The following is a 72,089-nucleotide window of genomic DNA, read 5'->3' on the forward strand; positions in this document are numbered from 1 at the left end:
GTATTTCATTCCCGGGCCGGGCATTTGCAAAGCATTAGGTTTTTAGTAAGATATTTCTGAGTAGCAGCCCAGAGTTTAGAAATGTGGAGGCTTGCCCCTATTATGTGGGTAAATATGAACCTTGTCCAATTTAACTCCAAGAAGACTCAAGTTTGCGCGTATACCACTAATAAATCCCCATTTTTCGTATCACCGCTCTTTGACAACACTTTCTTTACATCTTCGCCTAGTATCGGAATACTGGGTCTCGATCTTCTTCTTCTTGAGTTATTGTTATTTCGAGGCCATCTGGAGAGCAAAGCCAAATAGGTTGTCATCTCTGCTCTGGCGCACCCCAGTATAAGCTCGATCCATTTGACCGCGCGAAACGCAGAGCAGCTTGAATTATCGGGGTCCCAGTGCTCTGTGAACGGCTGGATCACTTGGCGTTGCGTAGAGACATCGCCTCATTGTGTGTCTTTTTACCGCATTTATCATGGGGATTGTTCCGAAGAGCTGTTTCACCTGATTCCTGCCGCCGAATTCGGTCCTCCACAGTGCGGTTTTCAAGGAGCTTTCTTATGAATGAACTTCCTTGTGCGGTGTTTCCGGGATGATACACCTTCGCATAGCGCACACACCTTCCGTAAAGGCCGGCAACGCTCCTGTGATTCCTCTGGCGTTGCAAAAGAATGTGAGCGGCGGTGATCACTTAACACCAGGTGACCCGTACGTTCGTTTGTCTTCCCTTTCCATAAAAAATACAAACCACGCGTTATTTCGGTGAGTGTGCATACCCCTTAATCATAATTCATAATACCAAATTCAATGGACATTTTATTTAATAATATTTATACTTTAGTTATGTTCCGACATTCATGTTTGTTAGATCGTCGCGTTGGACTTTTGGATTGTAGTATTTTCGTATGATAATCATGGCAGATTATGGGAACAATGAATATTACGACATGATATTGTGTGTTGGTGCGGTGACAAATAACAATCTGGTCGCAGCTCGCGAATTGTACCACCGTCCGCGTCGGTACCGGAATAGGAGGCTTCCCTCATACGCCTGTTTCCGAATATTGGTGCATGATTGAACCCTTCCTTTAGTGGTGTTGCTGTAAAACCTACGTACCTCCTTATAACTGTATCATGTGTGATGTACCTGGGCAGTGTTGAATGTACTAGTGATGAAATAACTAGGTATCTACTTAGGTACCTAACTACCTAAAACATAATAAACATGTGGTGTGGTGTTTTCTGTGTATTTATTGTGAAACTCAAGGAGTGTTAAAAAGCTGCGCAGCAAGATTGGTATGTACTATTATTATCGAATACCTAATGTTTAAGTCCGTAGGTAGGTTACCTAATTTTGTTTACAAACAACGGCTCCGCCCATATTAAATGGCGGTCTCTTTAAAAGTTAGGGTTGTCTGAGAAAAGAAATTGAAAAATAATATTTTTATTTTGTAGGGTCTTTTTTTAATCTTATTTATTTTATTTATTCAAATTTAAACATCACAATACTATTGCATATGACTTATATAACGTAGCATTGAAGGGATGTTATTTTTCACGTTGTCCCTTTTTGATTCACGTTGTATAAGTTACCATTTCAAGCTATGAATTTATTCGTGAAAATATTTAATTAATATTTTAATAGTTATTCACTCCAACACGCAAGCGTCGACTTAATGTTCTCTCTACTCTCAACATGTCAAAATAAGCATCTACCAGTGGGAGGCTCCTTTGCACAGGTTGCCGCCTAGATAAAAAACTGTTTGAAAATTTAATAAATGAATCAATTTCAATTCCAAAAACTTGCATACAAATTGTACGTGTATGAATTACTGTTTGTAATTTTTCAAAATAGAAGCAGCTAGATATCATCACTGCAGACGATCCAGTGGGAGGCTCCTTTGCACAGGATACCGGCTGGATTATGGGTACTACAACGGCACCTATTTCTGCCGTGAAGTAGTAATGTGTACTTAAACATTATTATGTTTCGGCCTGAAGGGCGCCGTAGCTAGTGAAATTACTGGAAAATGAGACTTAGCATCTTACGTGACGAGCTACGTGCATACTCGTACACCTAAGATGGTGACGAGCGCAGTTGTAGTGCCACTCAGAATTTTTGGTTCTTTCAATAATCTTGAGCGGCACTGCATTATAATGGGCAGGGCGTATAAATTACCATCAGCATAACGTCCTGCTCGTCTCATCCCTTATTTTCATAAAAAAACCATCATCGTGCTTAGTTCATTTTATTTTATAGTTCCTCCGTTTGAACTAGTCCTCTCCGTTTTCGTTCCATGAATTGTATTGACTGTTGAATGGATCCAGAGTTTTCTTTCAAAAGCATTTATTTATTCTTTCCACTTGGCAGTAGGTCTTCTTCTTCAAAGAGGATGTAAATACTACGTAATAAGAGGCGGAACTGCCTAAGTAAAAATTGAAATTTAGTTTAGTATGAAACATGCAGTTGTTTGACATAAGTGTGAAATAGTAATTACAATATGGCAAAGAAGTACAATTCGACTAAGAAAGCGAACAGTTGTTTAAAACGTACTGGATTTCGGCTATATGCGTTTTTTACAAGATTTTAGCCGTCATCTGTCAATCTACCAATGTTTGCAAGTTTCATACAATCGCTCTTTCTTACGGCCATTTCCAATATTCAGTTTATCACCGGTTGTGGCATACTTGAGATATAAAATCGTAGCTATCGTTGACTTTTCTGTTCCAATAAACTTATCGACGGTAACACATCTTATCCGTACTCGCTGTCTTTCAATGGGACGACGTATAGCTTACTAGGGATAGAAGTTTGTATGGAAATTGTTACAGCTTCAGATCATTGATAGCTGATATTACTGACAGTAGAAGGTAGTAATTTATCTCTATCTGTAGAAAGAATATTGGGTACGGCCGTTAGAGAGTTTTTCATTTTCGTTCCCTATCTTTATTCTTTCATTTATTCACATAATAAGAAAAGTTTAAAAGACTATTTTTATAAGCATTGAAGTATGAGAAAAATGGAAGCCTTAAAATGAAAATAGAATATTTCGTTTTAGGTAAATTATATTTCGTAGAATAATTAAATTGAAAATACAAGCCATCACTCGGTGGTCTTCATACGAGCTTTATGAATTCGTGAAAATAATTTTATTGTATGAAGAAAAATTGTTTCAATGTCTGCGAAACTAATAAAGAATTCACTGTGATCGCAAATTCTTCGCTATTATATCATAAGTTGTATATTTAAATTTACGAAACATATCATTTTTACAAGAAATTTTTGTATTATTTTTGTTATAAGCAAAATGTTAGGAATGTTAATGTTATGATTCGTGTGGTAATATTATTTTTACATGAGAATTCAAATACAATTAGAATACCCAAACATTAAAAAACACTTTTTTTTATAGCCATAGAGTATGGACTTTATTAAAAACTTAATAAAGTAGGTACTTATATTACTGATTGTGGCTGTATAAATGACAGATAAACATACAGGAGTAAAAAAATACTTAATAATATGGTCCCAGCTTATGTTAAAACATATATAAAATAGCTCAAAATAAATATAAAAGTGGAATATGGAAGATGTCTTTAAGCTTCTGGACTGGAACGGACTGGGCATCAACATCAACGGTGAATACATGACTCACCATCGATTCGCAGACGATATCGTAATCATGGCAGAGACCATGGAAGACTTAAGCCATATGCTCGATGGCCTCAATACAGCTTCCCAAGGAGTAGGTCTCGAAATGAACATGGACAAGACGAAGATCATGTCAAATGTCCATGTCGCACCTACTCCCATAACAATTGGGAACTGTACTCTCGAAATTATCGACGAGTACGTCTACCTCGGACAAACAATCCAGTTAGGCAGCTCCAATTTCGGGAAAAAGGTCACTCGTCGAATCCAACTCGGATGGGGAGCGTGTGGGAAGCTTCGTAAAATCTTCTCGTCCCAAATACCGCAGTGTCTGAAGACGAAGGTATTCAACCAGTATACGTTGCCAGTGATGACTTACGGTACGCAGGCGTGGTCGCTAACTATGGGCCTTTTGAAAAAGCTCATGGTTGCTCAGAGGGCAATGGAGAGGACTATGCTCGGAGTTTCTCTGCGAGATCGGAAATGAGGAGATCCGTAGGAGAACCAAAGTAACCGACATAGTCCAAACGATTGCGAAACTGAAGTGGCAGTGGGCAGGGCACATAGTTTGACGGACAGATGGCCGTTGGGGCAGTAAAGTCCTCGAATGGCGACCACGTACCGAAAGACGCAGTGTTGGTAGGCCCTCCACAAGATGGATCGACGATCTGGTCAAGATCGCTGGAATACGTTGGATGAGGGCAGCGCAGGACCGATCCTCGTGGAAATCTTTGGGGGAGGCCTTTGTCCAGCAGTAGACATCTTCCAGATGATGATGATGATGAAATATAAAGGAATTTTGAATGGCTCTGCAATTAATCTTATTACTTCATCATATCAGCCGGAAGATGTCCACTGCTGGAGAAAGGCCTCCCCCAAAGATCTCCACTATGATCGGTCCTGTGCTACCCTCATCCAACTTAAAATCATTGGATTTACTTATCTATAAATTATTACGTCTTTTATTTTGTTAATTCTGGTCTCGAACTAAATTACGATTATCCTTAGAAATAACTTATCCAATGTAATGGTAATAATATTAAAAGAGTGCAAAAAATAAACAAGAAAAGTTTTTGCACAGTTTTTTCTCTCTCAGAGCGCTATTTGATTCCGAAGCAGGAATTCTTCTCCGAATTCTTAAAGGAATCAATTCTCAACAACAAAAAAAACTACTTTGATTACTTTTTTACTTGCTATTAGTTAAGGCCTTGAAAAATTGGATCATTTCTGTTACACTAAAATAACACAATACCTAATGCATTGCAATATAAACTTTATTACCACGCAATAACAGTTACATCAGCCCAAGGGAAATTAGTCAGAGGCTCACTACTCATAACACTCGTTAACTTCCAACTTTAATCTGTCGCTGCCTTGCTTGAACCAGATTTGTTACATTAATGTTGTACAACTGTACTGAATGGAAGAAGTGTGAAATAAATTAAAGTTAAAATGGCCTAGTAAATTATTAAATTAACAAGGATTTGTTTTAGAATGCCGATTCTTATAACATAATATTTATTCAACTTCGATAGCAAATTTGGTCGAGCCGAATTCCACAAGGATTAACCCAAGTTCCGACGACACAAGCTTGCAGTTGTTCAAACTTTATATTAACTTCGCTAATTGACAACAATTAGAGTTAGTTGTTTTAGTGAGTGGCAGATAATATATTAGGTTATAAAGTTTCCCGGAATTGATTCTCATGAGACTAAAGGTTGGATTAGCGGAATCTATTACGACTTCATCTATATCGTTGAATTATACATATTTGAGTGCTGTCTGTTTGTTCGAAAAAAAAATTCGCGAATTCAGTAAACATGAAAACACTTCTCTTTACCAAACCTAGTACCTTGCTGTAGAACTACATTATTTCAGAGAAACTGTTTGTGTATTTGCATAAAAATCTATAATCACATTCCAAAAATAATAAGAGAGGTATCGTCAAATAGGAATTTCTCATCTAAATTGAAAATATACCTTATTAAAAACTGTTTATATTCATTAGACGAATATTTTCAACTAAAAACTTGACTATATACTATATAATACTGCCACTAATCTTTTGTTAAATTTATATTATTGTAACTAATGATTTAGAAATGTATTTTATAAAATTTGCACCCCAGAAATGTGGCAAACATGTACTTAATAATATTTATGCAACATCAATCTAACATGTTTATGCAAATAAAAACTTTGACTTTGACTTTGACTCTGGCGAAATAAACTCTCACATCGGAGTGATAAACACGTCATTTTATTCAAGTCATTTACGGCCGTTTTCAATAACCTATCTATCTAGTTATATTAGTTATAGATTTGTCTACCTCTAGTAAGTACTAGAGGTAGACAAATCTATCCTTTTACGCTTATTTACATTTCAATAACCTATTGACATAAAGCATTGGTATACAAACTATTTAAGTTTTCTTTAGTGTTAATTCCGCCAATATTTGTCTTTAAAACAATTCGACACGTGTTTCGCCTCTACACGAGGCATCCTCAGGACGTGTTGTCTCGCCAAAATCTGGCACGAGACTGAATCAAATGAGCCGGAAGCCGCTCTTCTATACCCTCGTCCCATGAAATGACGCGTTGTGATTGGTCGGCTGTTGTGACGTATTACCCCCGGAAGAGACACGTAACAAAGGTGATGGGACTAAATTTGTTTGTTCATTCAACAATGTAAACATAATGTTATTTTTGTGTTTTATTATTTCTAATTGCTCTAACACATTTAAGCGAAATCCTTTTTCACATGTATGCAAAATATTAAAATTATTATTGTTTCCGAGTGAGTGACCTGTATCAATTAAATGTTTCGCGAAGTTTGATTTTTCGGGATGATTATTCGTAAATGCGGCAATATGTTCCTTTAATCTAATTTCGAAATTTCGACCTGTTTGACCTATATATACCCCGTTACAAGTGTCACAACTTAGTTTATAAACGCCGGATTTTTCTGAATTATTTAATCGATCTTTGCCATTACATATTCGACTGACATTGTGATTCGTTCGGAAGGACACATTAATATTGTTCTTCCTAAATATTTTAGCTATTTTATCCGATATTGGACCAATATATGTCAAACTACCCACATATTTAGTATTAGTTAGTTTGACATATATTGGTCCAATATCGGATAAAATAGCTAAAATATTTAGGAAGAACAATATTAATGTGTCCTTCCGAACGAATCACAATGTCAGTCGAATATGTAATGGCAAAGATCGATTAAATAATTCAGAAAAATCCGGCGTTTATAAACTAAGTTGTGACACTTGTAACGGGGTATATATAGGTCAAACAGGTCGAAATTTCGAAATTAGATTAAAGGAACATATTGCCGCATTTACGAATAATCATCCCGAAAAATCAAACTTCGCGAAACATTTAATTGATACAGGTCACTCACTCGGAAACAATAATAATTTTAATATTTTGCATACATGTGAAAAAGGATTTCGCTTAAATGTGTTAGAGCAATTAGAAATAATAAAACACAAAAATAACATTATGTTTACATTGTTGAATGAACAAACAAATTTAGTCCCATCACCTTTGTTACGTGTCTCTTCCGGGGGTAATACGTCACAACAGCCGACCAATCACAACGCGTCATTTCATGGGACGAGGGTATAGAAGAGCGGCTTCCGGCTCATTTGATTCAGTCTCGTGCCAGATTTTGGCGAGACAACACGTCCTGAGGATGCCTCGTGTAGAGGCGAAACACGTGTCGAATTGTTTTAAAGACAAATATTGGCGGAATTAACACTAAAGAAAACTTAAATAGTTTGTATAGTTATGGATTTCCGCAAAGTAACGCCTTATTCAATAAATTTTCATAAAGCATTGGACTATATCTATATTGGACATAGCTATGGTTAGATAAAATCTTGTCATTAAACGGTGACAGCTATGTCTCCGTAACTAGAGATGCGTTATTGAAGGCAGCCGTAAATCATTTGTATGTTTTGGGTACAAATTTCTGAAAATATAGTCATTGTTGCCACATCAATTGGTCGAATAATCCTTTATGTTGAAATACTGAAAGCATGTAGCGAGCATTAATTAAAAAACAAAATAAAACAGGGTGGGACTGAAAATTGAATGTCAAATTTTAAAAATGGTGCTGAATTTTGTCGCAGGTTTAAATTGTCACCATAAAGCCAATGGCGTCGAGTCCATCAGATCCGTATCAGCACAGACGCCCGCGAGCGAATTCATTTCCGTCCGACTATTCGTTCTTTATTACTTATGAATATACTAGACGGAGCGCGCCAAATAAAAAAAAATGGCTACTATTATTTTATTACTAAACTCTTTTATTTTAAAGTCCCATTTCGACCGGAAGACATCCACTGCTGGACAAAGATCACCATGACGATTGGTGCTGCGCTGCCCTCATCCAACCAATTTTAAAATACTGTAAGCAAAATATCACCAAAAAATATGACCAACAAATCAAGACCAGAAGTCTTTCTTTCTTTCTTTCTTTCACTGTTACATCTGGCATATACTTCTATACGGATGTGAGGCGTGGACTATTAAAGAAGACCTCAGGAAACGTATAGAAGCTTTTGAAATGTGGGCATATAGACGTATGTTGGCCATTAGTTGGACCCACAAGGTCACAAATGTGGAATTTCTGCGCCGCGTCAATCAAAAACGCGAACTCATCCAAACCATCAAGATGTGGAAAGTCGCATGTTTTGGGCACGTGCTTAGGCACGAGAGGTATGAACTCCTACAGCTCATCATGATGAGAAAAGTTGCATGAAGAAGAGGCGTATGTCACAGAAAAAATTCTTGGCTGCGCAACATCCGAATGCGGCAGAACTATTTCGCCTCGCGAAGGACAAAAAATTAAAATTACAAAGCTGACCGCCAACCTTTGCTAGTCGGAGAGGCACGAGAAGAAGAAGTAAGCAAAATAATTGAATTCAAACTATTACATAAATCACTGAGATTAAAAAAAAATGTAAATTTGTAAATTGTTAGACAATCAGATCTATATCAGCGCAGACGCCCGCGAGCGAATTCATTTTTGTCCGAATATTCGTTCTTTATTACTTATGAATATGCAAGACGGAGCACTCCGAAAAACAAAAAAAAAATGTTTAAGATATATTATTATTAACAATGTAACTAAAAAATAAAAGTTTTATGTGCGCTCATAAAATTTGAGGGGGGGACTCATAGATCCCAACAAGAACTGATTTTCCATAAATATGACTAAACTTAATGTGAAACTTTTAGACTAAATAAGTGATCCCAAATCAGTTCAAAATTATTATATTATATTTAGTATTAATAATGACTGCGCCCATAATAATATATTATGCATTGTATAATAGTTTAATGGATGCAATATATGAAAATGGTTGACTTTTTAAGATGGCTTTATCATCATAATCATTGCTTGTGGCGGCGCCGTGAGGCAGGTCGTCCCATAATAGTAGTAGCTTTACTAATTTAAATTCTGTGTATTGGTGTTTCATATATGATATATTTTTTTATGGAAAAGGAGGACAAACGAGCGTACGGCCCACATTCTCTTGCAACACGAGAGGAGTCACAGGAACGTTGCCGAACTATAAGGAAGGTGTACGCACTTTTCTTAAAGGTACCCATATCGAATCGTCCCGGAAACACCGTGCAAGGAAGCTCATTCCAAAGCTTTGAAGTACGTGGGAGAAAGCTCCTTGAAAACCGCACTGTGGAGGTCCGCCACACATCCAGATAGTGGGGATAATATCCTAACTTGTGGCGTGTCGTGCGAAGGTGGAATTCTACTTAGTAACTCTTCTGTTGTTTTTTTTTACATTTAATATTTAACTATCTTATGTCAATCATGACATTTAAATATTTTTATTGCATTACTTCACATTAATTTTAAATAATATAACTTGAAAAACGATGCACCTGTAAATGTTGAAATAAACGGCATGGCAATGAGTTTCTTGCTACTTCTTCTCATTAAAGTTCAACGGTTTTCAAAAATGGTGGTAAACAGGGTAAACGGTAAAAACTATAATTTTTGACATTCATAAATGTAATTTATTTAACCAGAATGAATAAAGTGATATTTATTTAATGTGACTGATGCATTTATGTAAACTTTACATCTAGGATCTCTAGTATCCGTACATATGTATAATTGTACAACTTATAAATTGATTTTTCTTAGATTATTAACTACTTAATATTTATACCGGCACGAAGTGTGCATACTTGAGCAGTGTCATACAAGCCTAAAAGTGAAAAATACATTTAAAACTGGCTGCAATATTATGCAAACGGCAAACCTGTCATATAATCAACAATACTGGGATTTTTACAAAAAAAAACTATTTTATCTCCAATGCCTTCACTCCATATCTGTACCTAACTGCAATCTAAGTAACAGATAGGCTCCGTCTGACTATTTATATAGTCAGCGATTCGTTCAGCGGTTGAATTTTGAATTTTAGAATTTCATTTGAATCGAAATGGGTCATTCGATTTTAGTTTGATAGTGATTCCATGAAACCTCATATGAATGAAATTATAAACTATTGGAAATTTTCGAATGTATTGAAATGGATGCCAATTATTTTACTTTTTTATCAATTTTTATTATTGAATGTATATTTAGTATAGTGTGTAATAGCTGATGAAGCAAGCACCTTTTAGATATTGTACGAAAAAGGGATCATTAATATTTTTTTATTTATTTATTTATCATATTACATATACCGATATAAAACTAGGTCAAATTAGCATCTAAAAAAACCACAAAGGTTAACAACTAATGCTAATAACACTTAATAATACGTCACAACTCAACAACAACTTATGCTATAAATTAAATGAACACAGTGAAAATATTTTAAAAGACTTAAAAACGAATAAATATAACTTATAAATATGACTTAGCAGGTTCTAATTCTCTTAGCTGCTATAATTTGTGTAATAGGTAATCCTTTATTCTATAATTAATGTTTTTAGTATTTAAATTAATAAAATCACTCTTTTTGGTTATTTTTGGCTATTTCCAGTAATCATCCCGAAGGGGAAAAAAAAGTATGTAATATATACAGGGCTATTTCATTTTAGTAAAAGCAAACTTTATTTTAATTTGAAAAACATTTAAACACGAAAGCAACCGACTTAAAAAAAAAACGATTTTACCCCCAATTTGGAATAAAAAGACGTCTAGAGATAGGCGCTGCCAGCAGCGGAATGAGCATTTTGGGTGTGTAAAGTTAAAAAAAACTGCCCAAAGTAACTATTCCATGTGGACGAAGTCGCGGGTAAAAGCTAGTCTACAATATTTAAGGTACTTCCTCTCCATATTGTGGCATAGACGTAGGACACCTGTATAGTGAAAGTGGAAGTGAAATAAATATTTTTATATATGAAAGTAACTGTAACAATAAAATAAACTAATGAATAAATTATCCAATACGCTATTTAGCTAAAAACAATATATTATGAATTGCGTAGACGCAATATTTATTTTTTCGATACGTAACTCATAGTACGTGGTCGAATAATCAAAATATCTATTGAAAGAAATAAATATCTTATCTAAAAAAAAATTTCGTTCAATTAATCATGATTGTTAGGTTAGCTAAATATTGTATTCTATATAATTGTTATTATCTATTTAATTTTTTTTTAATAAGGGATGAGACGAGCAGGACGTTCAGTTGATGGTAATTAATACGCCTTGCACATTACAATGCAGTGCCGTTCGGGATTCTTGAAACCCAAAAATTCTGAGAGGCATACAATTGCGCTCGTCACCTTGAGACGTACGATGTTAAGTCTCACTTGCAAAGTAATTTTACTAGCAACAGCGCCCTTCAAATCGAAACAACGAAAATTTCAAAGGTCATTTAAGTTAATATACAATTCTCATAGTAGGCAATCATATCCAGGAGTCTAAAAGAAAATGAGAGACCTCATCGACGAAATGAAATTGTAACAGCACAATACCCTTGTCATACTCGTACGTGGTCTAAGGAAAATCTGAGTGAAGTGGTTCACTAGTAAGCTTATAAGGGAATTAGATTATGGTGTATCCTTCGGTGTTCGGCTAGGCTTCGGAAAAGCCGACAGACGACGCGGTACACGAAATGGCGAAACTTTAAGTATTTTTTTCTTTTCTGAATTATTTTTAGATAAACTAGATTTGATTCACTTTATTAATACTTACTTCTTTTTATACTTACTTAATATAGAATAATGTAAAAAATATCATCAAAGAGGATTCCAAGTGTTTTTGAATAAATATATACAGACACTACATTAAAATATTACTTTCGAAAATGTTTCGTAACTGTATTAAAAGAGTTTTTTATTGACAAACAAAAAATTAAGTAAGTATTTAAATAATTTAAAAATATTAACCATTAGAATGGTTATCTATAATCATATTTTGTTTTGTAGGTAACTGTAAAAGCACAATATATAAAAACCGCTGACTCTCACCACTGAGCCACTGGTCCAATCCTCGTCAGTACGAATGTGTTTTTGGTCTTAGATAGAATTCGATGCTCTATAATCTAGGCAAAGCTCTAGTGAATCCTCTGGTGTTACAAGAGAGGAAGTATACATGTCAAAAGTGAAACCTGCGTTATGCATGAACCTCTAAACTGCATCTGAAGTCCTGGTACGTGTTGATATGATAATACATTAATGCATACAGTAATGTCTTCATAGCGATTGAAATCACCGCTATTAAAGACATTACTATCACCACTAATATATATATATATGTTCTCCTGGTGTCTATGTAGTAAAACGTCGACCCATGGCTTCAGAATATGTTAAGATATACTCGTAAGACATAAGACAATCTCTTCTTCAACTATGATAGCCTGGTACCAAAACGCTATATAATGCTTCCTATCTCACTATCTCCCATGTTAAATATTATGAATTTATTTATGTGTCTAACCTTTTTTCATTTCATCGACATCCAATTACGTTTTCACCTCAATAAATAAATTAATAGTGATTTAATAAGTACTACTTGCGATTGCACAGATCAGCACTATGTATGTCTACATCGTTTGCCGATAGATCATGTTAGCACCAGGATTTATGTACTCTAAAACGCGCTTTAAGTATTTGTTTCCATAATGTTAGTATACTTAATATTTAATTTCAGTTACCCTAAGGCCCGTGATACCTACGTGAGGTGTGTTAGGCTATCTACATAAGCGTTGAACGTTTCACGCAACAGTGCTTGCTTTTACGCCCGTCATGGTAGCGTTTATACGTTTATCTACACCCATGTTTTAAATCCTCTATTAAAGATTGTGAAACAGTAAGCTGATTACCAACACTAAAACACCCTATGTCGTAATAACCACTACATCATCCAAACGAGTGTTGTAATGTTGTACTGAATTTCATAACAACACTCCTTGGTTTTTTTTCGATCCCTTCATGCACAAAGAGTTTCAACAAACAGCCACATTCTTATTGCTCGATGCGTGGTATCTGTATGAATTTCAAAAAAAGAACATTTTCGTTTACGCGTGTTCCACACTACCAGGACATGGCGCGCCGTAAAAAAAAAATTAGGTTATTCGAAACCCCGCCATTTTTCTTGAAAAAATGAGCGATTCAAATTTTGACAGCACACCGCCGGATATTTTAAACGCTACAAAATAACATAATATTCAAGTGAATTTTAATAATTGCACTATACAAAATGTAAATTACTACTAAAATTAATAATTCTTTCATTAATACTTAGTTTAATTGTATATAATCAGTAAGTGATGATATTAGGTTACTACTATGGCTGGCTGTTTTAATGTTAGCAGTAAGCTGTTTCAGAATATTTTAGAGGATTCATATTCTGGGTGTTGATAAAGTCTTGTATGCAACAGTTGATAATTAGGTATTAAAACACTCATGTGATACTATTATCATTTTTATTTATATTAACCCACATTCGTGTTTTAATACCCCTTATTACACAACAGTTGCATAAATAACTATTAACGCAACCTCGCTGGAATTCGCATTAGAACATTTAACTTCAAACATAACAAAAAAAAAACAATATAGAAAACTTTAATATAATACAAAAGTCCACCTACATTTGTGCCCCATAACGAAGTAACAGCGATCGAGACACCCTGACACTGCTAAAGGAAATTTAATACAGCATCTGTCTTTCCGAAGTAAGTGCTTCAGTTAAAACGAAATATTGGAAATAATAATTGAGTTTCATCTCTTTGACTTACTGTCTTCTTTATTACACTTTTTGTCAGCATTAGAGTTGCTTTGTATCTTTTATTAACGAGTATGTTACGATACACAATTTTAATTAATACTATTTAGCGGTAAGTATAGAAGTATAGATTTTAAATTTTAAATTAGCATGAAGGCCGAAATTGACGTTTAATACATGACTAGACTCCCAATCGCCTTTTAAAAGGTCGTCAAAAAATATCCCAGCGGCGATGTAAATTATATAACTTATACTTAGAACATTAGGACATTCATTCAAATTAACTCCTTATTTCATTGCAGTAATATTCAAAGTCGACACCCGTCGACAGAAAGGGATGATATTAGGTTACTACTATGGCTGGCTGTTTTAATGTTAGCAGTAAGCTGTTTCAGAATATTTTAGAGGATTCATATTCTTGGTGTTGATAAAGTCTTGTATGCAACAGTTGATAATTAGGTATTAAAACACTCATGTGATACTATTATGCGAACACGAGGCAAGAACATTTTGTTTAAGCAATCGAAACGAAATACACAATTTTGTTACTTAGCAAAATAATTATCAAAAACGTTAGTTATACAATATTGTTAATTTAAAGGGGCACTTATCTGAAACTATATGACCCACCGTCTTTTTTAAGCTTGGATATGCTGTTATTTAGAAAGTTTTTCAATGAAAACTTTGTCATTGCGTGGCATTGTATTCCACGCGCGGTCGGAACACAACTGAACGAAAACTCTTTCTAAAGACGCGTAGGCAGAGTATTAGTAGGCAGTAAATTCGAGCGTGATTGTGAGACTAGTTGTTTATTGTACGTCAGTAGTTCCGTATTAGTATGAAGCCGATGATCATTCATCCATTGGTCTTTCTGTCGTTGCACTGTAGTCATAGCGACACGAGCACGACGTCTAACTGATGGTTAGTGATGCCCTGTCCTCAGGGTTCAGGGAGATTCTGAGCGTCTTCTCAATTGCGCTCGTCACTTTGAGACATTTTGTTTTTATGAAAGTTGAAGACAAATAACCTTACGGGTCACGTGATGGTAAGTAACCACCATACCCTCTTGTGACACCAGAAGAATCACAAGAGCATTGCCAATCTTAAAAATCGTCGAATAAAATATGAATTTGAAAACCGAAAACAGGGGCGTCGCCAGTCTTTGAGGAAGATGTACGCGCTTCTTGTAATTCATGACTAATTATGTCGTAGGTATCCTTTAAACACCGTCATTTATTTGTATGTGACCGTTTCCAATATCGATCTTCATCAAAAACAGTTATTTAAATTTGGTTATCAGTTATTCTCTATGTCTGTCGATAAAATATTATTATTAAAAACTTATAGGTAACTATAGTTTTAGCTTTGAATTAATATGTTCATATTATATAATGTATATTAAAATCAGCATTTGTTTGCCCTATATTTGCAGAAAATTCATGCGCATGACTACATAATTCTAATAAATAATGTTAGTGAGGGCCCGCAACATGTCGATAAGATCATTATAAAATAAAACAGCACGTAAAACGAGAACGGTATCGGCGCAGCGCGTTGAGAATAAACAATATGTTGGACGTGCGTGATTTACGCGCACCGCGGATATTGTTGAAATTCGCGTCGATAGCGCTTTTGTTTCACCGTCTGCCTTCTTATCATTCGCTAGTGTTGTACTAACGTACTCGATGTTCTTTTAATAAATTGTCAAATAATTTATGAGTGGAATACGGATTAAATAGCAACAGTCTTAGTGATTAAAAGCTAATATAAAACTTTGATTAGATATTACACGTAAGTCATATTACATATTTTTTTAGCTTTGAGCAAAAATAAACAGATAATTATAATAATTGTCACCAATTCTCGATTCTATAATAAAATAACTATGAAATTTCCCCAAATTAGGTTAACATTTATAAGATTTATTCAAACAATATATATATATATATATATATATATCTTGATATAATATATATATATATATATATCAAGACTACTGGCAGCATTTCCGTGTTGACCGAAATAGCTGCTGTCTTTAGGTTATAATTTTCTTAAAGTTTTTTAGTTTAATCCTAATAAGATACACGTTTAGATATTTAATGATAAAAATTCTCTCTTTGTATATTGTGCATTTGAGAACTACACTAATTGCCAAAGCCTGAATTCATATTCTCGGCGTCAATATCTCGATCGACGCTAAGTTCCGTGTTAACTTAGAAAAGAAGACCACGTTGGAAAATCAAGAAAAAGCTTCTATAAATTATATAGGATGCATAATCGGCCTCTCATAGAGTACTATGCCTACTTATTATAGGTGGGGTTTCAAAGTACCAAGTTCTACTATTTTGACAGCCATTGCAAAGTAAAATGCAAAATTTAACTCGCATTACCATGATATTTGGCATTCCACAACCACGCGTTTTAATATAGACGTTTCACCGTGCATAGAGCCTTTTCGGAATCATTTGCTGGCTGCTTTTTTCCCGAACCGATACGGTTTAGGGAACTTCTGTTCTAAAAACCAGCTCCCATCTCAAAGGAAGACGATGCATCTCTTAACCTGGGTTTTGCTTAATATGTCCATAGGGGTATATATGGGTTCTGTCGTGGCTCTTTAGACCCTTTAGACCTCATCATTTGGCTCGTTTCGCAACAGGTGGTCAAAGGTACTGTTTACGACGCCACGTAAATAGTACCAGTGCTTTGGCAATACGCAAGCAAAGCAACAAGCAAGCAAGCAGTGGTTATTCGCGTTTTAGTGACGCTATGGGGCGCGTTTATCCATACAACTTCAACTTAATGAACAATATAAACGCACGAAGCAAGGCATTGGCTGTCGAGTGCTGGTTTGATCTAATCATTTATGACTGTTTGGGTGTCTTTTATTTAAAAAAAGTAAATTAAAAAAAATTGTTAGTCGAGTGATTCGAAGATAATTTTTAGGGTTGCTTTTATAATATCGTACTTAGGACATGGTTATACAGATGCTTCAGTAAGCAAATAATACTCGCAATGCATACTCATACTAGGATACTTTGAATTATTTTCAGATTTTATTGTCACAATATTTTAGTTATAATTTGACTACGATATATTATGTGTGCTTACACAAATTATTTATTTAAAAAATATATCGATATAAATAACATGCTGCTGTACATCCCTACCGAAAGACAAATGCCTACAATCGCGGTGCTGTGAAAAGGCAAAATATTAAACGCATTCAGAATCGGTGTTGTAAATGTGAATTTATTGGTTATACGATCACAATCTTCGTATGCAATCCATTACTAAAGATATGGTGAAATATTTAATAAGTGTATATAATATATTATATGTACTAGGTACATATACCGTAATAAGAGAATTTACGAAAATTAAATGAATTTGATATCTATTATAATATAATTAAGTTTTTATTGAGGGTAAACAATCAAACTGTATATAATATTAGCTGCCTCGACAGACGTTGTTCTGTAGATAATAAAAAAATACTGTTTTATAGGAATTTGCCAAAAATATTTCTAAACATCAAGAATTATTTCGTAAAAAATTATTCCCTGTTGTTATAATGAATTTTTTTCACAGCGAAACTGTCAAACCGTGTGTCAATAAATTCTCTCATAGAAAATATGTCCATACAAAACAATTATTGAAAATAAAAATAATTATGGGTCCCAAATCGAAATAAAAACTATCCTATCTCTCAAGTTGGACCAAACTACACCCCATGAAGTAATCCCCATTAAAATCCGTTCATTAGTTTAGGAGTCCATCGAGGACAAACAACGTGTCACGTAATTTATATATATTAAGATATCACTAAAAATTTCTCTAAGTGACTTCTATAACCTATCTGATAAATAAAAGAGAAATAAACGCAGACTTACAAAATACTAGCGTAAAGACAAATAAAGCATACGAGAGAGAAGAATATCTCCTAAGAAGTTACAACAAGATAGGAAAGGTGAGCAAATTTATTGTTACTGTAACCTTACCAGAGGGAGGCACCTTTGCATAGGAAGCCGGCTAGATTTCTGGTACCACAACGGCACGTATTTCTGCCGTGAAGCAGTCATGTGTAAGGATTATTGTGTTTATTTCTGAAGGACGCCATAGCTAGTAAAACTTACTAGGCAAATAAGACTTTTTATCTTATGTATCCAGGTGACGAGCGCAATTGTAGTGCCGCTCAGAATTTTTGGGTATTATAACAATCCGCCGCTCAGGATTCTTGAAAAACCCAAAAATTCTGAGTGGCACTACAATTGCGCTCGTCACCTTGAGACATGAGATGTTAAGTCTCATTTGCCCAGTAATTTCACTAGCTACGGCGCCCTTCAGACCGAAACACAGTAATGTTTACACATAACTGCCTCACGGCAGAAATAGGCACCGTTGTGGTACTAATAATCTAGCCGGCTTCCTGTGCAAAGGAGTCTCCCACTGGTACAAAGAATATGTATAATACTATAGCGATTATCTTAATTTAAAAGTACTGTGTAGCAATTATTGCTATCAAATGGAGCTGACTCAGCGTCATGCTGCGGAGGTATAATACCAACACAGCGCTGATTTTCAGCAGCCCCTGGTGACCCATTGAGTAACTACTGTTGCTAAATAATCTTTTTTGTTTTATTACAGGTTATATTATTTTTTAAAGAGATGATAATGCTCGAAGTAAATCCATCGATCAGTACAATTGAAAAGGGGTGCACTTAGGGGTACATATATGTATATAAATGTTATGGTGAAGATATTTATTTACTTAAAGTACTAAATTAATCTATGACACTTGTTAAATAACTATAATTGATGGTTCTACTTGTGAGTACGCGGATCTCTACTATTAATTGTTTAAAATGGTTACTTAGACCAGTCCTGTAATGGTTATACACGAATGGTTAATGGTAACTAAGACCGGACCGATCAATGGTAACACGCGTACTTCATATCTACAATGCATTGGTAATACGCACTCCTCTACTGCTGCATTTAGGACTAAGTTAAAACAACAATTACTGTCCTTATCTTAAACATTAAACCTTGTAACTTTATTCATTATTATATCCCTGTCTGTGTTTTGATTTATATAATCTGTGTATTCGCCTAAATATTCAATTGTTAACTTTACTTATCGTTCTGTTGTAATTTTTGTAAAATTGTATTCTTTTGTTTTCTCAGTGTAACTATTCTAGGATATATCCAATATTGTAATTTGTATATTTATTTAACTTAATTTTGTACTATAGTGATGTATCTGTTTGTTTCCCTAATAAATAAATAATGGTTAAAATGGTTACTCGGGCAGGCCCTGTAATGATTAATGGTAACAAGGACCGGCCCGATCAATCGTCACCAGCTCATTAATATTATCTACTAAGCAATATTTGTAATATAATGCTGTTCGAACAGATTTACTTCGAACAGATAATTTGAGATTTGGTACTAATGTTCAAAATATACGTCAGTAGGATGACCCAATCGAAATCAATAATATCGTACGTTATGTAACCGCATTTAAGAAATGCCAAGAACTTGCAAAATAGGCCTCATTTACATAATCTTGTTACATTTATAATATCCCTCAATGCATTTAACTTTCATTAGGGCCGACGAATCGCTGTTCGCGTAATTTGATATTTATACAAATTGTTGCCTTCACAGCTTGAAGCCACTAAAGTCCTATTTGCGAGGAAAAATGATTCATTTTTCTGCTCTCTATAAAATTCTTCCGCTTCTTAGGTAAAGAGGCAAAATGTAATGTCATTTACAGCCTACAATGACGTCATAAAACGGAGTATAGCCTCATAATAACTTCAAAGCCTTTATGGCACCGCTACTGTTTGTTAGCATTTTCGATAATAGAAACTCGAATATATCTCAAATATAAATGTTTTAATAATAATAATTTATAATTAAAAGGTTTATTTAGTTCAAAAATCTTACAGAAACAACAATAACTAATAACAATATGGACATTAAAGGACCAAAATTGTGTCTAGTCGGCATATAGTAATATTATATAGTAATCATAATTATGTAGATAATACTTTAGTAAATCAAACACAAAAATTTAATGTTTAATTTCACGTTAAAAATGATGTTGGGTGAAATTAAAAAAGAGCTTAATACAGTATTCATTTATATAAACAAAACTAATCTTATAACTTATATTTACAATACTATGACTACCGCCTCTGCCAAAGGGCCAATTGTCTCTACACCGAATGGCACAAAGATGTATGACTCACTGAGACCGACATAATATTTTCAACGCTTATTGTCTTCGGCAGATGTTATAATTATGATTATTATTCAATTATACTATTATAATTATTATATTATTATTATGTATCGGAATACTGGGTCTCGAAATCTCGAGCAATTGCCAATTCCGTGGCCATCTGGAGGGCAAAGCCAAACTGGCTTCAAAGAAACTGGGCGTCATAAATAGAGCACGGCAATACTTCAAGCCGGCGCACATTCTAGCGCTCTACAAAGCGCAGGTTCGGCCTCACATGGAGTATTGCTGTCATCTCTGGTCTGGCGCACCCCAGTATCAGCTCGATCCATTTGACCGCGTGCAACGCAGAGCAGCTCGAATTGTCGGGGACGGAGTACACTGTGAACGGCTGGATCACTTGGCGTTGCGTAGAGACGTCGCTTCATTGTGTGTCTTCTACCGCATTTATCACGGGGAGTGTTCCGAAGAGCTGTTCAACCTGATTCCTGCCGCCGAATTTCACCTTCGCACGACACGCCACAAGTTACGATATCATCCCCACCATCTGGATGTGTGGCGGTCCTCCACAGTGCGGTTTTCAAGGAGTTTTCTTCCTCTTACCACGAAGCTGTGGAATGAGCTTCCTTGTGCGGTGTCTCCGGGACGATACGACATGGGTACCTTCAAGAAAAGCGCGTACACCTTCCTTAAAGGCCGGCAACGCTCTTGTGATTCCTCTGGTGTTGCAAGAGAATGTGGGCGGCGGTGATCACTTAACACCAGGTGACCCGTACGCTCGTTTGTCCTCCTATTCCATAAAAAAAAGCATATTTGGAGCAAAATACGAAATGATTAGATACATTGATTACAATTATTTGAAAAAAACTTTTCTAAAAACTGCAGTTTGTGACATTTATAAAAGGTAACCAATTAGAAATCGAGAATCAGGAGTAAGGTAAGAATATCAAGTTTCTGTGTGGGAAAGGGTTTTAATTACTATCTGAAATATTAAAAACCTTTAAAACTCTTCGTAATGATGGTGAAAATTATGATAATATCCAACCGGAAAAATCTCTAAAACATAACGACCGTTACACATTTTTACTACCGCGGTTCAATAATTACACTTTGAAAAATATTTACTCTTCATACTTCTTTTGTATACGAATCGTACAAGTTAATTATTTTTTCATGAATAGGTTCGTATAGAATTCTTTTTGACGTCGGTTTTAAAGCATATTAATTATTATTTAATGCCAATGAGATGAGATAGGAAATGAGAGAGATTTCAGTGAATACTTATACATCTTTCTTATATTTTCTTATATAAAAATGAATTCCTGTTCGTTAGTCTCGCTAAAACTGAGAACGGCTGGACCGATTTGGCTAATTGTGGTCTTGAATTATTTGTGGAAGTCCAGAGAAGGTTTAAAAGGAATAAATAAGAAAATGCTGCTAAATTAAATAAAAACAACAAATTTGTTTTTGCTTTGATGTGTCCATACATAATTTCTATGAGAGAATTTATTGACGTACGGTTTGACAGTTCTGCTGTGAAACAATTTCATTACGACAGCAGGGTGCATATTTTTCGAAGTAATTTTTGATGTTATGATATATTATTGACAACTTCATATAAAAACATTATTTTATTTATTATATACAGAACAACGTCTGTCGGGTCAGCTAGTGCTTACTTATTATTTTTGGTAAAAAAATTTAGTTTCATAGTATAAAAATAATTTGAGTGTTAACAAAACTCAAATATTTCGTGAGGAAAATTTACCTTGTAAATCTTTTATACACGACAATACAATAGAGAAATTATTGAGTTAACAATGAACCGAACGTTGATTAAGCGCTACCCTGCTGATCGTAAATTATTTCTTAACACAACCCTTGAGGGTATTAAGGCTGTTTCATCCTGAATACGTAGTAGCGGCAAACAAATATAATATTGACACACTTTTTACACAAATTATCTTGCCCCAAGTTAAGCATATATAGCCTGTGTTATGGGTTACAAGACAATGATATATTTTAATACAATATACTTACATACAAAAATTCATATAAACATACATAAATACATTTAAACATCCATGACTCGGAAACAAACATCCACATTCATCATATAAATGCTTACACCTACCGGGATTTCGAACCCGGGACCTCTAGCTTAGTAGGTAGGATCGCTAACCACTCGGCTATACAGGACGTCAAAATAACATTGGGTGAACTTATTGCAATGTCTGATAAAAAAATATTATGATTATTGTTTATAGCTTCAAAAGATAGTTATTGAGGTTATGATTGATAAAGTGCTGGAAAATGTATGGAGAAATGATGTTCTTAAGATGCTTCTATTGACTCCGAACCACTCCGTTGAATCGAACTTAATAATAATAATAAAATAATATTGAAACACTTTTATTACACAAATTATCTTGCCCCAAATTAGGCATATATAACCTGTGTTATGGGTTGCAAGACAACCTATACTTACTTAAACATACATAAATACATATAAACATACATAAATACATACAAACATCCATGACTCGGAAAGAAACATCCATATTTATCATATAAATGCTTGCACCTACCGGGATTTGAACCCGGTAAATAGGTAAATGAATATAAAAAAACAATTAGAAAATTGAATATTATGCCTTGCTGACTTATAAAAGTAAATAGTTTTAATTCAACATTGGCTACGTTGTGCTGCGTTTAAAAAAAAACTATAATTTAGGTTATAAGAAAAATATATTTAAAAAATTTCAAAAGTTATAATGAAAACGGTATTATATACATATACATATATACAAAACATAATATGGATCTTATATTAAAGTGTAATTTGTATAAAAATTTGGAAAGAGCGTTGCAATCATATTACTCATATATTCATTTATTAAATGAAATAAAAATGTACCATAAAGTATTTGCGGTTCAACCGCATTATAGCAGTCTGTCTGAAAGACCTTTATCATATGTCTGGCTTGTAATCAAACTGTGTCTATACTCAGCCATTGTGCCTTAACAAATTGACGAAAATGATTTACTTTTGATCGCTTTATTACAAAATATATTACACAATATATTAAATTTAGAACGTGTCACAGTATCGAATAAGATAATATCCGAATTGATTACAGTAATGTGGTGATAAGAGTTTTTTGGCTTATCATCATTATACCTAATTCATTGATGTACCCAATGGTTTGGCTTAGTTAGATCTTAAGTAAAAAGTATTTCAACTGTAACAAGTATTTAATTGATTTGACTTGAATCAAAATCTTGTATAATATAAAATTCTCATGTCGTGGTGTTTGTTACCAAACTCCTGTATATAATTAATCCTGTATAAAATTTTGTACGGATATTGGGTAGGTCTGAGGATCGGCCAACATAAATTTTTCATACGCGTAAATGATACGCCTACTCCTTAATATTTTTTAATTTTTGACAATTTTTTTTTAATTATATTATGATTCAGCTTTCAAAAATAATAATACAACTTCAAATTTTCACCCGTGCTACGATGAAGACGTATTTTTGTATTGAGATTTTTATATTATTCTGTCTGAGAATCGGACTTCATTTATTTTTTATAGCCCAATTTTTTTTTAATAATTTTTATTACTTTACATGACAATACAACGTTTGCTGGGTCAGCTAGTACTTTATAAAATTAGCAAATAATTGCAATTCCGCTGGACGCCATGTTATCATATGAAGATACATACACTAATAAAATTTGAAAAACAAAATTTTATGAACGATGCGGCTTTCGAACCCACGACCTCCGGCGTTCCGTGCAGGTGCTCTAAACCACTGAGCTAACCGTTCGATTACCGCCTCGTTACAAGATTCTATTTGCTTTGCTACCCCAATATTTGCATAGTCGTCTTGTAATGCGGTAAAAAATATTAGCGATTTGAGGAGAAACCGCGAATTGGACAAACTCACTTTCTCTCGAGTTATACACATAGAGATTAATTCCTAAGAGGAAAATGATTGTTTTTGAACAAAAAAATATAAATTTCACGAATTAAACACTGCTTGAAGTTCTTGTAACAAATACATTAAAGACTATTAAAACTTCAAGCCGGCCCACATTCTAGCGCTGTACAAAGCGCAGGTCCGGCCACACATGGAGTTTTGCTGTCATCTCTGGTCTGGCGCACCCCAGTATCAGCTCGGTCCATTTGACCGCGTGCAACGCAGAGCAGCTCGAATTGTCTGGGACCCAGTGCTCTGTGAACGGCTGGATCACTTGGCGTTGCGTAGAGACGTCGCTTCATTGTGTGTCTTCTACTGCATTTATCACGGGGAGTGTTCCGAAGAGCTGTTTAACCTGATTCCTGCCGCCAAATTCCACCTTCGCACGACACGCTACAAGTTAGGATATCATCCCCACCATCTGGATGTGTGGTGGTCCTCCACAGTGCGGTTTTCAAGGAGCTTTCTTCCACGTACTACAAAGCTGTAGAATGAACTTCCTTGTGCGGTGTTTCCGCGTACCTTCAAAAAAAGCGCGTACACCTTCCTTAAAGGCCGGCAACGCTTCTGTGATTCCTCTGGTGTTGCAAGAGATTGTGGGCGGCGGCGATCACTTAACAACAGGTGACCCGTACGCTCGTTTGTCCTCCTATTCCATAAAAAAAAACTATCACGTAGTTTGGAGACATGTTGTATTTGGTCAAAAGTACGTTAGCAGTACAATTTCAGTTTCATACATTTTCTTCTGTCTTTTCCTTTAAGAAATTGATTGTTCATACAACTTTTATGCATATTACAAAATTAAATGACGTAGTATCTTCGAAGTTGTACATCAATATATATATAAATGAATTGCTGTTCGTTAGTCTCGCTAAAACTCGAGAACGGCTGCACCGATTTGGCTAATTTTGGTCTAAAATTAATTGTGGAAGTCCAGAGAAGGTTTAAAAGGTGAACAAAATTTGAAAATGCTCGGAATGAAATAAAAACAACCATTTTGATTTTCCTTTGGTGTGTCCCCATGCGACATCATGTGTAATTGATCGAAAATGATAATAAAATTTAATTCATACTGAGTATTTTTTAATAAGGTAAGGATTCCTTTTGTTTGTTTTTAGTTTATTTTATACAGCAGTTTAGTTCTTTTATTTATCTATTCAGGCAGTACGAAGTCTGCCGGGTCAGCTAGTCAATAATATTTTCACAAAAGGTGCAGTATAAAATGATATTTTGTTAGCGTAGCGCTTTAAGCCTCTTATCTGATAATCATTCTTGCATTATCAAAGCAGGTACTTATTTGACATACCAAATTTTATACTTCTAATTATTACCATTATTTACAATGAAGTGGTTTATATTCTGTTCGTTTATATTTATAAATGTTGCTGCAAAAAGAACATTCGAAGGTTATAAAGTATATAAAATAAGTCCTAAGAATGTAAATGAATTAAACTTTGTCAAAGATTTGGAAAGGGATGGAATTGGACAATTATGGGATGACCAAGTCAATGTAGACTTTGAAGCAAGAATTATGGTTAAGCCTGATAATGTGGAAAACTTTCTTAATAAAATGGATAGCAGTGGTGTTGGATATAAAGTGATGATTGGAGATTTGCAAAGGTGATGGGTTTTTTTTCTAGATTTACTTCTTCTTCCAGTCTTATTGTACGCGACTTTTATAATTATCGCGGTCTATATTTTATTTATTTGAAGCCAATATTTCGATCGAGTCATTTTACTAGTGGGATGCTCTTTTTGCACAGAATTCCGGCTAGATTATGGTATTACAACGGTGCTTATTTATACCTTGAAGTAGTAATGTGTAAGCAGTACTGTGTTTCGGTGTGAAGGGCGGCGTAGCTAGTGAAATTACTGGACAAGTGAGACTTAAATCTTATGTCTCAAGATGACGAGCGCTGTTGTAGTGCCGATCATATTTTTTGAGTTTTTCAAGAATCAATAATGTGCAGGGCATATCAATTACCATCAGCTGAACATCGTCTATTGATAAGCTATTAAATAATAAGTTTAATTGTACAATGTTACTTTGTTACTTTGTAAATGTTACTTTAATTGTAAAACATATTTTTGATGAAAAAAAAAAGAGCCCGCTGAGTTTGTTGCGCCCATTCTTCACAGGCCTGAGGCATTCATTTTGGAATGGGTGGTAGTTTTTGACTTTCAATAAGTGATTTCACATCCTATTTTGAATAAAAATATTTGAATTTGAATTTGAATAAACTTATTATTTAATAGCCTGAGGGCGGTCACTCCATTCCCAATCTGTGGTATCATTAAGAAAGTCATTTATGTTATAGTACCTTTACAACACAAACTTTTTTTAACAATTCTTTTGAATAACGTAATACTTTTGTTTTGAACATTTTCTGGGATCTTGTTGTAAAAGCATATACATCGCCCCACAAAAGACTTACTAACTCGACTTAGCCGAGTAGTAGGCATCATCAGTTTATGTCTGTTCCTGGTGTTAACATTATGGTTATGACAGTTTCTGGCAAATTCACTTATGTGCCTATGAACATACATTATCAAGAATATATTGAGAAGCAACAGTCAACATGTTAATTTCTTTGAATTTTGCTCTCAATGATTCTTTAGGACCTAGGTTATAAAAAGCGCGAATAGCCCTCTTCTGCAGCACAAATATTGTATTAATATCGGCAGTAATCCTAACTTCTTCAATTTTATCGAAACTGTTGATACATGTCCACCAATAACTTTGGATTTGTTATGCATTAATTAATCACTCGTACAAAATAAACACCATATAAAATATTATTTTAATATTATCATTATGACAATCATAAGTATGGCATTTGACTTACGGAGGAACTTAAGGAATTGACTATTTGACGTTTGAGTATGTTTGTAGCATCACTTTACATATTATATTGTAATTGAAATGATTTGTAAAACGATGAATACGTAAATCATGATTTAAAAGAGTGGCAATGAGTTTCTTGCTGCTTCTTCTCATTAGCTAAACCCTTTACGAAATAGCAGTAGATTCAATAAGAAAAAAAATTTTTTGACATTCCCCTTTTTTTTTATGGTATAGGAGGACAAACGAGCGTACGGGTCACCTGTAGTTAAGTGATCACCGCCGCCCACAATCTCTTGCAACACCAGAGGAATCACAGGAGCGTTGCCGGCCTTTATGGAAGGTGTACGCGCTTTTTTTGAAGGTACCCATGTCGTATCGTCCCGGAAACACCGCACAAGGAAGCTCATTCCACAGCTTTGTAGTACGTGGAAGAAAGCTCCTTGAAAACCGCACTGTGGAGGACCGCCACACATCCAGATGGTGAGGATGATATCCTAACTTGTGGCGTGCCGTGTGACGGTGTACCTACATGAATAAACTGATTTTGATTTGATTTGATTGATCCATCGATAAGATAGAAAACAGTTGCAAAATATTACTTACATAATATTGCAAAAGCGTGTGCTCTTCAGAAATGGCTTGCAATGTTTTTGTTTAGTTACCTACTTCAAAATTCAATATTTATTGATACATAATTTTAACTTTACAGAGTCATAAACGAACAGATGCAGCCGAATCAAATAAGATCGTCTTCATACTTATCCTACAGTTGGGATAGATACCACGACTTAGACACCATTTATAAATGGCTGGATGAGATAGTAGAACAATATCCAAACATTGTCACGAGTGTTGTAATGGGACAATCGGTTGAGGGCAGAGATATAAAAGGGATCGTTATCAACTATAAACCAGAAAAGGAACACAAAACAATTGGTATGATAGAAGGGACTTTGCATGCTAGGGAATGGATTTCTCCAGCTGTCGTGAATTGGATTGTGAAGGAGTTTTTGACAAGCGATGATCCAGGTGTAAGGATAATGGCTGAAAATATCGAATGGCATATATTTCCAGTTGTAAACCCTGATGGCTATGTATATACATTTACAACCGTAAGTTTCAATTACTTGTAATAGATTTATTTTTTACCACAGCAGTTTGTTCCTTATGCATTCCGAAACTGATCCGATTCGATACTGTGATATAACTTTCACAGAGTGTTCTGTGGACACCAACCCCAATTATTGGCCCAAAAAATCAATATATTTTTATTACTTTTTCTTTATAAAAATTTAATAAACTTTATTCAATAAGGCTGTAGATAAAGCCATAACCTGAGAGTTGAACAAGACAAAAGATTAATCAATGATACGTCACTCGAATGGTTGGCTCTTATATAGAATAAATTATATTTTGTTTGCAGAATAGAATGTGGCGAAAAAACCGAAGCACCTATAACTTCCAATCGTGTTCTGCATTCGGTCTTGATGACGACATGAGTAACGGAATTGATCTCAACAGAAACTTTAATTTTCATTGGATGTGTGAGTATCTACCTGGATAAAATTTTTGTGTATTATTTTTGGGTTCAGTATGTTAACAGACAATGTTAACATATAATGAAATCTTATCAAAACAATGCCGCTGTACAAACCAAATATATTTACCAAGATAGTCAAATCAAAAATGGCCGTCTTGTAAGCCTAAAATAAAAAACTGTTTTTTTTTTAAAGTAACATTTTAACAGGTGCAAACAGATTATATGCTTACAATCTTTTTTTTTCCATTACTAAGCTGAAAAAATGAACCTCCACAAAAAAAGTACAAACTTTAAAAATAAGTATTCTGAGTTTCGTACCAAACAAATGCACCATGTCGAGAAAAAACTTGTTCAACTGAAAAGAAAAATGGTAGATTTAAATAGCTCTGGAGTGTTAACTATAAACAACAGCAAGCATTAGGAACCTACAAGTAAGACTTAAGGGTATGTGTAACAGGAAAAAGTATTGTCCATAGCTCCAGAAAACACGCAAACATGGTGTTTTTAGACAAGTTTTGTGGTGAAAGTATAGCATTTCGAGCTATGAACACTATTTAATCCTGTTACACATATCCTAAAGTCTTATTTGTAGGTTGCTAATGCTTGCTGTTGGTTATAGTTAACACTGCCGAGCCTTTTTGAACAACCACTTTTCTTTGAAGTTAAACAAGTTTTTTGGCATGGCGTGACGCATTTTTTTGGTACATCTCTCAGAAAAGTTATTCTTATAGCTTGTACTTTTTTGTGTAGGTTCATTTATTCAGATTAGTAGTGAATAACGAGGATTATAAGCATATAAACTGATTTCCAACCAAGAATTTTGAAAATATTGGTCAGATGGCGGGCCGGCAGCCGTGAACTCATATCGCTCAAGGTTGCTGGCATTTAGTATCGCCTTAAAGTAAATTTGGTAGTCCTTATTAAAATAGTTATTTTTCCAATAGCTACTGGAGCATCAGACAATCCTTGTACTAACACGTACGCTGGGCCTTCTGCTTTCTCCGAACCTGAGGCCAGGGCGATTGCAAACTATGTTCTGGGCCTGAAGGATCAAGGCCGTTTCATTTACTATTATGGATTTCACTCATACACTCAGCTGTTTGTCATCCCGTACAGTCATGTCAATATATCTGGAGTGTTGGAAGCTGATAATTATTCAGATATGGTATGTTATAATCAATTATTGTTATTACCAGTGGGAGGCTCCTTTGCACAAGATGCGGGCTAGATTAACGGCGCCTTTTTCTGCCGTGAAGCAGTAATATGTAAGCAATATGTTTATATGTTTCGGTCTGAAGGGCGCCGTGGCTAGTTAAATTACAGGGCAAATGAGACTTAACATCTTATGTCTCAAGGTGTCAAGCGCAAGTATAGCACCGCTCAGAATTTTTGGTTTCTTCAAGAATCCTCAGCGGCACTGCATTCTAATGGACAGGCCGTATCAATTACCATCAGCTGAACGTCCTGCTCGAATCGTCTCTTATTGTCGTAAAAAAATGTCGTAAGTGTGGATGTGTGGTGGTCCTCCACAGTGCGGTTTTCAAGGAGCTTTCTCCCTCGTACTACAAAGCTATGAAATGAGCTTCCTTGTGCGGTGTTTCCGGGACAATACGACATGGGTACCTTCAAAAAATGCGCGTACACCTTCCTTAAAGGCCGGCAACGCTCTTGTGATTCCTCTGGTGTTGCAAGAGAATGTGGGCGGCGGTGATCACTTTAACACCAGGTGACCCGTACGCTCGTCTGTCCTCCTATTCCATAAAAAAAAAGTGTATTTTAATCACCATGTGATCCATGTTATGGTTGATGTAATAATTATTCGTGTAACTTGACAAATTTATCTTTTAAATGTTTATTTTGTGTTACTATCAATTACCGACCATTTTATTAGGCGATAGATATTATTTAAAGGATACAAATGAAATTGTATGGTAATTTTTATAAATTGATGGAAGAAGATTTATTAGACATATTAAAAGTAATTAAAGCTAACAAAATACTTAAATTAGTGATTAGCTTATGCCCGAAATTTCAACAATTCCAGCCGTTGGTAGTACGAACAGCTCTTTCACCTTACACCTTAATACCCGATACGGGAAAAAAAACAATTGAAGCTAATCCTATTCTACATATCTCTTATCTGCAAATTTACTAACATTGCAACTGAAGGAGCAATAATAGCTATCCACGTCCCTTTCACAAAAATAACGCGCAAATAGCATGATTTTTCTGCCACTGTTTTTAATTCATTTTGGCATATTTTTCGATTAAATTATCGAAATAAGAGTATAGTTTAATCTGAGCTATAAGAAATTACAAGATAGGAATCTTTCTGACGTCAGGAGAAGTGGAAATCAAATTTTAAATTACAAAATAGAAGCAATTAACAACAAGGCCTTATATGTAGGCATTAGAAAACTTATTTTTATAAGCCTATCTACGAGTTGGGGGATCAGGGTTATAGAAATAAGTTTTCTGATACCTAGAAGTCAAAATGTATATGTCAGAGGCAATATAACTGCGAACAGTATATACTCTTAGAGGGTTCCAATTTCAAATATTTTGTTTTATTCAAATTGTTTTTGAAGTGAAACCTTCTTTAGTGGCGTTGCGCACTTTTCTTGGGATGGGTATAAACTCGCGTCAGGACACGTGGCCTGATCGAAAATTCGTAAGACAGTCGTTGAAATTATGGATGAAAGATATATATTTCTAACTAATTATAGTTCGGCTATTTCAACTCAATGATCATACTATCATTAGACCAGTGGTACAATCATTGTGAATACGAAACCGCGAGGTCGAGGGATTCATCCTCAGCCATGAAATATTTTTACAGTTTATTATGGATGGATTTTGATTTTTCTGATAGATAAACTTTTTAATGTAAAATAATTGTAAGAAGAATCTGAAGTGTTAAATTTTTTATGTACTATAAATTGTCATTTTTGTGTACGATAGCAAAATAAATGAATATTGTATTTTTAACCACATATCGTACCTTGTGAAGAACAAAACAGTAGTTTAGTAGACAGTGTTTTTTAAAGAAAAGTGTATGAATAGATATGTCAATGTTTATTACAACATTAATATTTACAAAAAAAAATAATCGTGAATACATCGCCATGCAATGGAATGAGACTAAAACGGAAGTAATAATTAAGCTTTTTGTCATTGATTTTTTTTATTGAATTATAAAAATAATTACTCTTTACGCCTTTACTCTGTTTGTAAAATATAATGTGTAATCTGGTCAAAAGCATTAACAACTTTTCTCTCTAGATATTTTTTTCTTACGGCGGAACTATAAAATTACTGAACTAATTATGAAATAATAAAAGCATATTATTTTTGAAATCATATAGTTTTTATTTAAATAACAACCAGACAGTGCTGTTTTTTATTTTGACAACATAAACTTATCTACTATTTTAAAAACACCAATGAGAAAAAATCTCACTTAAAATAAAATTATAACATTAAAACATTAATGACGGTATATTTAGTCTGAGATGAACTCACAGAATACAAAAATATTTACTAACTGTATGAACTGCTGACATGGAATTAAAATTAGTAAAATATATAAGTTTACAAAAAAATACGTGTGGCACTCGGGGACTGCCGCGGTAAAGCTATTGCATAGCATTTTTTATCAACTTATGCAATTATAATTATTTATTTATTTTATTTATGCAGTATTTTTTTATTAAAATTAATTTAAAAAAAGCAAACGGGAAGTGAGTAAATTTTTACTTGCAATATTTGATTACAGACATACAATGGGACAGGTGAAACTAAATAAAAATGCTTGTAATAATAATAAAAATTAATAAAACGTGATAAAAAAAATTAAGAAATTAAAAAAAATCAAGACGTAACCCAGGCTCGAACCTGGGACCTTCTGCACAAAAAGAATACGTGTAACCGCTGTTCCACGGCAACTATAATGAACGTGGCGAAATATCTATATAGATCTAGTAAGTGTTAGGTTATTTTCGTTACGGAATTTCTGGATTCGGCCTCCACGCTCAAGGCCCGCGATAAAAGCTATGCAATAGCTTAAAAACTCATCCTCTCCGAACGTGTCTTACAGTATGTACCTAATTTTCTGCGGTTAAAGAACGAATCAAATTGTAAGGAGCCGATATGGCTTACTTTTACACAAACTATTTAATCTTTATTTTTTTAGATCTTTTGTGATAGGCAACGCACTGTAATGCAACTTTTATCTCAACTTCAGAAGGTTCCATTAGAAACTTCCTTCGGAAGGTATCCATTATTCCTTTTGGTTCAAAATTTCGTATATAGACCATAAAATACCAAATAAACTTGGGTCTGCTATTATTTCCTTAAAAAGCAACAGCAAACTATTTCTGCACTCTACCTCAAACACCCAAATTCTGTATTCTGTTGAAATAGATTTAAAATCGTAAATGTTAGATTGATCATCTTCATTCATTATACCTATGAACTTCTTATGAAATCTAGAATTAGTAATAACTTCGTACACCTGATCACGCGTATAAGTACTTTTATGTTTCAATTATGAGCAATGCATAACATTACCACGGCGTACCTATTAGTAAAAACCTGTGCCCAATATGTATTTTAAATTTTGGCGAACCATTAAACATGTGCATTTAAAAATCATAAATCATAGAAAATAATTTAAATTAAAAAATCATAAAGAACAGTTATCGGAATAGAAAGAAAGCTGATCTCTATCCCGTTTAAGTTCTTGGCCAAAGAGTGATAGAAGTAAGTAGTTAGAAGTAAATAGTGAGAAGCAACTTGAAATTTCATAGGGGCCTCTCTTTGCAATAACCAATATTAATATTATATCAAAAGCCGTGAAATTATACACAGGATATTTTCTTTCAGTTAAAAGTTTTTCTAAATCTTAAACTGCAACTCTTTTAATGCTTGGATCTGATATATACATCTCTTGATCTCTTATTTTTTCTTATAATAGATTTATTTTAACTGTAATAGTTATCCTGTAATTTAATCTTACCTTCGTTATCAACTCTATACATATATTTGGCACATGACATGTTTCTTTGGTCAATGAAGATAAAGATTAATTAGTTTAATATTAAATACTGTGCGTATTGATATTAACTGGCTAATTGTATAACTTGGAAATGTTCAGCTTCAGAAATCCAATGTGTATATACCCTTACATATTTGAAATATTTAATAAGTAGCGTCTAGTAGATTTATCTCTTAAATTATATGACTCTATACAAGTAAATGATTTAATATGGTCTGCAAAGTATTTACTTTAATTTTGCAAGGTCGAATCATAATGTATTCATAAGATCTCGCTTTCTATCAACTCTAACACCTTTTTTATTTGATAATTTATTATAACTTAGAATGAAATGCCACTACTTTTCATGCCAACTATTTGCCAGAACAGGTGATATTTTCTGTCGTACTTTATTTGGGAATTTCTGAAAACATTTTATTTTAAAGGAACAGGGATCTTTCATATTTTTTGCTGCAATAGTTCGTATTAGTTTTTCTGCTGGAATACTCCCTACCTTTATTTTTACGGTGCAAGTGCAAGTGCAAGTGCAAGTGCAAGTGCAAGTACAAGTGCAGGTGAAAGTGCAAGTGAAAGTGCAGGTGCAAGTGCAGGTGCAAGTGCAGGAGCAAGTGCAGGTGCAAGTGAAAGTGCAGGTGCACGTGCAAGTGTGAAACGGTGATAACGGTGATAACAGTGACTACAGTGATAACGGTGACATTAGTGACTACAGTGTCAACGGTTACAACAGTGACAACGGTGACGACAGTGACAACGGTGACAACGGTGATAACTGTGACAACAGTGACTACAGTGACAACGGCGACAACAGTGACAACAGTGACAACAGTGACAACAGTGACAACAGTAACAACAGTGACAACAGTGACAACAGGGACAACAGTGACAACAGTGACAACAATGACAACAGTGACAACAGTGACAACGGCGACAACAATGACAACAGTGACTACAGTGACAACGGCGACAACAGTGACAACAGTGACAACAGTGACAACAGTGACAACAGTAACAACAGTGACAACAGTGACAACAGGGACAACAGTGACAACAATGACAAAAGTTACAACAGTGACAATAGTGACAACAGTATGACAATCAATATCATAAGATATGTTGCATACGCAAGCTTACTCGAATAAGACATTTTTATATTTTGGGGAACAATGCCGTATTACGCTTAAAACTGTAGTTAAGTTTACAGCACATTGAGTAGTAATCGCGATAGTTTGTGGGGAACAATAATTTCGAACAAGGTAAAGTGTTGTTATATTGTTTACTTACACTACAACTTATAAAATTTTGTGACAAAAAAAGCTTTCTAAAGTTTACTTAAATTAATATAAACATTTCTTTAGGTATAAAATATAACTATTTACGTGGATATTAGCAATTTTTTTCTGTGTAATCCATAAAACTACTTTTTTAGTCAATATAATTTTGTCAAACGTAAAAACACACAAATAATTATTATTGCACAACTCGCTTACTGCTTGTAAGGGCACTCTGAAAAAAAAATTGAGCTAATGTTATTTGAGTTGCTTTTTACTATGACGTAAAAATCAACAAATCGACCTACCTCTTATGCTTTTGTTCTTCTCAAGGTACGATATATGCTAGTACTTTTAAATAAAGCAATTCGTGCGAAATTTTGCGAAACGAAAATATGTTTTTTTGTGCGAAACATTAAAAAATGCGCATCGTTAATGTTCAAGTTTTCACTTCTGCCGTCACTCCCGGAGTGCGATCCGTATTTTTTTAAATAATAAATAAACTTCATAAGCGATTAGCTTAATTAAGTAATTAATGTATTATTAATTATTATTTTATTAAATTATTACTTAATTTATTTATAATTAAATTATTAGCTAAATTGCACCATAAAAACAGGGTCTTAGGTAACAAATAAAAATGACAGTGAACAGAAATACCTAACTACGCTTTAAGAAATAAAAAATGATTTTTTTCTCATTTCAAGTAAATTTAAAATATTTTTTTGTCATTTTAGTACGAGATTGCTGTAAGAGGTGCTGAAAAAGCAAAAGAACGATACAATACCACTTATAGAGTTGGAATAGCTGCTGAGATTTTGTGTAAGTTTGTATGTATTTGTAATATTATTTATTTATCAGTAACTCTTATATTTTTATTTACTTACCCTCCTATTAATTATTTCATTAAATCATTTTATAATGATATAGGTACATATAAGTATGTAAGTATTATAGTTATATTATATTTAAAAAATTCATTGATTAAGATTTTTATGGTAAAAGGATTGAAATGTATAATATAGTAATCAACATTATTTAGCAAAGAATCTGCTACATGGCCAATAGCGTCGAAATGGCGAATATCAAATAGGCACAAAAGCACTTTGACAGCCGCCAGACCAGTGGTTTTGCACATCGACAGTGCGATTTTCAACTATTTTTTTTTTTCATTTAAAACTAAAGTTCGTAACGATCTTCCTTGTGCGTATTTCTAAGTATATACGACATTCTAATACAGGGCGTACATCACTTAAAAATTACAATTACAAATTATAATTTCAACACATTACAATTTAAACATTACTCTGCATTCCAAATTTAAATGACTTTACGGAAGGATTGGCTAATATATACTTAGCTCTGCAGCATACGTGGTTAAAAAAATTAGACAATTAACTGACATAGATACGGTGCGACTAGTTTATTTTAGTTATTTCCATAGTATTATAGCCTATGGTATATTGCTATGGGGGAACGCTGCCGATATTACCATAATCTTTGTGCTGCACAAGGGAACTATTCGCGCTATTTATAACAGAGATTCTAAAGAATGTTGAAAGCAAAGTTAAAAGAAATTAATATCTTGACTGTTGCTTCTCAATATATTCTTGATAATGTAATGTATGTTCATAGGCACATAAGTGAATTTGCCAGAAACTGTCAAACAACAATCAACATCAACTGTGTTGTTGAAAGCATCTTTAAACTTAATGTCAATACTCGTATATCAGCCATCTGTCTTCTAAACTCTGTACTTGAAGTAGCACCACAGTGTGATCTATTTGCCAACACGATGGGATGTTTGGTCAAAGAATGTAAGAAAAGATTTGAGAGTATGATGCCTGTAAGCTCTATAAAATAAGATAACTAATTTATAATTTTGATTGTTTTCTTTCTTTAGTATAGTATCTTTGTAACGCTATAGATTTAATCTGTAATGTTACATTGTATTTTTAATAAATACATAAATAAATCACATGCTATTTTTGGCATTCAAAATGAAAAGAAAGTGACGGTATTATATTGAATGAAACATTAACTTTTAGTATGTCTGTTGCTTCTCAATATATTCTTGATAATGTAATGTATGTTCATAGGCACATAAGTGAATTTGCCAGAAACTGTCATAACCATAATGTTAACACCAGGAACAGACATAAACTGATGATGCCTACTACTCGGTTAAGTCGAGTTAGTAAGTCTTTTGTGGGGCGATGTATATGCTTTTACAACAAGATTCCAGAAAATGTTCAAAACAATAGTATTACGTTATTCAAAAGAATTGTTAAAAAACGTTTCTGTGGTAAAGGTTACTATAACATAAATGAATTTCTTAATGATACCACAGATTTGAAATGGAGTGACCGCCCTCAGGCTATTAAATAATAAGTTTAATTGTACAATATTACTTTGTAAACATATTTATTCGATGAAAAAAAAATCCCGCTGAGTTTGTTGCGCCCGTTCTTCTCAGGTCTGAGACATTCATTTTGGAATGGGTGGTAGTTTTTTGACTTTCAATAAGTGATGTCACATCCTATTTTGAATAAAAATATTTGAATTTGAATATGAATTTGAATTTCTGCACCTACCGGTAAGAAAGTCAATGATCCTTCAATTACTTATTAGGTCATACTTAAAATTACCTGAAAGTATCAAATTGACTAACAATGTTGTTTCCGATGGTTCTTTGAAATAAGAAGCTTGATACAATGCATCGATAATAATAAAAGAAATTTTCTTTCAGATCCAATGAGTGGAACAAGCTTCGACTGGGTGAAACATGAAGCTAATGTGGCTGTTAGCTATTTGATAGAGCTGAGAGACTTGGGTGAATATGGTTTCTTATTACCGCCAGCGCAAATCATTCCTAATAGCTTGGAAATTATGGACGCGCTTATTGAAATGGACAGAGTGACGAGACTCTTGGGATATTATTCTAAATCTACATTAATTCTTGGTTCTTTTAATGCATTAGTTTTAAGTATTGTTTTAGCAATTCTTATAAGATAATAATCAAATTTATGCTAAATATAACTGGAAATATATAATGTTAATACAAAATAAATATTGTTTTATTTATTTAACTTATCTTGGTATAAACAATTTTAAGTCCAACATAACACTATCAAATTCCTTATACAAGATTACATTGTGAAATTAGATAAGACATGTTGATAGCTTTCCTAAATCTAAATTATCAGTCTTAATGAAATGATTATTTTTTCCAGTAGTTGATGTTAAATGATCAAATAGAATGGAACCTATAATTATTTTAATTACAATATTATCAATAACTGCATCAGCAGAATATGTTAGCTATAAAGATTATAAGGTGATTGAAGTTTTACCTAAAAGTGAGAAAGATGTAAAAGTGCTAAATGATTTAAAATTTTCCGATAGTCAGTTTGATTATTATGTATGGTCTGAAGTAGTTTCTGTAAATAGAAAGGTAAAAATAATGGTTGAGCCGAAGAAGCAAGCAACACTTCAGAATTATTTGTCGACAGTTGGACTTGAAGGTGAAATGATCATAGAAGACGTACAGAGGCAAGTGCAAGTGATGGATTTATATGTTGGATTAAATCCAAATATAATAAATATAATATTTCATAAATAAATAAAAAAATATAACATTTAAAAATATTTAAAAAAATCCTCCCTTTTTAATGTTTAGTCATCGATATTAACTAATATTTAAAAAATCCTCTTAGAGGTTAAACATAATTAATTTCGTATATTTTTAGTTTGATTGATCAACAAATGCAGAGGCCAGCAATGTTAAGTAACTCATCTGAATATAATTGGCAATATTATCAAAGTATGGAAGAGATTGCTGAATGGATGGAAAAAATAGCCTCACAATATTCAGATGTTGCTACAATAGTAACAGCGGGGAGTAGTAATCAAGGTCATGTTATTAAAGGAATTAAAATAGATTTCAAAAAGAAGGAGAATCCTGTAATAGGAATGATAGAATCAGGGCTACATGCCAGAGAATGGATCACACCAGCAACTGCTACCTGGATGATAAATGAATTCTTAACAAGCTCAAATACAGAAATACGAAATCTTGCTGAGAATGTTGTTTGGCATATTTTTCCAGTTTTAAACCCAGATGGCTATAAATATACGTTCACAGATGTAAGCCTATTTGATATGATCTATATTAATTAAATATTACATATAGATCAACATAATATTACAGTATTTTTTATTTTAGGACAGGATGTGGCGAAAGAATCGTAATACCAAAAACCATGTTAGTTGTAGTCAATATAACCTTTCTGATGATATGAGTAATGGCGTTGATCTTAACAGAAATTTTGGTTTTCTGTGGATGGGTAGGTTTTTGGACTTATATATTTTATCACAGTCTTTGAAGCGAAGTAAAATTAGCCGGCAATATAAATTATACTAATCGCAGAGCGTTCTGAATTAGTTTATAATTTATCAGATAATTATATAAATTGACCCAGAACTAGAGTATATCAATGCTTCAATGTGATATCTAATCGTTGATGTAATTTATATGAAGAATATAATTTTAGTATTATTACTACCAAATTAGTTTTTATAGCTTAGTAAATGTTGTACAAATTTTTCTTTGCATAGTAAACGGTATTTTATGTTTTAGTAATTGGAGCATCTCAAAATCCATGCGCGCAAACATACGCTGGACCTGCAGCATTTTCTGAGCCGGAAGCTAGAGCAATCGCTAATTATGTATTGGGATTACAAAAAGAAGGCAACCTAGTTTATTACTTGGCACTTCATTCATATTCACAAATGATTTTGGTGCCATATAGTCATCTCGGGGGTGAAGACGTCTTACAATTACCCAATTATGGTGATTTGGTAAGACAATTTTGCAGTAAGGTTTGTTGTCAGTATATTAATTCTTGATGAACTCTAGAATAAATTAACATCACTTTCAGTATGAGATGTCAATAAGGGGGGCCGCTAAACTTAAAGAACGCCATAATACGACGTACACCGTTGGAACATCTTTAGATATTTTGTGTAAGTTCAAATTAGAAAATTTTTTTTTCGCTGTCGTAATATAAAACAAACTATCAGATATTTGATTTTTCAGATCCAGTTACGGGTTCTGGTTTTGATTGGGTTAAAGGTGAAGCAAATGTTCCTATTGTATTACTTTACGAACTTCGTGACGTGGGACAATATGGTTTCCTTTTACCTGCGCATGAGATTATTCCAAATAACGAAGAATTCATGGACTCACTGGTTGAAATCGATAGAGTTGCAAGAACACTTAATTATTATCAAAGCTCCGCAAATGTGTTTAGTATAAGTAGTTTATTGATAACGTTAACTATTTTGTCTATGATAGTTTATTAAATAATAACATTGTTGTCTGTTACAAGCTACGTGCGTATTGATCTATATCCTCCTTAGAAATTACCCCTTATCATATTTTATGCCTTTATTGGGTTATTTTAATAGTAATCGCTTTTTATTACAAGCGCTATTAAATCAATTATTGATTATCCTACAAGTTGTATGTTCATACATTATACAGTACTCTACAGTTCGTCTTTTTACCAACATAAAAATGACATATGATTTACTAAACAATTATAAATTTCTTAAAATATCATTTACCATTTTGTGTTTAACTCACATTTGTATTGCCGTAAAAACTTACGAGAGTTATAAAGTGTACAGTGTTATACCAGTCAATGAAGTACATTTGCAAATTTTGACTGATTTACGTAAAGAAGGTTTTGAGTTCTGGACTGACATAGTCACAAAGGAAAAAGATGTGAGGATCATGGTATCACCGGCTCAAGATTATGAATTTTTGGATTACATGAAAAATGTCGGCTTAAATCCAGTTTTATCCATACCAAACGTACAAAGGTAAGAATTAATAATATTAATTTTAAAAATAATCTATAATTAATATAATTTTAAAATTTAACTGTACTAATTCTAGTTAAATTACAGTTTAATTAATGATCAACTTAATCCAGCAACTAACATAGATCGAAGCAGTAGTCTTGGTTCATTCAGTTGGGATAAATACCAAAACTTAGATCAAATTCATTCGTGGCTTGATGAACTAGAAACCTCATATCCAGGAATTGTATCAACGGTAACTATTGGCAATTCTAATGAAAACAGACCAATAAAAGGAGTTATTATAGATTTTAAGAGTGGAGAAAGAGGAGAAAGTCCTGTGATTGGGATGATCGAGGGTGGAATTCACGCTAGAGAATGGATCTCTCCTGCAACTGTGACTTGGATTATAAAAGAATTTATAACAAGTGACAATCCGGACGTAAGGTTTATGGCTGAAGCCTTTGTTTGGCATATATTTCCTGTTGTAAATCCAGATGGCTATGTGTATACTTTTACTGATGTAAGTTAGTTCGTTCATGCTTAGAAAATATTTTGATAACGATAATAATCTTAATGATAAGTACAGATGAAAAATAAAAGTTATTAAGCATAATATCAAACAGATGTGTTCACTGCATTTATATGATACTTTGAATGATAATCTATGACTTTACTGTAGACTTATGATATCTAAAAATTATATTAATAATTGTTTTAACTTTTTAAATTTTGCAAGCAATGCTGCATAAACAATATTAAATTCTGACCAAAATTAGTACTTAAGTGGAGTTTGATAAAAAACCTACCAACATATTTTATTTATAGGATCGAATGTGGAGGAAAAATCGTAACTATCTCTATACCACTAATTGCAGTTCTGATAATGATTTGAGTAATGGTATAGACCTCAACAGAAACTTTGATTACCAATGGATGAGTAAGTTAATCCTAAATTATACTCCAAACAAAGCTAAGTGGTATGCTAATTAAAAAGCGCAAAGTATCCTTGAAAATATTGTGTGGGTGTCGGGTGCTACAATGGTGGTGGTAAACTCTGAGCAGAAGCCAAGACTTGGGACTCGAGTGCAGTTTAAAACCCCCTCCCCATTATGATATGCATCAGCCTACATCTTCACTGCCTTGCCTTGCCAAATATAATAAGAAAGATCTAAGAATAAATCTTATTGCAGCATTCGAAAAGCCAAGACTTATTAGTAAATTTTGGGGTTTAGAGTGGGTTTTTCTTATGTTACTCGCTCCCTTTTCTACAGCATATACATATGCTATGTAAATATTTCTGTATGGTCAATTAAATAGTTATGTAAATGATTTATTTGCCTATACTGTAAATATTTATTTTGTATACTATATTGTATTAATCTTATGTTGGTATGTACTATTTCTAGCTGTCGGTGCATCTTCAAATCCCTGTGATCAGACATTTGCTGGACCTTCTCCTGCATCAGAACCAGAAACGCAAGCCATATCCGCTCACGTAGAACGACTTAAGCAAGCTGGCGACCTTATCTATTACATCGCATTCCATTCCTACTCCCAGATGATTCTCATTCCATATAGTCACTTAGGAGGCGTTGATGTATTACAGGTCGAAAATTATGGAGATTTGGTGAGAATTTAGTAAACTGAATACTTAGCAACCAAAGAAGAGTTAATTTAGTTGAGTGCTTTTTCTAATGAAAATTAGGGACGAGATGAGCAGGACGTTCAGCTGATAATAATTGTTACGCGCTATCGATTACATTGCAGTGCTGCTAAGGATTCTTGAAAAACCCAAAAATTCTGAGTGGCACTACAATTTCGCTCAACACGTTGAGACATAAGATGTTAAGTCTCATTTGCCCAGTAATCTCACTAGCTACGACACCCTTCAGATCGAAACACAGTAAATGTTTACATATTACTGCTTCACTGCAGAAATGGGCATCGTTGTGGTACCCATAATCTAGCCTGCTTTCTGTGCAAAGGAGCCTCCCATTCGTATATTTATTTTATTTTATTACTGTACGTGTGGAAAAAACACGTTTACGATGACACGCTTGCATATTGCTTCTACTAGAGTTGTAAACAGTTAAATATAAAGATGCGCGCGCACACCGACATCTAAATGCGACACTCTAACGTTAGTTGGTCAACTAGACCATTTGTATCATACTTCAGCTACCATATAAGCCTCTTTCAACACATTATGTCTACTAAACCACAACCTATGGACGAGAAATAAATAAATTTTCCTTACATTCATTATCATCATCATAATCATCAGCCGGAAGACGTCCACTGCAGGACAAAGGCCTCCCCCAAAGATTTCCACGACGGTAAGTCCTACGCTGCCCTCATCCAACGTATTCCGGCGATCTTGACCAGATCGTCGGTCCATCTTGTTCCTTAAATTACAATAAGTTTTTCAAATAAAATTTGAAAAACAAAATTTTATGAACGATGCGGGACTCGAACCCACGACCTCCGGCGTTCCGTGCCGGTGCTCTAACCAACTTCGCTAACCGTTCGAGTTCCGCCTAGTTATAAAATTCTGTTTGCTTTGTTCAACTCTCAGGTTGTGGCTTCATCTACAGGATATACTTTACAGTTGATAACCTGCTCAACCCCAATATTTGCATATTAGGAAATTGACTTGAGATGTCGGTCTTGTAAATCTAAACAATTCAAATCTAAAAAAAAATGTTTTTCAAATTTTATTTGTGTATTAATCCTAGAAATTAGGGCTATCACTTTAAAAACATAACATATTGGTTACAAGTTATAAGCTTATTATTTAGTTTCAAAATTATACTTTCAATTACATTAGCAATCTTTAAATAAAAAAACGTGACATTCGAATAAGGATGTCCAGAAATAAAAGTAAGTTTATATATGTTATAGTCTATTTAGATCGTAACACTTAAGGAATTAATTTTAAATTAGATAACCTTATGTAAGTTTATAAGATTTAGTTTTTATACCACGTTACTTTTAGCTTCTCACCAGTAAAAAGTTTTGCTTTTATTTTATATCAAAATATTTTTAGTGACGTCTCAAAATGGCCCAACGAAAGACCAGCGCTGGTTTTCAAACCAGCAACATGCTGAGTTGGGACAATTTTTTTTGAATCGTATATAAATAATATAAATGTATCAGTCTTTTTGTTTTTTTCTTGTTTATCAATCTTAAGTTTATATTTATTTTTTAAGTTATGTCTTTGTATAAAACTACTTACTTAAAAAAAAATTTTTCTTTCTTACTTTCTATTTGAACCAACAATTGTATGGTTTATATTTTTTGCACAGTTTGAGATAGCAACTCGAGGCCTGGATAAGCTCACAGAGAAGCATAATACTGCATATACAACTGGGACATCACTAGATATTCTTTGTAAGTATTTACAGTAGGCCAACGAAAATAGCTTATGTTTAAGGTGACACTAAATGCCAGCGACCTTAAGCGATATGAGTTCACGGCTGCCGGCCCGCCATCTATGTAACAAAGCCAATATTTTCAAAATTCTTGCGTGGAAATCAGTTTATATGCTTACAATCCTCGTTATTCACTACTAATCTGAATAAATGAACCTACACAAAAAAGTACAAGCTATAAGAATAACTTTTATGAGAGCAGTACCAAAAAAATGCGTCACGCCATGCCAAAAAACTTGTTTAACTTCAGAGAAAAGTGGTAGTTCAAAAAGGCTCGGCAGTGTTAACTATAACCAACAGCAAGCATTAGCAACCTACAAATAAGACTTAAGGATATGTGTAACAGGATTAAATAGTGTTCATAGCTCGAAATGCTATACTTTCACCACAAAACTTGTCTAAAAACACCATGTTTGCGTGTTTTCTGCTTACTCTTCGCCTTAACATGGTGACGTATTTGAAGACGATCTGACTCTCAGCTTGTGAAGGATCATCGTATGAAGCTACAAAATGACAAAACTAATTACATTCTGCTGTCTTTACTTCTCTTGTCATTATCAAGCCCATTGGATTTCCACCTTACACGTCTTGATGTGGGCAGTGATGATCACACCTCAATATAATACAATTTTGTAATTTTTAGTCATCATGCGTTAGCATGCTTTAACATGGTTCATAATGCTGAATGAATGGTTGTCTCCTTCCCTCAAATATGTGTGAGGGAAACGCTGGATGGTCCACTAGTGAAGGTGCTACTTGTAGTGCCAAGCCTGTTATAGTTAATAAATAATTGTATTTGTTTGATGCAATTACTAATTGTGACAGTAATCACGACCAACATGTTCACGAAGCATCCCTACACAAACAATGAATTTATCTAATGATTGATGCATCCAATATACGAAATTCTATTTATACAGTTAATTCTTTATTACTTTTTATAAAATAATTAATATTATTTAAACACGTTGCGTTTTCTTCGAAATTTCTTGCCTCGCACAGCCACTTTGTGGAATCAATTACCGGCAGCGGTCTTCCCGAACAGATACGAATTAGGGACCTTCAAGAAAAAAGCATACTCCCACCTTAAAGGCCGGCAACGCATTTCTTGACACACCTGTTGTTGCGGATGTCCATGGGCGGTTGCCTCACCTCTCCCCATCCCGTGAGCCTCTTGCCCGTTTGCCCCCTCTCAAATAAAAAAAGAAAAAAAAAACACGACTCATATATTGGATGCAGCACTTTACAAACTAATTTGTAATGTATATTACATCTCTATTTGATTGAAAAGAGTGGCCGTTGAGTTTCTTACATTATGTTCTTCTCACGAGCTCAACTTTTTACGAACATATGGTAAATTCAGTTATTTAAAAAAATATTTGTAGTGACGATTTAATAGCGCTTAACTTAAGAGTAATTGAATAGAGCAACAGATTGCATGCAGAACACCAGATAGTGATTGGAACTATTGTATATTTTTCATTGTTTAGATTAATATCTTCATACTTGATTGTAGTCCGGTTGGTATATTATTGAATAAATTCCATACAATTTTTTATTTATGTTACATGTATAAATCCCTTTATTTTTCAACAAATTCAGTTTAAATTTTTTTAATGAAAATAAGTGACGAGGCGAGCAGTACGTTCAGTTGATGGTAATTGATATACCTTGCCCATTACAATGCAGTGCCGCGCAGGATTCTTGAAAAACCCTAAAAATTATGAGCGGCACTACAACTGCGCTCGTCACATTGAGACATAAGATGTTATATCTCATTTGCCCAGTAATTTCACTAGCTACGGCGCCCTTCAGACCGAAAGACAGTAATGCTTCACGGCAGAAATAGGCGCCCTTTTGGTACCACTGGTATAAAATTATGCTGTGTATGATTCAGGCAAAATTTTTATTCTATGATATTCTTCCAAAGTGATTAATGAATTTATGTTTAGAAATAATAATTTTGTATAAAAGTTGATGAAGCTTACAAATAATGATATTATGTTTGTATTGTGCAATTCAACAGTGCTTATAAATAATTTCATTATCTGTAGATGCAGTTACTGGATCAAGCTTTGATTGGGTCAAAGGACTAGCTAACGTTCCTATAGTATACCTCTTCGAGCTCCGTGATGTTGGACAATATGGCTTTCTCTTACCAACCGATCAAATTATACCGAACAATGAAGAGATTATGGCTTGCTTGCTGGAAATGGATAAGACTACTCGTGTTTTAGGATATTATTCAAGTGGCAGTGGTCTTTCCATTGCTTTTGGACTCATTTTCAGCATTGTTTTGTTAGTCGTAGTCCTGTGAAACTTTGATAAATATTTGGTGCATAAATAACATTTTAGATACTTATTATTTTTTTTTAAGAATATTTATCTTTTATACAAAACAAGACAAGTTTTATAACTATAATTACCATATTATTATTACATTAAGTTACAGTATTTCCGCGTTGAATAGCTAGGCTGATCCGAAATATCTGCCAGCGATAGTATTTTGAATATTCTCCCCGCCAATTATCTCGACACCAAACGGCACAAAGATGTAAGACTCACTGAGACTTCGGCAGTCGAAGCAGCAGCCCCAACACCAACTGACGTATTTTGGACATGAGAAGGAGCCAGAGTATCGACGTAAGTTCCGTCCCACACCCATGTCCTTCCTCGTGTCCAAGCCACCAGGGTTGTTCCATACGATTGCCATAGCGGCTTGAAATATGAAAAATCAAGTCCTCGTATTGCGAATGTTCATGCAAACTAATTCCAAGCCTTTATAACAAGAAACTTTACATAAAATTAATACTGTAAAGTGATTTAAAAAAGAATATTTACGACATTTTGAAATAATTTCTGATTTTTACTTGTTTTTATGTGATACAAAATTAAACAACGTTTGAATACAGATTCTTAGCACCTATGATTATAATGTAACACTAATATACCTTCTCAATCTATGCAAATAAATGACTTGGTTTGATTTGATTTGAAATCTGTAAAGCAAAAATATATTTTAAGTTACCCCTCCCAAAATACGCTCGCTGTTACGATCGTTTCATTTAAGAAATTTCATCAGCATTGAACGACAGAAATAACTCGACCAAATAAATTCCTATCCACTTCTCCAAAGAAAAACTTCTGACAAACATCTCGACTTGCAAATGTCTATACACAAAAATAAAATAATAAATAAGGGGAAATTCGAGAAGAATTTAGAGGAAAAGGATGTAGAAGCAATTAACAAAGGTAATTTAGTAAAGCGTCCTCTGACAACACTCATGGGAGATGTTGTATACTTGAACGATCTCGAATAAAACGGCGGCGAACATCACAGCAAAATTAAGGGCACAACTTGAGATTTATTATGGATTTAGTTTAGTAGTTGGTTGTTATTAGTAATGCATTATGAAGTGAATTTATTTAAATAGCATAGTTTTGCACGGCTCATAAGCGAAGCATGCCAAAAAAGCAGTTTTCTCGACACTGAAATTGATTTTTGTTTATTTATATCACACTTACAGATTAATATGGGTACAATTATATCAAGTCATAAAATGTGTGAGGTAAGTAATAGTAGATTGTTAACCGAGGGTCTAAAGAATCAATTCTCGAGGTATTTAGACTATTATTTTACCCGTGATAAACAATCATTTTTTCATTTCGAATATGAGGAAAATAAAAGTAGTTGATTATCTAAACTATTTATTGATAATATATAAAATTACTAGCTGTTCGACAGACGTTGTTCTGTAGATAATAAAAAGATACTGTTTTATAGGAATTTGCCAATAATATTTAAAACATCAAGAATTATTTCGTAACATATGCTCGTTGTTGTTATAATGAAATTGATTCACAGCAGAACTGTCAAACCGTGCGTTAATAAATTCTCTCACAGAAAATGTGTCCATACAAAACAAATATTGAAATAAAAATACTTATGGGTCCCAAATCGAAGTAAAAACAATCCTATCTCTCAAGTTGGACTAAACTGCACTCCATGAAGTAATCCCCATTAAAATCCGTTCATTAGTTTTGGAGTCCACCGCGGACAAACAACGTGTCACGTAATTTATATGTATTAAGATTAGTAGTACCTATTTAAAACTGATTGTCAAATTAGGACAATTTATGTCGAAATTTTTTTAATTTTAAATGGAAGTCACCGCGTAATAGTTGCGGCTTATTCCGCTCAAAGAAGTTTGCGCTAAGTTCACACTGGCTGTTTAGAGAGTCACATGGGCGCAGCATTTTTTTTAATTAGTTTTTTTTTTACATAATACTCTTCACAGCTGACAGCAGTTCTATTTTTAAAGTTTATTCCGGCCCTTAGGTGGGAAGTAATTTGTATGAGATTTTCCCTCTCTATGGAGGGAAGCAGCATTTTCCACCCAATAATCAGATCAAATATATTGAAAAAACAAATTATTCTATTTAACGTCATAGTAAATAAAAACAGTGTCACCTTCTAAGGGTTTCAGAGAATACAAGAGCTTTGGCACTTGGGAAGGAATGCATCTACGTACTTGTGCACACTTTTACAATTAATCAATTTTATTGTGATAAATGAGATTATGAGGCATGCGCCTTTGGATTTTCCAAATTTTTCACTTTTATAGTAACTTTTAGTGGTCTCTTAGGCAGTCGCAGTAAATATATTCTGTATGTGTACCAAAACCTACCTGATATACTTAGAAAATACTTCAACAATATTATCAACTGAGTTGTGATAAGAACTGTTTAGTGATTAGAAGCCATTAAAGATCTAACCCACGACTGTGTCAATGGATTCTGCAAAAAGTCTTAAGATTATATATTTGGCCAGTCCCTGCATTCGGCACTTCAATTTTTGGTGTGCGAAATGTTCTGGTGATCTTTTTTTTCAGTTCCATATGACTAATTCGAATTGGTTGCCTTGTTATTTTTATTAAGATTAACATACTTAGTGAAATTCAGATTTGGGATAAATTGACGATTGATTTAAAAATATGTGATCTTGCAGTAAGCAGACGTGATCGCTAACGACAGGCCTGATAAGAAAGGTCATGTTCACTCAGAAGTGGGGCAGTAAAGTCTTCAAATGGCGATCACGTACAGAAAGACGAAGTGTTAGTAGTTCCTCCAAAAGGTGTACCGAGGATCTGGTCAAGATCGCCGGAATACGTTGGATGAGGGCAGCGGAGGACCGATTGTCATGGAGATCTTTGGGTTAGGACTTTGTACAGCAGTGAAAGTTTTCCGGGTAATATTGTGATGACAGTAAATAGACTGACTGTAGAAAGCGGTTGTAAGTGCGTCTGTTCTGATATATAGCATGCTATTTTGATGGTGCGCGGACTATTAAATCCATATTCAAGACACTTTGATATTATAGTATTTAAAAATTAAATAGATAAATTAAAAAATGACAAGTTAATATTTCATTGACTATAATGTGCGCTGATTGGGGGTCTACCATCAAGTGAGTTCTAAGACTGTTTGTTGACAGAAATAAAAATAGTATTTAAGAAAGGGGTGGCGCGTCTTTAGAATTAACTTAAATCTCAGTCAAAATAATTACTCTTGTTGTTAATAATAGTTTGTTGTTCCGCTCAACCTTCAACTTATACAAAAATAAAAGGATGCTCCGAGCTGTAATAAATAACAAGTTCCCGACGCAGTGACGCTTGACTGAAATCAGATGTCACGCGGCCACAAATCATAGTCCACACCTATTACAAGCTTGGACACAGAATGGAATGGAGCCGTATTTTCTGAAATTTTTATTATATTGTGCCGCACTACCATTGCTGTTAAATATTCAAGTACTAGTTTGAACCATTTAACATATAAAACTACAACAAATCTTTGTTTTTTGTGAGTGAAATTATCACTGCCCACTATTGAGAAGTTGACATAAATTCATAACACAAGTAGTTCTCACATAACATTTTATTATTCATATATATATATGTAAATTTGGTGATTGGTGACGAAAAATGCATCACAAAAGTCTATTTCGTAAATACTGCTCATTTTTGTACTGCTTTTTAACTGCTTCTGTATGCTTTTAATATATAAATATATAATTTTGTTGATTCCATCTTAATATATTATGTTGATTAATTAATAATTATTTCCTAACATTTGTATAATTTGTCCCATAAACCTCTCTTCGGGTTTCTGAAGTCTCTTTTATTTATATTAAGATATTTCGTAATGATCCTTTTTATTGTCTTCCCTTTTATTCTTGCGTTAAATATAATTGCGGGACACCATTTCTGTTCCTCGCGACATTTTCCGTATGGATTTTTATGTTCGATCCACTAGTTTTCTGTTTAAGCGTATATCACATAATAAGCCCGTATTGGCTATAGTAGAACATCAATGAATCTAAGTTTTTGAAAAAAAAAAAACATCTGTGGAAGTACCATACCTTTTTTAACCGACTTTAAAAAGGAGGAGGTTCTCAATTCAATCGGTATTTTTTATAGATATACGACTACGCTGAGATTTATGATCCGATTTAAATGATTCATCTTTAGTTTAATTGAAGTCGGTGCCAAGCCAAATGGTTAGGCAATAGCAGCACCTACACTCGCCACGCGTGACTTTGAGGCGGATAGCTTCGTGTAAAACAAAATAAGCGGGCAGGCACCGAATGAAACTATCAATAGGTAGTAATTTATTAATATTAAAGGTATCAGGTTTGCATAAGAGTTGTATTAAATTAAATCTTTGTTACCTAAGTTATTTTATACTTTTTAGGTTTTAAATTGTTTATTTTTTATGATTGTTTTTTCAGAAACCATATTAAATTTATACATAGTGCGTGTCATTGGCAATAATTTTGATCCCAAGTAATAATGGTCCTAGTTTTCATACAGTTTTAGGAAATTAGACCAAAATGGATTTTGCAATGGCAGAGGAATATATATATATATATATATATATATATATATATATATATATATATATATATATATATATCATCATCCCCTTTTATATATACACTGGCCTGCAAAAGTAAGTATCACACTTTTCAACTTAAATATTTTTTGTTAACTGTAGAAGGTAGAACTTTTGTTAACTGTAGAAGTTAAAACAATGAAAATAGACATTTTTAGTTTAGTGTAAAAAAATTCAACTAAAATGTATTACATGTTATTTAATTTTTAATAACTGGTATTGCCTCCTCGAGCTCTGATTACAGCTTCGAGCCGGTTTGGCATACTGAACACTAGGTTTCGGAGCCGATGTTGGGGAATATTCTCCCATTCTTCTACCAGGGCCTGCTTTAGTGCCCTGAGGGTAGTAGGTCTGCGATTTCTGACTAGCCTCCCAAGCTCATCCTAGGCGTGTTCAATCGGGTTGAGATAAGGACTTCTTGATGGCCAAGCCTGATGGCTTGGCCATCAGGCTTGCTGGCAGGCAGCTGACGCTGATACTGACCTCCTGAATATACTCTTGTACGATATGAGCCGTGTGTGGCCGGGCATTATCATGCATCAGCATCGATCCATCACCCATATTTGCTTATCTTTGCCCAGTGAGGGTGCCATTTTCTATGGCTGCTAGCTCTGAGCGACCTTCTGAAGATATGCCAGCCCATACATGTACACTGCCTCCACCGTATTGGACTCTTTCTGAGATGCATGCTTGAAGGTATCGCTCACCATGTCGCCTGTAAACACTTCGCCTTCCATCAGAAGTGTAAAGGGAGAATCGAGACTCATCTGCAAAAAAATCTGCGTATCGCAGTCTCGCTACTCGATGCTGTCTCTCGAGTTTTGGGCCACTCGCTGGTCTTCGGGGTTTCAAATTTGCTTCAGCAAGTCTTTTTCTCAATGTACTCCGGGTCTGAAGTAGCTGTTGCTGGACTTCAACTGTATTTTGGTGGCGATTTCTTAACAAAGTGGAAATAATATAACGATCTTCTCGGGCACTGGTACACCTGGGTCTGCCATTACAAGGTCTCCTCAGATGGTGTCCAGTCTCTTCATACCTTTGCTTTACCTCCTGGACCGTTCGTACCGTTTCACCCACCATTCTTGCAGTGCGACGCATACTGATGCCTAGTTCTAGAAAAGCCATGATCCTAGCACATTCTTCAACTGAAAGAGGCATGATAAATAAATGTTATGTGCTTTTTAGCATAAATTTTTAAAACAAGACCCATGGATCTTGAAAAAAATTTAAAACAGAAAGAAAAATGTGAATGGTAAAATTGTAATTCGGAAATAAAAGAAGGTTACCGACTATAAAGTTTTTATGTACAAAATTAAATTCTCTTTGGAGTCCTTATTATTTCGAAAGTATATCTTGTGAACTTAAAACGTTATCCCAATTTTAAAAGTGTGATACTTACTTTTGAAGGCCAGTGTAGATATCTATAAAAGGAGATGATTCACATTTCCTTTTATAGATATCTCCACCCTATCCTCCTTTCACTTCTACATGTATTGTAATAGTATCAAATAATTGTTTGTAATTTTAAATTGTAATTTATAATTGTAAATTAACATCTTATGTACGATGTTTCATACAATTAAATTTCATTTCATTTCGAAAACAATCGATATATGTGCTTATAATACGGGATATATCATGAGAAACATATTCAATAAACTATTTTCAGTTCCAAACACGTTCATGTTTATATCGCTTGTATAAAAGCATTAAATCAATCTTCATACACATTCATCATTTTCAGCCGTTAATGATTCTAAGCTTCTATCCTCGGTCGCCTAAACCATCCAAAACTTTATGACCTGTCGCCGCCGACATTTATTTAGAAGCTTTAGAACAGTTTTAGGCTGGACACCCAGTATAATTTGATCTTGACTTCCTATCTACTAAAACAGTAAGCGGGCTCATCACAATTGGACAACAGTTATTTTTAATTTTACGTCAAAAACTATTATAAAACTAATAAACAAGTAGCAATGTTTATTGATGTTATAAAGTTTTAAGCGTGAGCTATTTTCGTTAAAGCGGATACTAATTTGTTTTAATTAGAAGCCATCAAAGTATTGTTACATTTGTGTTTTGGTTGAAGACTATATTTTTTTTTATGATATTAAGGGACGAGACGAGCAGGACGTTAAACTGATGGTTATTGATAAGCCCTGCCCATTCAGTGGTGCTCCGGATTCTTGAAAAACAAAAATTCTGAGCGGCACTAAAATTGCGCTCGTCACCTTGAGACATGAGATGTTATTCTAATTAGCCCAGTAATTTCACTAGCTACGGCGCCGCCGCAGACCGCCGCAGACCGAAACATAATAATGTTTACACAATATTGTTTCACGGCAGAAATGGGCGCCGTTGTGGTACCCATAATGTAGCCGGCATCCTGTGTAAGGGAGCCTACCACTGATAAATACATAACAGTGTAAATTAGAGTCAAGGCAAGAAATGCAAAATTAGGCACGCGTAAAAAAGCATAAGGCGGCCTTACAAATCGAATTGATAGATGGTGTTATCGTGGTTGTAAAATTAGTAGCTATAGATTTAAAATAGTACAGTTAGTACTTAAATAAAGTTGTTAACAGGTTTAAAACGTTACTATTACTCTTAGGGTAAGATCTATAAAGTGAATTTACACTTTACTTACAGTTTACTCACGTAAAACTTAGTGAAGGCTATCTTAAGATTGTTCTTAATAAGAGACGAGATGAGTAGGACGTCCAATTGATACACCCTGCCCATTACAATGAAGTGCAGCTCAGGATTCTTGAAACACAAAAATTCTGAGTGTCACTACAATTGCGCTCCTCACCTTGAGACATAAGATGTTAAGTCTCATTTGCCCACTAATTTCACTTGCCCTTCAGACCGAAACACGATAATGCTTACACATTACTGCTTCATGCCATAAATAAGCGCCGTTGTGGTACCCATAATCTAGCCGGCATCCTGTGCAAAGAAGCCTCCTACCTCGGCACAATTTAAATGTCAATTTACTATAATAACGTAATCAAAGAATAGGCTTAGCTTGTACTCAGCTAAGTTTTACGCGAGTAAGTCTGAGCAAAGTTTATGTACCTACGCTTTATAGATCTCTTAGATACGAAAGTTATTACAGTGTGAGAAATATATTATATTATTGTAACTACTTATTTTGTAAAGAATACTCATTATGAGTCTCAATATCCCATAAGTGTCCCGTTATGGGAAACTGCAGTTTATTTATCATGTGGTGACATTTCTGACTACTCCCCTTACTTTGACGCTCATACGTCACTCAAGCTCAATTAAGGCCATCACCTTATTAAGAAGGAAAGCGTTTTTAAAATCATTAATATTTTACGATAATATAATTAATATCAATGCTATTATAATATTCAAATATCATATAACTGATATTATTATATATGGATGTTTATTTCCGAGTCATAGATGTTTATATGTATTTATGTCTGTTTAAGTTCTTTTCTAAATAAAACGCCTTTTATGCCTTTTAATAAAATTAGTAAGTATATCGTGTTAATTGTATCGTTGTCTTGCAACCCATAGTACAGTCTTTTTTTTTATGGAATAGGAGGACAAACGAGCGTACGGGTCACCTGTTGTTAAGTGGTCACCGCCGCCCACAATCTCTTGCAACACCAGAGGAATCACAGGAGCGTTGCCGGCCTTTAAGGAAGGTGTACGCGCTTTTTTTGAAGGTACCCATGTCGTATCGTCCCTGAAACACCGCACAAGGAAGCTCATTCCACAGCTTTGTAGTACGTGGAAGAAAGCTCCTTGAAAACAGCACTGTGGAGGACCGCCACACATCCAGATGGTGAGGATGCTAGTCCTAGAGTACTACTAACCTAACTTGTGGCGTGTCGTACGAAGGTGGAATTCGGCGGCAGGAATCAGGTTAAACAGCTCTTCGGAACACTCCCCGTGATAAATGTGGTAGAAGACACACAATGAAGCGACGTCTCTACGCAACGCCAAGTGATCCAGCCGTTCGCAGAGCACTGGGTCCCCGATTATTCGAGCTGCTCTGCGTTGCACGCGGTCAAATGGATCGAGCTGATACTGGGGTGCGCCAGACCAGAGATGACAGCAATGCTCCATGTGTGGCCGGACCTGCGATTTGTAGAGAGCTAGTATGTGGGCCGGCTTGAAGTATTGCCGTGCTCTACTAATGACGCCCAGTTTCTTTGAAGCCAATTTGGCTTTGCCTTCCAGATGACCATGAAATTGGCAATCGCTCGAGATTTCGAGACCCAGTATTCCAATACTAGGCGAGGCTTTGAGGGAAGTGTTGTCGAAGAGCGGTGATACGACAAATGGGGTTTTTTTAGTGGTAAACGCGCAAACTTGAGTCTTCTGGGTGTTAAATTGGACAAGGTTCAATTTTCCCCATTCCGCGACCTTCTCAAGAGAGGACTCGATAGAAGACACAAGTTTCTCCCGGCACTGGACGACGATTTCCCGAGAGGGACCTGCATGGCCCGTGTATATGGCATCACCAGTGCTGTCGTCTGCATAGCAATGAATGTTGGAGGTGTCCAACATATCATTGATATGCAGAAGAAACAGCGTGGGAGACAGCACACAGCCTTGGGGCACTCCAGAATTCACGGGCTTCGGGTTCGAGCAATATCCGTCGACAACGACCTATATGCTACGCCCAGTGAGGAAGCTGGAGGTCCACTTGCACAAGCTCTCGGGAAACCCAAATGATGGAAGTTTGGAGAGGAGCACCTTGTGCCATACACGATCAAAGGCCTTCGCTATATCCAGGCTAACTGCCAGGCCTTCCCCCTTGCTTTCAATAGCTGCAGCCCATCTATGTGTCAGGTATACCAGAAGATCACCTGCCGACCGACCATGGCGAAACCCTTATTGTCGGTCGTTGATCAACTGGTGACCCTCTAGGTATACCAAGAGCTGACGGCTAATTATGCGCTCCATGATTTTTGAGAGCAGGGAGGTAATAGCAAAAGGCCTGTAGTTTGCCGGATCCAAACTGTCTCCTTTTTTTAGTCTATGCCTAATTTGGGGCAAGATAATTTGTATAAAAGTGTGTCAATATTATTATTATTACACGCTTACTCAAACGATATTCATGAGAATTTGCACACAATAAATCGTCAGGGGTACAGAAAAGGTTAAAGGGTACATTTTATCTTGATATTTGTAAAAAATTTAGAGAATTAAACACCAAAAAGTTGCTTGTAGAAGCTAGTACTTAGATACTCATTAAATCTCTTTAAATAATTTATATCAAATATTCAACTGATATTTAAACGGAAACTAATTCGCAGTTAAATAATAAATAAATTAATGTGCCATATTGCGAAATAAATATATTAACATAGGAAGCTTTATTTTATCTCATCTTTGGATCTTTTATATATGCCTTAACTTAATAGTTATAGATGTTTTTAAGTATACCATTAAAATTATTTCTATTTTATGAACTATTTTATGTATTAATGCTATTCTACTAAAAATCGCTGATTTCTATTACTGAATACTTACAAAATAATCTATTTTTTCATATCACTCTACAGAACTAAATGATCTTTGTCATTGTTTTTACTGCAATAATCCGCTACCGCTTATTTCATAGCGCTTCCTAAGCACAGTTGTAAGAAAAAATTGTGAACGTAACTCAGATTCCACAGCGCTAAGTAAACTCACTAAGCGACCAGTAATTATGTGAAAGTTTGTGACTTCCGCCAGCTTTGAAAAAAATAAACAGTTAATTGGTTTAGAGTGAACTAGGAAAGTCATTAGCGGTTTTTTGCGTTGCTCGTCTTTCTTCATCGTCAAAAATACTGACGAATAAAACGCATATAAATAATAAATAATATTATGTCGGTACGGAGAAATGCGTATTATACTAAAACCATAAATACTGTTTTTTTTAACTTACTCTTTCCTCTGTGTGTTGCACGTCGCGTGACGGTCGGGCGGCGCCCATAGTTCGCAGCAGCTGACCGTGTAGTGTATAAGACTATTACTTATTTGTGCTAGTGCTCCACGCTATTTTGTTTGTTTTTGTCAGTGCTTAATGTAAATGTTGTTAATTATTAAACTGAAATTTTTATTCAATATTTTTCAATATTTTTAGAGTTCAATAAAAATATTAGTTGGAGACTTAGTTTACTTTTATTATTTCCCATTATCATACCAATTTTTCAAGTATAAAATTAAGATTGATAAAGCGATTTTTTACTCTTAATGGAATATTATTCCAAAAATTTACTCTTAAGCCTATTACGTATCTTATAAAGCCTACTAGAATTAGTTACAAGCGATCCCTTATCTCTAGTATTATAATAATGAAAATCACTATTAAGAGCAAAAAGGTGGCGATTTTTGTGAACGTATATTAAATTTTCATAAATGTACTGACAATGAACAGTCATAATATTTATTACTTCTATTTATTTTATTTAGACTATTATTTCCAGTTACTCCTCAACTAATGTGTGAAACAGTGACACCGCAAGGCGAAAACTGACACAAACCGGTGAGTTGGAGCGATTGTTAGAACGTGTCGTTTACATAGATACTTGTTTTGAACTAATTCTAGAGTTATAATTACATAGTAAGTTATTGCTATCAGGCAGGAGACAATGATATTTGAGAGCATAATTTTACCAGTGGGACGCTCCTTTGCACAGGATGCCGGCTAGATTATAGGTACCACAACGGCGCTATTTCTGCCGTGAAGCAGTAATGTGGAAACTTTACTGTATCAGTATGAAGGGCGCCGTAGCTAGTGAAATTACTCGGCAAATGAGACTTGACATCTTATGTATCAAGGTGACGAGCGCAATTGTAGTGCCGCTTAGAATTTTTAGGCTTTTCAAGAATCCTGAGCGGCACAGCATTGTAACGGACATGTCCCGTATTAACATAAAATGAAAATATAAATATAAATATAAATAAAATTATTCGAATAGCGGCTTAATATTGATACTAAAATTGAAAGTCACAATATATTATTTTGCATACAATTATTTTAACTTTCACACCAATTGTCATGTCTCGTGGTATATTAAAACAATATTTGTACTTAAACATTGATCTAAATAATTTATACCATGGTTCAAATGGTATAATAACAAACATATTAGTTTCGGAAACAAACTCACCGCTTAATGGTTTATCACTAGACCTAGAGTTTTGGCTAAGGCAAATTCATTCGTCACTATTAAAATATATATTCATTTCATTTATCTTCACCGTCCTTAACAAAGCTACTAGTATTCCGTTTAAAAAAGTATATAAGTGCGAAAGTTTTTCGTGCATGGGAGTGTTACGACAAGTTAATAAGATATATTTAAACGATACATACGATCTTATAACTTTTAGGTTATCACGAGCTTCTATCCGCAACTCGACGACTAAAGCGCGCCTATTTTGCGTGGTGAGGTGGGCGGCTAATCCTGCAGGCCCAGCTCCTCAAGGTAGTGTATCAAACCTCTGATGTCACCCATGACCTCGGGGAGAGTCCTCGGTGCCCCAGGTGTTTGGCCCGGTATGTGGCCATACTCCTACACTCTAGAATGCTGTGTGCGGCTGTTTCTTCTGCCTCCATGCAGGCTCTGCACAGTGGACTGTCGATGTATATTAAACAGATGCTTGTTAAATGGGCCGTGTCCCGTTAGTTAATACATGAGCTATTTTACGTTACCTAGGTCGTGGGAGTCTTACTAGCTTGCAAGAGAGTTTGGAGTCTATTTGAGGTAGAGCTTCTTTTGCTTGTCTACACCCACTCACTTCCATCAAGTAGTAGTAATTATTTATACGATGACTTCAAAAGGTACAACAAACATATTAGTTTCGAAAACAAACTCCCCGCTTACTGTTTTATCGCTAGACCTAGAGTCTTAGCTAAGGTCATCAATTTATCCCTCACTATTAAAATAAAATATAGCAATTTCATTTATTTTCACCGACCTTAACAAAGCTACTTGTATTCCGTTTTAAATTAGCAGATAAGTGCGAAAGTTTTTCAGGCACGGGAGTGTTACGACAAGTTAACAACATAAACATAACGAAAAACAAAGTCCTCCGCCGCGTCTGTCTGTCTCTCTGTTCGTGATAAACTCAAAAACTACTGCTTCTATATTCATGCTGTTTTCACCAATAGATAGCGTGGTGTTAGAGGAAGGTTTTATTATATGGACCGTTAAGTCTTAATATACATTTTTATGTACATTTACAATATTTGTTCTTTGTTTCGGAAAAAAATAAAGCCGTCTGAGAGCTTTCAACGAAAACGCTGTCTAAACCCTTTGAGATATAACATAATAATGTATTGTGGAATTGTATATCTTATATAGGTCTACAGAAAAGTTCGCGATGGCATGTGCCTAACTCTTAAAGATAACATACTATACCAATCTTTATCATTTTTTAATAACACATATTATAAAATCATTTAGAAACACGTTTTTATTTATTTTCAACTTTGATTAGGTGCATATTTCCGATGGTTTTAGACTACATCATTCCGGAATACTTACTTATTTTTTTCTATTGACAGAACAGAGTCTTTCGAGTCAGCTTGAAAGTAATATTATTGATAGATTTTATTTTTGAATGTTTATATTTACTGGATAAACTCAAAGTATAGTAAAATCCAACGTATTCCGGCGATCAGAAATCATTACGTTGGATGGGGGCAGCGCAGGACTGATCGTCGTGGAAATCTTTGGGGGAGGCCTTTGTCCAGCAGAGGACGTCTTCCAGCTGATAACGATGATGATAGTAAAATCATTAGTTAAAAACAATCAAAAGAAGGACTGCGCGCCGTGATATTAGCTAGTGAAGCACCATTATGCTAGTGTGTGTCCGGTTACGGGGTATACCAGTTACACAATTTATTCTCCCTTAATCATAATCATATATCCACAAATACTTTTATATTATTATTTTTACACTTTTTCACAACACACAACGGCATTTTTAAAATATTTTATTGCGACGCAAACTGATCTGTCACAAACATGGTAAATCTCATAATGGCGGCCGATCGGCTTGTATTAGTGTAAGTGTATGCGTGGGGCATATATTTACACGTTTACCGGCTTGTTTTGATGCCTCATTGTTATATAAGGTGACACGGAGACCTTATTTTTTTACTCGTCCATTTCCATAAAAAGTTAAATTACAGTGTGACTATGTCAAAGTCACTTTATCGTAACACCGAGGAACCTAAGCAGTTGGGGAACTTATTTTTGATAGTCAGATTTCTATTAATTCTGCAAACATTAAAATTTGAATTTGAGAGATTTCTGAATTTATAGCACCGTGATTTAACCTCATAATTACAAGGGTAAGCACAGTTTATCAACGATTTTGATATCAAAATGAATATGCCTAAAAACAGTCACATAATTATTACCTAATCTCCCGATTCCTCGTTATTTAATCCACCAACTAAAAGTACATCAAAAGACCAAAACTATCATCCCTCTGAAAGTTTCTCCCTACTGCTTTGGACAATTGCAACCGCAAATGGATGGAATTAAATGGACAAGCGATGAACTATTTCGACAATTTACCAAGATATCCTCGTCCGAATTTGGAAGTTTCCTAATCTAATTGTTAGGTACATGGTTTACGTAGTTCGTCTTTTGTTTTGGTAAAACTATGCATAATCAAGCATTATTTGATGGAAAATCAATAAGGTTTATCAGAGTTTTCATCATTTTGGTAAGCCATAATAGACATTGAATTTGCTTAATAAGAATAATGGCATTACATTTAAAAGTATTTTCTTATTTGTTGTGTCGATCGTCAAAGACATCAGAAATAAGAAATTTTGTTGCATTTTAAGGAATTTCATTGTCAATTAACATAATGACATCTATTAAATAAAAACAAACAATGGATTTTGGCCATATATCAGAAGTGAATATTATCTCTCCGACATAATCGTAAGAATTAATTCCAGAGGTTGAAGCTCGAAAAATGTTGTGATGTTCTTGCTGAGCACCTTTGTTTGAGCCACAAATACCTATAGAAAAATATCTAGCCACCAACCGACATAAGAGGCGACAAAATGGAGATAGTAGTAAATAGTGGTATGGGCTATACCATCATGATGCTCAGCATTAAGCATGAGAGGGTGTCAAATATAGATAACCAGCGCAAGTATTCATTACATTCTTGGCAGAGCAGTCGTGGTCATCACGAAGTGACATCTTTTGGGGCAGATGTAATTCGCCCCACGATCTCTTCTCTTTTCCCTGCTGGCCGACAGTTTGGTACACTCGTTCAAAGAACCGCCCACAGTAGACTTAATTTGATCGGTCCATCGCATCGACAGCTCTCGCGCCGGGAGACGTGTCCGAAGAACTTATAAATTAGCCCAATTATAACTGTTATTTAATCATTAGTTATGGTTTCGCGTCTTAACTATTATGAATTTATATCGCTGTAATTTATGTACACGTTATCATGTAGAACGTTTTCTATATAAAAAGAAAATATTAGGTAAAGTTTAAACAGAAATTTTTAAGAGTTCCAGAAATACGAATCGACGCTGAGACAGTCACAGAAAGGTGTTAGTCTGTAATATAGTTAAGAAAAGATAATAATTGAGACAAAATCCACTTATTTCTTACCATATAATATTATATTTACTTTTACAAAATGGTGTGCTTTATTTTCATGATCTATCATTTATACGTGCAGAATAAGTTTTAGGTATTTTCCCATATGGGTGATCAGATACAATAATTCTTCTCCTGCTCATAAAGTTTCTGAAACTTCGAGATAACATTATTGTTTCAGTTGGAAGTAATTCCAGAAAAATATTCCAAACCACAATCATGTCGAAAAAAATTCAAAACTGGTCACGTAAATCATATTAACGGACTTACAAAAAATGGCAGCCCAACTCACTCTTTAAATGACATCATGGCTTAGAAGCCCAACCCACATGTATGGAATACACTAATATTTATTTAACTTTGAACACGAATAACTTAAAATGTGATGTTCGGGGCTTCGAACGTTTTTCAGGAACTACGACAAGTTATAAGTTATTGATTGTTTTTTTTTTCAAGATAACTCGATAAAATATACAATATATAGACGACCGAGCCAAGCTCGGATTTTTAAGAGGGTACAAAACTTGAACAAAAAGAAAAGACGTGTGGCACACGGGGACTGCCGCGGTAAAGCTATTGCATAGCATTTTTTATCAACTTATGCAATTATAATTATTTATTTATTTTATTTATGCAGTATTTTTTTACTTTGTTTTTTTTTCTTTGATATTAATTCAAGTTACACTTTTTGAAAAGTTGTCAACCGCTCTGATTTTTTATCAGCAAAGTTGATGTTGAAATCGCCGGCCAAAATAAGTGGAAATTTATTACCATTTGTACCAAGTATTTTCGACCCTTCTTCAGTGTACTCCAGTTGCTAGGATTATTTTTTGGATACACTAAGTGATCCAAAAAAGTGAAAAGAAACTGATAAATTTATTTATCGTAGTTTTATATTTTAACACAATATCGTTTCCCATTGAATAGACCACAACTGTCGACTGACACATTTTCATATTATTAATATTTCAAAAACAACAATGAAAATAAAAAAGTAATAATATTTAGGTTATTTTTGATAAAATTAATTTAAAAAAAGCACACGGGAAGTGAGTAAAATTTAACTTGCAATATTTGATTTCAGACAGGCAACGGGACAGGTGAAACTAAATAAAAATGCTTGTCATAATAATAAAAATTAAAAAAACGTGAGTAAAAAAAAATAAAGAAATTAAAAAAAAATCAAGACGTAAAAAAGTCAAAGAGAAGGCCCCCAGGCTCGAACCTGGAACTTTCTGCACAAAAAGCATACGTGAAAACCGCTGGTCCACGGCAACTGTAACAATCGTGGCGAAATATCTATATAGATCTAGTGGGGGGTGTTAGGTTATTTTCGTTACGGTATTTCTGGATTCGGTCCCCACGCTCAAGGCCCACGATAGAAGCTTTGCAATAGCTTAAAAAACTAATAGGATACCTGGATTCAAACCGGGGTCTCCTGCTTTCCGGATCACCCAATGTCCCATCTGAGCTATTATAGTCTTGTATAGTGGCGAAATTTACCTTTGTATTCTAATGTTATTGTAGCAGTTTCTCATTAAAACACGGATAAAACTACATTTTTAAAATTGAGACCTAGCTAGATCCATTTCTCTTACCTGTTTACAAAATTTTATTTAAATCATTGGAGCCGTTTCCGAGATTCAGATTATATATATATATATATACAAGAATTGCTCGTATACAGATATAAGATAAGTCTTTAGTAGTTAATGGCCTACCCCACCCTATGTCCAGACGAATCATTATTGTCTTCAGCAATGATTTACGTAATATTATGGTAATATTGATTAAAAGAACGCAAAAATACGATTCTAGGAACGTTTCCCCTCTCTCAGAGCTCAATTTTTGTTTGAACAAGTACCGACGGTAACCGAATATTAGTTTAAAGGAATAGATCTATTCGTATAGAAAAAAAACTGAAACAGGATAATTGAAGGTAATGATCATAGTGATACAAAGTTTAATAAATATTTTACATTTTATTCGAATATATTACATAGATTTATTCAGACTCAGCTTACATTTTCGATAAATCATACAAGAGGTATATAGGTAACTAAAGTATGAAATAAATACTTAATGTGGTCAATATATCTTACTATACTGCGTCAATTACTATTTCTGATCTATTTGTTGATACAGTGCGACTGCTGCCCATTTCCAAATTAAATTTGACGTACAAAAACTTAATCAACGGAATCGCTGTATCCGATGCAAAATTTACATTAAAATCCCCACTTATCAGATTTTAATAAAAACATTAAATATCAAATATTCCCAATACAAATAATTCAGTCAATGACATTTTATTAAGTAGGTATCCATCTAATGAGCGGGTGCGGGTGCATAATTTATATTATGGCAAAGTAATATTTGCCAAGTAAGTACTTGTATAATAATTTTAATATGTGCAAGGTGCATGAACCTCTTAACTGCATATGAAGTCCTGGTACATGTTGCTAGGATGACACATGATTTTAACCGCTTTGAAAGACATTAACTATCCCCGCTACCATATTTATGTTCTCCTCGTGTCTATGTAGTAATACGTGGTGCGCATAACGTCAGAATATATTAAGGTATACTCGCGTCATACATAAGATAATCTCTTCTGCAACAATGATTGCCTGATAATAAACCACTGTATAATGCTTCCTATCTCATTCTCTCACCGGCTATCCTATATATTTACCTGTTTGTATCTTTATCGTCTCGCTTTTTCGTTTTATCGAGTTTAAGATCACAGCGATTCTAAAGAAGTTTTACTTCAAAAACTTTCAGAAAAGTTACATGATCTTTGAAATGATGGGAACATAATATTGAAATGTCGTAGAAATTGTCATAAAAGAGATTAGAAAAACATATTTAAACAACCACACGGTTATTAAGGGCTATATTTATACGAAGGTAAAAGCTTTTTATACGAGTAAAACATACCAACTGTCATATTGTTAAATTGTTCCCTTTATAACCCACGATGCATTTAGTACATTTAGTTCGTTCATTCAATTCATCGTGGCTTAAATATACTGTTGTAAATACTCTACCAGCTGGTTTGCTTATGAATTCATGTAAAAACAATAAAAAACCCTTTAAAATGATACTAATTATTTTCAAGTACAATGTACAATGGGACATTCAAAGTTCTAATAAAAATAATGTGAAATTCTTAATACTTCTCTAGGTATTAAACAATTGATCATTTGAAGTTAATATCTGTATGTATATATAAATTTATAATAATTATTAAAAACTATATTTATTTACGTAATATTTATTAAAAAGCACACCTAAATACACACATGTTTATTATTCCTCAATTGTACCTACTTATATACTTTAGTAATGGTTCACAAAATTGAAATTTTTATATGTAAATAGTAACAATTTTTAACGGTTCTATAAATAAGTTCCAATTATTTATATAGTTATATCTACAATTACTAATCTCTAGTCACGCTATAATAATAAGAACAATAATTTATAACTTGAAATCGATATTTCAATTGAAACAATAATCGTATCGGAGTCGTAAGCTGTAAATTAATTTAACCATCTCAAATGTCATCATTCGGCGACAGCTGACGAAATGGTACGTCGCTTCCCCATCAATTATCTGTCTGTTTGTCTTATTTCTCTTACGGAAGCTGATCTTCCGTTGAGGATAGGTAGAGGTGATAATGTCCTACAGATGTTTTGTTACAAGTCATCGTTTGGACATTTTTTAGTTTTGTCAAACGGACAGACCAGTACGTGTTATATGATTTTTTTAAAATTTCCGCGCGTTGAGAATAAGACCACTTTTTAAATGAGTTCATAGTGATGTCAAGTCCATATTGATGCTTCAAAATCTTACATATAAAAATGAATTGCTGTTCGTTAGTCTCGCTAAAACTCGAGAATGGCTGGATCAATTTGGCTAATTTTGGTCTTAAATTAATTGTGGAAGTCCAGGGAAGAATTAAATGGTGAATAAATATGAAAATGCTCGGAATTAAATAAAAACAACGATTTTAATTTTCCTTTGATGTGTCCCCCGTCGTTCAGAACTCGAATAAAAAATGAATAACTAATTAGAGTTTTTATATCTTTCTAACTTTCTCAGGAGGTAAAAAATAAACTTAATTATTAAAAAAGGTAACTATAGTTGGTAGATTACTTATATATTACTTATATAGTATCAAATTTTTTTTATGTGAATTAATAAAATATGGCGATGTCTTCATTTAATATAAAGTAAATAAAGTTTTAAGAAATAAAGATATTTATAAGTACTAAGTGCTTATTCATGTGTGTACACGGACGAAGTTGCGAGTATCAGCTAGTAACCAATATTATGTACCGTTTTGATACTGAAGTCAAGATTATTGCACTGTATTCGTAACAGGCAGCGGTTTTATCATAATATATAATATCGTTTTTTATCAATTTTCATCATATTCAGCAGGAAACTCAACAGGCTTAGTCTTTTTTAAATAAAATTTCGTCACAGTTTAATTTCGCACAATAAAATTTATTATTAAATAGACTGAGGGCCATCGCTCCATCCGCATATTTATATTTGTGGTATCATTGAGAGAGTTAGTATATTATTCCATCTTCGCACGACACGCCACAAATTAGGATATCATCCCCACCATCTGGATGTGTGGCGGTCCTCCACAGTGCGGTTTTCAAGGAGCTTTCTTCCTCGTACTAGTAAGCTGTGGAATGAGCTTCCTTGTGCGGTGTTTCCGGGACGATACGACATGGGTACCTTCAAAAAGAGCGCGTACACCTTCCTTAAAGGCCGGCAACGCTCTTGTGATTCCTCTGGTGTTGCAAGAGAATGTGGGCGGCGGTGATCACTTAACACCAGGTGAACCGTACACTCGTTTGTCCTCCTATTCCATAAAAAAAAATAGTAAGGCTTAAGTAACCTTTACCACATAAAAGATAAATTAATTTCGTAACATAATATCGTTTGGTTCTTAGTTTTCTAAAGCGCTGACGAGTATAGATACTATTACTATCTGTTAACCCATTCTTACTAATAAATACATCACTGTACAACTTTAACACTTAATGATCCTTTCTTGGCGATATTTATAGATTTAAATGACATAATCTCTAAAAATAGCACCCGGCCATTGTGACCGAAAGCGCTCTTCAAATTCTAATTATTAGAAAGCGTAGTCTGGCATGCACAGTGGTTTCACATTAACAGGTAACCTAATATTTTATATGATTAAACAAACGTTTCACATTAGAATAATACATTTTTTAAAGGATTAAAACGCGTGTATATCAGTCCCACTGAAAACGTGATCTGTAAAGGTCATGAAACGTCGGATTAACTTAATAATAAAAATGTAACTTTTACGCAAAATCTAATGTCGACGACTCATATAGCCGAATGGTTAGTGACCCTGACTACTAAGCTAAAGATCCCGGGTTCGAATCCCGGTAGTTGTAATTATTTATGTGATGAATATGGATGTTTGTTTCCGAGTCATGGATGTTCATATGTATTTATGTATGTATATTGTATTTAATATATCGTTGTCTTGTGCCCATAGTACAGGCTATGCCTAGTTTGGGGCAAGATAATTTGTGTAAAAGTGTGTCAATATAAAAAAAATATATAATGTAAGCGCACAGTTACAATTACACGCGTTTTAATCTTTTAAAAAGTGTTTTATATAAAGGTAATTAGCTATTTTTGCTCTTAAAAATATAAAACCATGCATACCACCGTAGTTTTTTCGTGTTTTTTTATAACGGAGTGTACCGTGATATTATCAATATTTTTTTAATATTAATTTAAAACGTTACAAATTTACATTAATACTAGCTGAACCAGCAAACGTTGTATTGCTGATATTAAAATCGCGATACAAAAGTAACTGTTGATCGTATATGGGTGAAAAATGCTGACTCATAATCATACAAATTTAAAAGAAAATGACAAAAAAAATAAAAAAAAATCGTGTGAACCACCCTTAACATTTAGGGGGATGACAAATAGATGTTGTCCGATTCTCAGACCTACCCAAAATTTCATGAGAATCGGTCAAGCCGTTTCGGAGGAGTTCAAAGTTTCACACCATGACACGAGAATTTTATATGTTAGATAGATAACAGCAAATCAAAAATCACGAAGATTCGTCCGGATTGTTAACATGAGTTGAGTTTATAATGATAAATAAAATTAAGAATTAGATTAATATAGCATTTTATAGAATAATTTGATTTTTTTGATAAAGAAATATTTTTACGCCTTCAAAAAGGAAGGTTATTTCATTTTTTTTTTTTTATTATACATCAATTGTTAGAAATTTGTGGGTTGCATCATATTAGCTATTATAGTCAAAGTTTAAGTTAAATTTAAAGTTAACAGTAACACTGTTATAATAGACTGCAGAATGTGTTGCACCATCGTATTCCTCGGCAGAATTAAAGTTAAAAAGTGAAGTATCAAGACAATATCGAATATTTATTTGAAACTTTATACTGGACAGGTTGCTATTTAGCTATTTAACATTAATAATAGCTTCAACCGGCGAAGATTCGGTTACTGTTAACAGTTAAAAGTTATGTCCTAAGGTTTTGGAAGGTTTAATATTTTTAGTGTCCTTAAGATCTTATTGCCTTTTTTTTAATTAAAGTACGTTGAGACGCCATTTCGCACGACTGGTAGTAGTTTCTAACTATCGTGTAGACAGCTCATTCAAGCCGAGCTACTGGCAAACGAGTAGAAAAACCAAGCTACTACTAAACAAGTCTACTGGCTAGGTAGCAGCTCGCACTATGTAAACAAGCCATTATACCTTTCATTTATCGAAAAAGAAGGATAAACGAGCGTACAGGTCATCTGGTGTTAAGTGATCACCGCCGACATTCTCTTGCAACACCATATGAATCACAGGAGAGTTGCCGAATTTAATGAAAGGTGTACGCTCTATTTTTGAATGTACCCATATCGTATCATCCCGGAAATAACGCACAAGGAAGCTCATTCCACAGCCCTGTAGTTCGTGGAAGAAAGCTCTTTGAAAAGGGCACAGTGGAGGACCGCCACATATCCAGATGGTGGGGATGATATCCTATTTTGTGGCGTGCAGTGACGGATTAAGACTACTTGATGCCCTAAGCAATCCATGCCTGTGGATCCCCCCTATCCATATGTCAACGGTAGAATCGGTCCTTAAACCTTAACGGCCTAAAAACATAAAGTTTTTGTAAAATAAGACGATGAGATGTAACGTACTTTAGAAGTGGAATAGTTACGACAACAATAAAAACCAAAACATAATTTATTTATTTATTGAAATGCGCCTTGTGGCTTTTCCGAGCATTGACTTCAATGATTTTAACATATGGGACTCTAAGTCTTTTTTTGGTGTGGTTTTTGGTGACGTGAGAGTGAGACGTGATGCCCTAAGGACGGATTTTTTTGTGCTTCTTCTGATGCCCCCTCAGATGTGATGCCCTAGGCAATTGCCTAATTTGATTTAGGGTTAATCCGTCACTAGTGGCGTGTCGTGCGAAGGTGGAATTCGGCGGCAGGAATCAGGTGAAACAGCTCTTAGGAACACTCCCCGTGATAAATGCGGTAGAAGACGTACAATGAAGCGACGTCTCTACGCAACGCCAATATCTACAGGTTAAATCGTATTATACTGACCCGACTGAAAACTAAAATATATACAGGATGTTAAACATAGTTGTTTATCATCTTGAAAGTGGATTGTAATTGGGCCACGATTCTGAATACATTGGTACTGAAAAATTCCAAACTAAAAAATTATGGGATGCAGTTTTTTTTACAATAAAAATGCAATGCATTCCGTTTATGAATCACAGCTATCTAATATTATCTCTATTAATAGTGCCTAGAATTATTGAAAAACATAAATCAGAGAAGTATTTCGCCGGAACAGGTAAAAGCATTAGAAACGTTGCAGGTACAAGTGATATTGACCCTTATTACGTAGGAACTGTAGATTACATTACAATGCTGGCAAAAAAAAATTGACAATAAACTTTGAAATTTTTTTTCTGCTACTACAGATTTTTTTTGCTAAAATGCCGGATATACTACGGAACTCAGCTGATGGTAATTGATACTATCCTAACAATGCAGTGCCGCTCAGGATTCTTGGAAAATCTAAAAATTCTGAGCGGCACTACAACCTACGCTCGTCACCTTGAGACATAAGATGTCAAGTCTCATTTGCCCAATAATTTCACTAGCTAAGGCACCCTTCACACCGAAACACAGTAATGTTAACACATTACTGCTTCACTTCAGAGATTGTCCAGTTACACTCGATATATCATTAGAAACAAATTGAAAGCAAAGATGTGTATATTATTATAAATATTTTCCATTGATTATTCACCAATATGTGACCCTTTCACCAAACAACACCAATGGTATGATTCTACAAACAAACCCTCACGTTAACAGTCTTGAAACCCGAACCCCGAATGCAAATTGTAATAAATCATCAAAATATTACAAAATATACATTCGCCAATTAAAAAACAAACAAAGGGGGAGATTAAAAACCGAGTCGGCGTTCATTTGAGTTATTAACCCCAGTGGTACGTGAATTTGCAGTTTTTGTAACACGAAACATTTATTATTTTCGTTTCTGCTTCATTAATTCTAATTTTTATGATAAACTTTCATTTCGCCGTATGACCTCAACAAGGGTAGAAGTTGTTTCGTATTTTCTACGTTAATGGCAACATTATTTGTCTCGCAATTAAATTGAAATGACAATGTAATCTCGCTTTTTCTTATTTCAGTGTTACGAGTTCATTGGCAGCGAATTTTTTTTTGAGCGAGAAATATGTGTGGCAAATCAATGTATTCATGTGGTGCATGTAAAATGCTTTGTAAATTTTAGCCCGTAAACAAGCATGCGTAAGAGCACGTTAAACGGGAAAAAGATTACGCAAATTAAATTTGAAAAGAAAATTTTAGAAAGATGCGGGACTCTAACCCGCGACCTCTTCTGCTCCGTGCGGGCGCACTTCCACTGAGTCAACCGTTTGAGTGCCGTAATGTTCATAAATCTTGATATGTCTTTGTTGAGCTCTTATGCTAACAAATAAATCTATAGTCCGACTTAGTAGACTTTCCACTACCTACCACGAGATCGGAATCTAAGCGAGTGAAACCGCGGGGTATTGCTAGTATAAGATAAAAGGCATAATATAATAGATTTTTTGTTAGTATGACAATTTACGACATTATTTTTATTTTTATTTTATTTATTCGGGTCAACAAACAGTAGCACGCAGTGCTGAGAAAAAAATCAGTAATAATATAATACAGTAATACTATACATGCTACCCACTACGTCAACCACATAATTATTGATTAATACTTAATTACAAAAGTTACATGTATGAATATAAGTGTAGATATAAAAAATATATATACGTTTAGTTTTATTGTTATTATTCTACAGGTTTAGTCTAATATAGTAATATTCTTCTTAAGATAATCCATGACCAGCTTTTTGAAAGAGCCCACACGAGTGGAAAAAATATCAATATTGCCAAAGCACGCATTATATGAGTGTGTCATTCTCCATAGTGGTGAGCGCTCGGCAGAATTTGTACGACATTTTATAGTAGCAAAAAGTTTATGCGTTTGATTATTGCGTACATGACTTCTAACTGGTATTTTGTAACAGAGTTTACGAGTTAAAGGAATACAGTCGTATTTATTATGACACAGATCAAATAAGAGCATATCTTCAAGTTGTTTGCGCCTTGACTGCAAGTCAAGTATACTATATTTTTCAAGAAGCTGGTCATAAGGAAGGTAGCTTCCCGTATATTTATAGTGCATCGTCCGTAAAAATTTTTTTCTGTACAGTTTCTATTCTCTTAACATATTTATTATAATGGGGATTCCAGATACAAACAGCATATTCGAGTTGTGAGCAAACCAGCGATTTATACAAATATACAATATACAAAAGCAACTCTATTGAAATTTATACCGGTCCGCATTATAAATCCATACATTTTAAAAGCTTTATTTACAATGTTTTGTGTATGCGTGTCTAAATGTAACTTACTATCCAATGTTATTCCTAAATCTTTAATATTACTAACCTTGTCTAGACTCTCTCCATAAAGTGAATATGTACAGTTGCTAGCGGATCTCTTTTTAGTAAAAGTGATATGCTTACATTTACTTAAGCTTAGATTAAGTTTATTTTCTGTACAATATTTAGTAAATCTATTTAAATCATCCTGAAGATGGTAATGATTATCTTGTAATTCAATTGTTTTATATATTTTAAGATCATCTGCATATAGTAGAAAATTACTTTGTTTAAAGCATGTATGAATATCGTTGATGAATATAATAAATAAAA

The 72,089-nt window shown here is 34.2% G+C and overlaps 3 protein-coding genes across 3 annotated transcripts; all 3 read left to right on the top strand.

The window, feature by feature from the left end:
* Positions 1–25,468: 25,468 nt before the first annotated feature.
* On the top strand, positions 25,469–37,905 carry LOC126964937 (zinc carboxypeptidase-like). Its single transcript, XM_050808269.1, has 6 exons — positions 25,469–25,746; positions 27,681–28,083; positions 28,395–28,515; positions 29,456–29,676; positions 35,573–35,657; positions 37,585–37,905. Exons 1-6 carry the CDS (start codon positions 25,469–25,471, stop codon positions 37,848–37,850), a joined length of 1,374 nt encoding a protein of 457 aa, XP_050664226.1. The 3' UTR covers positions 37,851–37,905.
* A 188-nt stretch (positions 37,906–38,093) lies between these two features.
* On the top strand, positions 38,094–40,226 carry LOC126964923 (zinc carboxypeptidase-like). Its single transcript, XM_050808247.1, has 6 exons — positions 38,094–38,387; positions 38,585–38,981; positions 39,061–39,181; positions 39,475–39,695; positions 39,776–39,860; positions 39,934–40,226. Exons 1-6 carry the CDS (start codon positions 38,095–38,097, stop codon positions 40,197–40,199), a joined length of 1,383 nt encoding a protein of 460 aa, XP_050664204.1. The 5' UTR covers position 38,094; the 3' UTR covers positions 40,200–40,226.
* Positions 40,226–47,125, top strand: LOC126964920 (zinc carboxypeptidase-like). The gene is made up of 6 exons (XM_050808241.1): positions 40,226–40,721; positions 40,809–41,223; positions 41,529–41,640; positions 42,110–42,330; positions 44,009–44,093; positions 46,189–47,125. Exons 1-6 carry the CDS (start codon positions 40,279–40,281, stop codon positions 46,449–46,451), a joined length of 1,539 nt encoding a protein of 512 aa, XP_050664198.1. The 5' UTR covers positions 40,226–40,278; the 3' UTR covers positions 46,452–47,125.
* The last annotated feature ends 24,964 nt before the right edge of the window (positions 47,126–72,089 follow it).

This window comes from Leptidea sinapis, chromosome 6 (assembly GCF_905404315.1).
Source record: "Leptidea sinapis chromosome 6, ilLepSina1.1, whole genome shotgun sequence".
Classification (NCBI taxonomy): domain Eukaryota; kingdom Metazoa; phylum Arthropoda; class Insecta; order Lepidoptera; family Pieridae; genus Leptidea; species Leptidea sinapis.

What these genes read in the sequence shown, in the direction of transcription:
- LOC126964923 (XM_050808247.1), top strand. Translation starts at nt 38,095, where the DNA reads ATGGAACCTATAATTATTTTAATTACAATATTATCAATAACTGCATCA. An exon ending in ATAAATATACGTTCACAGAT is followed by an intron (nt 38,982 to 39,060) that starts GTAAGCCTATTT and finishes TTTTTATTTTAG; the next exon opens with GACAGGATGTGGCGAAAGAA. An exon ending in AACATCTTTAGATATTTTGT is followed by an intron (nt 39,861 to 39,933) that starts GTAAGTTCAAAT and finishes TTGATTTTTCAG; the next exon opens with ATCCAGTTACGGGTTCTGGT.
- LOC126964937 (XM_050808269.1), top strand. Translation starts at nt 25,469, where the DNA reads ATGAAGTGGTTTATATTCTGTTCGTTTATATTTATAAATGTTGCTGCA. An exon ending in ATGATTGGAGATTTGCAAAG is followed by an intron (nt 25,747 to 27,680) that starts GTGATGGGTTTT and finishes TTAACTTTACAG; the next exon opens with AGTCATAAACGAACAGATGC. An exon ending in CTTTAATTTTCATTGGATGT is followed by an intron (nt 28,516 to 29,455) that starts GTGAGTATCTAC and finishes TTTTTCCAATAG; the next exon opens with CTACTGGAGCATCAGACAAT.
- LOC126964920 (XM_050808241.1), top strand. Translation starts at nt 40,279, where the DNA reads ATGCCTTTATTGGGTTATTTTAATAGTAATCGCTTTTTATTACAAGCG. An exon ending in TCCATACCAAACGTACAAAG is followed by an intron (nt 40,722 to 40,808) that starts GTAAGAATTAAT and finishes GTTAAATTACAG; the next exon opens with TTTAATTAATGATCAACTTA. An exon ending in TCGAAAATTATGGAGATTTG is followed by an intron (nt 42,331 to 44,008) that starts GTGAGAATTTAG and finishes TTTTTTGCACAG; the next exon opens with TTTGAGATAGCAACTCGAGG.